General features: G+C 49.6%; 1 protein-coding gene and 1 pseudogene across 1 annotated transcript; one reads left to right on the top strand and one right to left on the bottom strand.

Annotated features, from left to right (window-relative positions):
• Positions 1 to 18,286: 18,286 nt before the first annotated feature.
• NEURL1B (neuralized E3 ubiquitin protein ligase 1B) lies at positions 18,287 to 56,209 on the bottom strand. The gene is made up of 5 exons (XM_029218406.1): positions 56,033 to 56,209; positions 37,403 to 37,948; positions 22,437 to 23,156; positions 20,205 to 20,330; positions 18,287 to 19,834 (listed from the first exon to the last, which is right to left on the bottom strand). Exons 1-5 carry the CDS (start codon positions 56,061 to 56,063, stop codon positions 19,590 to 19,592), a joined length of 1,668 nt encoding a protein of 555 aa, XP_029074239.1. The 5' UTR covers positions 56,064 to 56,209; the 3' UTR covers positions 18,287 to 19,589.
• On the top strand, positions 29,503 to 30,234 carry LOC114891687 (annotated as a pseudogene).
• Positions 56,210 to 71,112: the final 14,903 nt, after the last annotated feature.

The following is a 71,112-nucleotide window of genomic DNA, read 5'->3' as shown; positions in this document are numbered from 1 at the left end:
GCATGGCCCAACCTTCCCCAGGCTTGTCTTCCTCACCCACCATGTAGTCATTTGTTTAAGTGGAGAAGTATCTGTGGGACGCCTACCAAGAGCTGGACACTGTTCTTAGCATGCGGAATAAAAGATGAACTAGACATTTCCCCGGCCCTTGAGAAGCTAATAGTTTACTGAAGGTGATAGAGAAGTAAGCAAATTATCACAGATTAACGCAGCCTGGCGGTGTCGGGGTAAGGGGTGGGATCTGCCAGGGAAGGCTTTCTGGAGGAGTCATATGGAAACTGTGAGATTTGAATGGAGAGCAGGTAAGTAGGTACGATCCAGGCAAAGTGTGTGTGAGTGTATGCACTTGGAGTATGGTGGGGCAACATTCCAGACGGAGAGAGAAGCATGCGTACACGACCCACTCCATTAACCCAGGCATGTGTGAAATGAGCTGACTTTCCCCACAACTTCATTTCTATTTTGAGACCCCATTCCACCGGGGTTCTCTACCTTTCCGCCAAGGTCATGGCCAAGTTCCAGGGGTTTGTGTCATGCCAAGATGTTGATGGGAGTAGGTGTACAACACAGAGCCAATTCTCAATCCCATCTTTCCACGTGGTAGCCCTAGATTGGTCCTAGAGCATCTACTGTGCACTGGGTCCTTGCACCCTGGTTGCTTTCTGCCCTGTGGCATCTTTCCTTTGAGTATGGAGGGAGGGAGAGGTCCCAGGTAAGGGAGGGAAGTGCCGGGGGTCAGGGAGACTCAGTTAATATTTAAAACGTACAAGCCTTCCACATTTGTAAGGCAGTTTACTCTGGCTAGCTCAGAACAAAGTGAGGTGGCAGGTGTCGTAGGAGTGGAGGAGCCAGAGTGGGGCATGGTCAGGGTGGACCCCACACATCCTCTGTCCTTCATCCATGAAGAAGGGGGTAGCCTGAGCCTGACACGTGTCACTGCTCTCTCCAGCAGAGGTGGGTAGGCTTTTTAAGGCCACCTGGGGTCTCACAATTTCACTCTACCCAGGTCATGCAGTGAGAGGTCTTCTAGGCTGTTTGGGGCCATCATGTATCTATTTGGTTACTGGAGAAACTGAGGGTAACAAGCGCCAACGACTCTGCTGGGGTCACGGAGCCAACAGAGCCCACATGTCACCCCCAACCCAGGGCATGACTTCTTCCCTGGCAGACAAGTGGGGAATGATATACAGCCCTGGAGACGCCCCCGCTTCTGATCAAACTTCTTAGCATTCGCTGGGCAGTTTGCAAGTTCTCAGGGAAACCACAGCTCTGGGAAGTGGTTTAACAGGTGAATCAGAGCTTAAGTGTTTTCTATTCTATGTGAAGTAGGAAGGGAAATAAAAGGGACTGTTTAAAAATATATTCAAAAGCTATCCTCAAGGTGGAGTATACCATCCTCTCCAAACCGCCTCCTTCTTATACCTTTGGTGGTTTTGCTTGTTTGTTTTTTGGCCGCACTGCACGGCTTGCAGGAGTTCCCCGACCAGGGAGTGAACCCAGGCCACAGCAGTGAAAGCGCCGAATCCTAACCAGCAGACCACCAGGAAACTCCTGGTTTTATTTGTTTGTATTGGCCTGATGAGCCACCCAGGCTGGAATGAAGCTGCCTCAGGGTCTTTGCACGTACTGTTCCTTCTGCTTGGCAAACCGTTCTTCCTCTTCTGCACCTGGAGACCATCTGTTCCCCCTTCAAGATGCTCCTCAAGGGTTCCCTCCTCCTGGAAGCCTCCCCCACCTTCTCAGCCTTGATCAGAGCTCCCACATTCTCCTGAGCTTACCCCAGTCATAGTGCTGGTCACTCTTGTACCATTTGCTTCCATGTCTGTCCCTGCTACCTGACCATGAGACTGGTGAGGGCAGAGACTGCGTTGTGTTAGAGAAATTGGCTTACTCACTAGACTCCACTTTGCTCACTCTCTTTAGAAGATCGTCTTGTCTTGCCAGCTCTCTTTTTATGCACACTGTCCAGACCCTTCTTGTATTAGACAACTACAATATACATATACTACAGTATACGTTCCTGATAGAAATTTTTTATTTTACATGCAGAGAAGCCAAAGAAAATAAAACCACTCACCACCATCATCTCTCCATCAAGATAACCACTGTTCACATTTTGGCGTATTCCTTCCAGCTTTTTTTCTATGTCAATTATTCATGTATATTTTAAGGTTATCAAGTTGTTTATAGATAGGGTCTGTAGCTCTTTTTTTTCCCTTTATAATTTATCGATATTCTCATGTTAAATGTGTTCCAGTGACATGGAATGGCAGGTCTTGAGCTGTGAAGATGGAAAGAGGAGCTCTGACCAGAAGCTGAGAGGATGTGTTTCTGGGCGGTCAGGGCTGCCGTGTGCAGAGGCAGGGATAGAGCTATGGCGCTGTCATTGACACACCCCATCCAGCCTCACCCACGGGCATTCCACTCCACACCCGGCCATGAGTACCATCCACTGCTTCCATGATGCCGGCTACTCGTGCTGGGATTCTGCCCCTTCTACCCAAAACACGGTTGAGTTTACCGTCTGCAGAGCTTGTCACAAACCCAGACCAGACTTCCTTACTGGCTTATTTCACTTAGCATAATGACTCGAGGGTTTCTCTTGATTGCATTTTCCTTGTTTTATTTTAGTTAATTAATTTATTTATTTCTATTAATTTTTTTATACAGCAAGTTCTTATTAGTTATCCATTTAATACATATTAGTGTATATATGTCAATCCCAATCTCCCAATTCATCACACCACCACCCCCCTCTACCGCTTTCGCCCCTTGGTGTCCACATGTTTGTTCTCTACAGCTGTGTCTCAATTTCTGCCCTGCAAACTGGTTCATCTGTACCATTTTTCTAGGTTCCACATATATGCGTTAATATACGATATTTGTTTTTCACTTTCTGACTTACTGCCGTCTGTATGACAGGCCCTAGATTCATCCACGTCTCTACAAATGACCCAATTTCGTTCCTTTTTATGGCTGAGTAATATTCCATTGTATGTATGTACCACATCTTCTTTATCCATTTGTCTGTCAATAGGCATTTAGGTTGCTTCCATGACCTGGCTATTGTAAATAGTGCTGCAATGAGCATTGGGGTGCATGTGTCTTTTTGAATTATGGTTTTCTCTGGGTATATGCCCAGTAGTGGGATTGCTGGGTCATATGGTAATTCTATTTTTAGTTTTTTAAGGAACCTCCATACTGTTCTCCATAGTGGCTGTATCCATTTACATTCCCACCAACAGTGCAAGAGGGTTCCCTTTTCTCCACACCCTCTCCAGCCTTTGTTGTTTGTAGATTTTCTGATGATGCCCATTCTAACTGGTGTGAGGTGATACTTCATTGTAGTTTTGATTTGCATTTCTCTAATAATTAGTGATGTTGAGCAGCTTTTCATGTACTTCTTGGCCATCTGTATGTCTTCTTTGGAGAGATGTCTATTTAGGTCTTCTGCCCATTTTTGGATTGGGTTTTTTTTTTAATATTGAGCTGCATGAGCTGTTTATATATTTTGGAGATTAATCATTTGTCCGTTGATTCATCTGCAAATATTTTCTCCCATTCTGAGAGTTGTCTTTTTGTCTTGTTTGTAGTTTCCTTTGCTTTGCAAAAGCTTTTAAGTTTCAGTAGGTCCCATTTGTTTATTTTTGTTTTTATTTCCATTACTCTAGGAGGTGGATCAAAAAAGATCTTGCTGTGATTTATGTCAAAGAGTATTCTTCCTATGTTTTCCTCTAAGAGTTTTACAGTGTCTGGTCTTACATTTAGGTCTTTAATCCATTTTGAATTTATTTTTGTGTATGGTGTTAGGGAGCGTTCTAAGTGCATTCTTTTACATGTAGCTGTCCAATTTTCCCAGCACCACTTACTGAAGAGACTGTCTTTTCTCCATTGTATATCCTTGCCTCCTTTGTCATAGATTAGTTGACCATAGGTGCGTGGGTTTATCTCTGGACTTTCTATCCTGTTCCATTGATCTATATCTCTGTTTTTGTGCCTGTACCATATTGTCTTGATTACTGTAGCTTTGTAGTATAGCCTGAAGTCAGGGAGTCTGAGTCCTCCAGCTCCATTTTTTTCCCTCAAGACTGCTTTGGCTATTCAGGGTCTTTTGTGTCTCCATACAAATTTTAAGATTTTTGTTCTAGTTATGTAAAAAATGACATTGGTAATTTGATAGGGATTACATTGAATCTGTAGATTGCTTTGGGTAGTATAGTCATTTCACAATATTGATTCTTCCAATCCAAGAACATGGTATATCTCTCCATCTGTTTGTATCATCTGTAATTTCTTTCATCAGTGTCTTATAGTTTTCTGTATACAGGTATTTTGTCTCCCTAGGTAGGTTTATTCCTAGCTATTTTATTCTTTTTGTTGCAGTGGTAATTGGGAGTGTATCCTTAATTTCTCTTTCAGATTTTTCATCATTAGTGTATAGGAATGCCAGAGATTTCTGTGCATTAATTTTGTATCCTGCAACTTTACCAGATTCATTGATTAGCTCTAGTAGTTTTCTGGTGACATCTTTAGGATTTTCTATGTATAGTATCATGTCATCTGCAAACAGTGACAGTTTTACTTCTTCTTTTCCAATTTGTATCCCTTTTATTTCTTTTTCTTCTCTGATTGCCATGGCTAGGACTTCCACAACTATGTTGAATAATAGTGGTGAGAGTAGACATCCTTGTCTTGTTTCTGATCTTAGAGGAAATGCTTTCAGTTTTTCACCATTGAGGATGATGTTTGCTGTGGGTTTGTCAAATATGGCCTTTATTATGTTGAGGTAGGTTCCCTCTATGCCCACTTTCTGGAGCGTTTTTATCATAAATTGGTGTTGAATTTTGTCAAAAGCTTTTTCTGCATCTATTGAGATGATCATATGGTTTTTCTTCTTCAATTTGTTAATATGCTCTATCACATTGATTGATTTGCATATATTGAAGAGTCTTTGCATCCCTGGGATAAATCCCACTTGATCATGGTATATGATCCTCTTATGTGTTGTTGGATTCTGTTTGCTAGTATTTTGTTGAGGATTTTTGCGTCTGTATTCATCAGTGATATAGGTCTGTAATTTTCTTTTTTTGTAGTATCTTTGTCTGGTGTTGGTATCAGGGTGATGGTGGCCTCATAGAATGAATTTGGGAGTGTTCTTTCCTCTGCAATTTTTTGGAAACATTTGAGAAGGATGGGTGTTAGCTCTTCTCTAAGTGTTTGATAGAATTCACCTGTGAAGCCATCTGGTCCTGGACTTTTGTTTGTTGGAAGATTTTTAATCACAGTTTCAATTTCATTACTTGTAATTGGTCTGTTCATATTTTCTATTTCTTCGTGGTTCAGTCTTGGAAGGTTATACCTTTCTAAGAATTTGTCCATTTCTTCCAGGTTGTCCATTTTATTGGCATAGAGTTGCTTGTAGTAGTCTCTTAGGATGCTTTGTATTTCTGCGGTGTCTGTTGTAACTTCTCCTTTTTCATTTCTAATTCTATTGATTTGAGTCCTCTCCCTCTTTTTCTTGATGAGTCTGGCTAATGGTTTATCAATTTTGTTTATCTTCTCAAAGAACCCGCTTTTAGTTTTATTGATCTTTGCTATTATTTTCTTTGTTTCTATTTCATTTATTTCTGCTCTGCTCTTTATGATTTCTTTCCTTCTGCTAACTTTGGGTTTTGTTTGTTCTCCTTTCTCTAGTTCCTTTAGGTGTAAGGTTAGATTATTTATTTGAGATTTTTCTTGTTTCTTGAGGTAGGATTGTATTGCTATAAACTTCTCTCTTAGAACTGCTTTTGCTGCATCCCATCGGTTTTGGATCATCGTGTTTTTTTGTTTTTTTTTTCCTGTACGCGGGCCTCTCACTGCTGTGGCCTCTCCCGTTGCGGAGCACAGGCTCCAGATGCGCAGGCTCAGCGGCCATGGCTCATGGGCCCAGCCGCTCCGCGGCATGTGGGATCTTCCCAGACCAGGGCACGAACCCGTGTCCCCTGCATCGGCAGGTGGACTGTCAACCACTGTGCCACCAGGGAAGCCCCAAGGATCATCGTGTTTTCATTGTCATTTTCCTCTAGGTATTTTTTGATTTCCTCTTTGATTTCTTCCTCAAGTGATCTCTTGGTTATTTAGTAATGTATTGTTTAGCCTCCATGTGTTTGTGTTTTTTATGTTTTTTTCCTTGTAATTCATTTCTAGTCTCATAGCATTGTTGTCAGAAAAGATGCTTGATATGATTTCAATTTTCTTAAATTTACTGAGGCTTGATTTGTGACCCAAGATGTGATCTATCCTGGAGAATGTTCTGTGTGTGCACTTGAGGAGAAAGTGTAATCTGCTGTTTTTGGATGAAATGTCCTATAAAAATCAATTAACTCTATCTGGTCTATTGTGTCATTTAAAGCTTGTGTTTCCTTAGTAACTTTCTGTTTGGATGATCTTTCCATTGGTGTAAGTGAGGTGTTAAAGTCCCCCAGTATTATTGTGTTACTGTCGATTTCCTCTCTTATAGCTGTTAGCAGTTGCCTTATGTATGGAGGTGCTCCTATGTTGGGAGTATATATATTTATAATTGTTATATCTTCTTCTTGGATTGATCCCTTGATCATTATGCAGTGTCCTTCCTTGTCTCTTGTAACATTCTTTATTTTAAAGTCTATTTTATCTGATATGAGTATTGCTACTTCAGCTTTCTTTTGATTTCCTTTTGCATGGAATATCTTTTTGCATCCCCTCACTTTCAGTCTGTATGTGTCCCTAGGTCTGAAGTGGGTCTCTTGCAGACAGCATATATATGGGTCTTGTTTTTGTATCCATTCAGTGAGCCTGTGTCTTTTGGTTGGAGCATTTAATCCATTCACATTTAAGGTAATTATCGGTATGTATGTTCCTGTTACCATTTTCTTAGTTGTTTTGGGTTCGTTTTTGTAGGTCCTTTTCTTCTCTTGTGTTTCCCACTTAGAGAAGTTCTTTTAGCATTTGTTGTAGAGTTGGTTTGGTGGTGCTGAATTCTCTTAGCTTTCGCTTGTCTGTAAAGCTTTTGATTTCTCCATCGAATCTGAATGAGATCCTTGCCGGGTAGAGTAAGCTTGGTTGTAGGTTCTTCCCTTTCATCACTTTAAATATGTCATGCCACTCCCTTCTGGCTTGTAGAGTTTCTGCTGAGAAATCAGCTGTTAACTTTATGGGAGTTCCCTTGTATGTTATTTGTCATTTTTCCCTTGCTGCTTTCAATAATTTTTCTTTGTCTTTAATTTTTGCCAGTTTGATTACCGTGTGTCTTGGTGTGTTTCTCCTTGGGTTTATCCTGTATGGGACTCTCTGTGCTTCCTGGACTTGGGTGGCTATTTCCTTTCCCATGTTAGGGAAGTTTTCGACTATAATCTCTTCAAATATTTTCTAGGGTCCTTTCTCTCTCTCTTCTCCTTCTGGAACCCCTATAATGCAAATGTTGTTGAGTTTAATGTTGTCCCAGAAGTCTCTTAGGCTGTCTTCATTTCTTTTCATTCTTTTTTCTTTATTCTGTTCCACAGCAGTAAATTCCACCATTCTGTCTTCTAGGTCACTTATCCGTTTTTTCTGCCTCAGTTATTCTGCTATTGATTCCTTCTAGTGTATTTTTCATTTCAGTTATTGTATTGTTCATCTCTGTTTGTTTGTTCTTTAATTCTTCTAGGTCTTTGTTAAACATTTCTTGCATCTTCTCGATCTTTGTCTCCATTCTTTTCCCAAGGTCCTGGATCATCTTCACTATCATTATTCTGAATTCTTTTTCTGGAAGGTTGCCTATCTCCACTTCATTTAGTTGTTTTTCTGGGGTTTTATCTTGTTCCTTCATCTGGTACATAGCCCTCTGCCTTTTCATCTTGTCTATCTTTCTGTGAATGTGGTTTTTGTTCCACAGGCTGCAGGACTGTAGTTCTTCTTGCTTCTGCTGTCTGCCCTCTGGTGGATGAGGCCATCTAAGAGGCTTGAGCAAGTTTACTGATGGGCTTCTTGTTTTATTTTAATGTGCCTGACACAGGGTTTCATGTGTGGGTTAAACAGAGCCAGTCAGATCAGTGGCCTGAGGTGGGAACCAGAGTTAGGAACCACGTACCTTCCTCCCAGCATTGTGGGGTCTTGGGAAGGAACCTGTCCTGGGCCCAGCCCCAGTCCACCCTCACCGTGTCCCCCACCTCAGTGCCAGCCCAACCTCAGACCCAGATGTAACCTCATCACAGCCTGTCACCCTAACATGCCCTCCTCAAGCTTACCCAGATCCCCAACGCCATTCGCAGGAGCCTGGCTTCCCAGGTCATCTGGTGACATCGGAGGATCTGCTGAGGGTGGGTGTGGCGGGGCAGTAGATCCGTCAGCACTTGGACCGTGACTACCTGTCCAGTAGTTTCTGCTTTGGTTTTTGCCGCCTCTTACCAAAGCCACTAGAGGACGACAGTGCTCCATCTTCTAGAAAGAATCAGCCAATCTCCCCCAAGGAGGAGCCCAGAAGGCTCCCTTCTCTGGACCTCAGGACTTCTAGGGTCACTGCCTCATGGTGGGTATGGGGAAAACGTGGTCCCAAAGGGGATGGAGCCCTCACCCAGCATCACATGGCTATCCTCTCTCCTGACCCCCTGCCCAGGCTACTCCACTGCCCTTGGCCCATTCTTCTGTCCCTTCTGGAGACTGGTCTGTGGGAGGAAGCCTGCCCAGGAGCCGCCAGCCAGGGGAGTCGTGGGAACCTCTGGAGGAAGAGAGGCTGGTTGTAGCAGAAGGAAGATGTCTCTGGGGACCTTTGCCCCACCCATCATGCTGTCCACAGCCTCTGTGCTCACGCTGCACTCTGCTGTAGACCATGCTTGGGCTGATCCTCTCTGCTGGCCAACCGCTGTCCATGCTCCAAAGCCCAGCTCTTGGGTGACCTCCCCAGGGAAGCCTTCCCCAGGACTGGCGCCCCCGAAAACAACTCCAGCTGAAACAACCCCGGGGGCGGGGAGTGGGCTAGACAGCAAGGCTGGGCTGGGAGGGACGGCTCTAGACAGCCTTGGGACCACCTGTTGGGGGACAGGGGCTTGAGGGAGACCTGAATTGCTCAGAATAATGGAGAAGATTCCTGTTTTTGTGAGGATGGAGATAACACTGGAAAAGGCAAATCAGCTAGCACTGGAAGCTGGGGCATGGATGGGAAAAGCCAGAGACATCTCCCTGGGCACCTCCCTGCATTTCTTTCCTGTGGTGGCTTTGGGCATCTTCTCCCAGACCCCCGTCCCCATCCCCCCCTGGTGGGGCAGGTTCCCCTAGGTGACGCCAAGGTGGGTGTGGGCCAGTGCCGAGGCTGCTGCGGGGATGACCAGGCTGCAGGCAGCTCTCCGCTCAGCTCAGCCGGGGGAAGCCTGGCCCTTCCCACGCCCCTCCTGGAATGCAGGGCTGCTCCGGGGAGTTGATCGAAAGTGTGACTTCCCCTCCGGAGTCTGAGGTCAGTCAGCCTCCCAGGCCCGGGCCAGCATTCTTGACAGGGAGCCAAAACAAGCAAGGGGCGAGGGGCCGGGGCCAGCTCAGAGGCCTGGGAGCCCCTGCCATCTGATCGTCCCTCGCTTTCATTCCTTGTGGGTAGGAGGTGTGCTAATGCCAGATATTCCACACTTGGGGGAGGGAGATGTTGAAATCAAGGTTCTACTATTTGGGAAACCTGTGCTGATCACCTGTAGATGCTGCTAGCCGTGTCACAGGCCCACTCCTTGAGGTAGTACGGGGCCTGGAGGGAGGCCCAGGGGACTGTGGGGTGACAGAGGTGACCCCTGGCCCAGCTGGGACAGGGAGGAGTGGGATGAATGGGGGAGGTGGTGTAGCAGGCCCGCAGTACTGGTAAAAACGGTAACCACCTACTGAGCACTTCCTAAGTGCCAGCCACTTCCTGACACGGAGCGTCCTGAGCTGTCCACCACGGGGCTGACACCCTCTCGCCTCAAAGATGCAGGAACTGAGGCTCAGAGAGGGTCAGTAACTTGCCCCACAGCAGAGGCAGGCCTGGACTTCAGGCTTGTCTGTCTCCTGAGCCCGCGCTCTCATCCCCCTATGCTAGACTCCATCATAGTGGATACCCTGCTGGGAACTGACAAGCCGGAACGCAGCCTCCTCAGGACCTGGGGAGTGAGTGGTTCTACAGCCCCACCTAGAGGCAGGGAAGTGAGGTGCAGAGAGGGAGCCTCCCCATCGCAGCCACACAGACTTCGAGATGAACAGCACCCCAAGAAGGCACCATGGGCAGACCAAGTGCCCCAGTTTGTTGGGGTCTGAGTGTGGATGTGAACTCTGGCCTGTCCGGCTGACTCCTGAGCAGTTCCTCCAGAGTCCTCAAAGGATGGCTGAAGCCTTTCCCTGGCATCGGGGAGAGGCAGGAGGGGAGTCTGAGGCTGTGAATTGCAAGAGGAAGGTTTAGACCTGGGCACGTCATAGCCAGGAGGGGAGGGGGCTGAGGGAAGGGGCCCAGCCTGCCCAAAGCACTCTGATGCAGCTGCCCCAGGGACTTCTGGAAGCTTCCCCTGGGTACATTTAACAGCCAAGGTTGGGGCTCTGTTCCCATAGCTGGATGCCTGGAAAGTTCATTTTCCACATCCCTGTGTGGGAGCCAAAACCAGCTTCCAAGAGCCAGGAGACTTGAGCCTGAACGGAGAAGCAAAGATTCTCTGTCCCTGGAATTGGGCTAATAGACGTTATGTAAGCTGAGGACCTGGCTTGACAGCTTTTCTCTCCTTGCCCTTCTAGGTGCTGAGTCTGGTTCTCTCCCTTCCGCTTCTCTCCCCTTCCCTCCTCTCCCACCCTTCCTTTTCTTTCTTCTCTTTCCTCTTCCTTCCCCTCCCCCTCCCCCTCCCTACAGTTTACTCACAGAGAAGCCATGATGCCGTGGAAGGAGCCAGACGTGGTTCACAACCTGGGCTCCACAGCTCACGAGCTGTGTGATTCAGGCAGGTCATTGCCCTCTCTGAGCCTCCCTTCCCTTACCTGTAAAATGGGACAATAATACCTACCTGAATGGCTGTTTGTAGGATCAATGAAAACACAAGTGAATATGTTCCAGGCCCATTTGCCCTTGAAAAATCACTGGGTTTAGATTCTGGGAAATAATTAGAAAAAGAAAGAGAAGAAATCCTTTTGTCTTTGAGAGGCCATGCACAGTGGGATAAAGCTACTAATTTCTCTGAGTCTTGGTTTTCTCTCCATAAATGGGAGTAATGATGGGATCTACCTCAAAGAGCTGTCATGAGGATTCAATGGATGTCCTTAGCACATAGTAAGTGGTCATTAAATGATTTGTTTATTATTATTATTACTATTAAGGATTGTTTGTCCTGCGGGAACCCAGGAAATGAGGGAAAGAGAAGTCTTTATATATACGTTTTGGCAAAACTCCTCTGAGGCTAGCTGCATCAGCGATGCTGAGGGTCAGGGCATGGGCTTTGTACACTGAAGCTTTAGACAAGAATATGATGTGCCTGGGAGTATGGCCCAGGCATTGGTAAAAGCCTGAACATCCAGCAGAAAGAAGGATGCTTAAATTACATCACTAAATGATCAAGAGCTTTTATGCCTTGGATTTGATCTGTCCCAGCAGCCTCAGAACTACGCTAGTCTGAACATGTCTGTTTTGGGGTCTGCCTTCCCGTTCCAGATTGGTTGATTCTTGAGGGTAAAGACCATGTCATACCTGATTTTGTATCAGGTGTGGGTGTGTGACAGAGATTGGTTCAGGGATTAAGCTTTTAGATTAAGTTCTGGGCAGACTCTGCCTCTGAGACCTAAGGGAAAGGGTGAAAATGTGCCTCTGAAAGATTTTGCCTCTTTACTCTGGAACAGGCACACCTGGGGTCTCATACTACTTCTACCTTGGAGGGAGCCTGGTTTCCTCCCTGTAAAATGAGGAGACAAATATTGTGGTGAAGATTCATTGAGAGAATGTGTGAAAATCACGGTTTCTCCTGCTTGATAAATGCTGGTTCATTTCTCTTACCCTACTGTTTCCAAAATTCAATGTCACCTAGCTGGGCTGTTCTAACAAGCCAGGAAGAACAGCCCTGGGCAGCAACTTCTCTTCTTCCTTCCCCCCACTCCTGATACCACTGCAAGGCTCCACCCCAGAAATCTGGGCTCTAAATCCTGGCCTGGAGGAAGCCCAACCAAACTGGTTAGCCTGGCCTGGTCTCCACTAGAAACTAGCAAGCCCTTATCTCCACCGTGACTAAATTTGGATCTCAAACGCAGACAATCAGCCTGGGAATTCCTGATGAATTCTAGCAAGGGCCAGCTGTTCCTGTCGGGTTTTACAGAGTAGGGAGATAATTTTTCCAAATAAGAAGTTTAAATTAAAAGTAATAACTGGTCATTATAGAAAAATTGGAAAACATGGCAGAAAAAAAGTTACCAATAATGCCATCTCCCAGACACAACCCCCATGGACATTTTGCTTCTATTCTGTTGGTCATTCCAACGCATGGTTAGGTTTTAGGGCTATTGGTTGTTGTTGGTGGTTTGTTTTGTTTGTTTGTTTGTTTGTTTTACATCCATCCAATCAAAGTGTATGTGCAGGGTTGTTTTTGAGTTGTTGTTGTTGCTTTTTAAATTTTTATTGGGGTATAGTTGATTTACAATGTTGTGTTAGTTTCAGGTATACAGGAAAGTGAGTCAGTTATACATATACATATATCTACTTTTTTTTTTTAAGATTCTTTTCCTATGTAGGCCATTACGGAGTATTGAGTAGAGTTCCTTGTGCTATACAGCAGGTTATTATTAGTTATCTATTTTATATATAGTAGTGTGTATATATGTCAGTCCCAATCTCCCAGTTTATCCCTCCCCCCACTCCCTTATCCCCTGGTAACCATAGGCTTGTTTTCTACGTCTGTGACTCGACTTCTGTTTTGTAAATAAGTTCATCTGTAGCCCCGTTTTTTAGACTCCACATGTAAGTGATATCATATGATATTTGTCTTTCTGTGTCTGACTTATTTCACTCAGTATGACAATCTCCAGGTCCATCCATGTTGCTGCAAATGGCATTATTTTGCTCTTTTTTATTGCTGAGTAATATTTCATTGTGTATATGTACCACATCTTCTTTATCCAATTCTCTGTTGATGGACTTTTAGGTTGCTTCCATGTCCTGGCTATTATAAATAGTGCTGCAATGAACATTGGGGTGCGTGTACTTTTTGAATTATGGTTTTCTCAGGGTATATGCCCAGTAGTGGGATTGCTGGGTCACATGGCAGCTCTATTTTTAATTTTTTAAGGAACCTCCATATTGTTCTTCTTACAGGTTGCACCAATTTACATTCCCACCAACAGTGTAGGAGGGTTCCCTTTTCTCAACACCCTCTCCAGCATTTATTGTTTGTAGATTTTTTGATGGCCATTCTGACCGGTGATACCTCATTGTAGTTTTGATTTGCATTTCTCTAATAATTACTGATGTTGAGTATCTTTTCATGTGCTTTTTGGCCATCTGTATGTCTTCTTTGTAGAAATGTCTATTTAGATCTTCCCCCATTTTTTGATTGGGTTGTTTTTTGTATGTGCAGTTTTATATCTTGATTTTCGCAGTATATTTTAATGTAAACATGTTCCTGTGTTATAAACTCTTTGCTGAGTGCCAGATGCTGTGCCTAGCACATCACCCGCATGATCTCAATAATGCTCACATCCATCCTAAAACCAGGAGCTCATATTATTCTTGCTTTGCAGATGAGAAAACTGAGGCACAAAGAGTTTAAGTGTCTGGCCCAATGTGGAGGTGAGCACCAGGCTGTCTGGTTTCACAGCCCATACTATTTCTCAGGGATATATCTGTATCATGTTTTATTCAACCTTTCTTAGACACCTGTTGTTCCTCCCTGCCCAGCTTTCCTTCAACATTGCTTCAATTTTCCCATGGGGTCTCTGATTCCCACCCCCCCAACCCATAATTCAACAGGTGCGGCTATTGGGTGGAGGTGAGCGCATGTCCTGAGTCTGACCAATCAGAGCCCCGGATCTCCCCAGCTTCCATGATTGGCTAAGGAAGGGGCACGTGATCCAGTTTGGTCCACGCGGGGATTGCTCAAAGGCAGGATATAACCTGGACCTGCTGCCAGCTGTCTTGAGAACGTGTGTGGGAAGTGGGGACAAAAGAAGGCAGAGGCAGAGGGGGAAAGACCACATCCTCTTGCAGCTTTTCAGATTCCGGATCGAAATGCACCCGAAGTGAGTTCTTGGGTTTTGATACTGGACTTCTCAGTTACCTGAGCCTTTTAATTCCCCAAAGCCTGTTCCAGTTGGGTTTCTGTCACTTGTAACCAAGAGCTCTTGGCAAGTACAGTTGGCCCTCCATATCAGCAGGTTCCGCATCTGTGGATTCAACCAGACTCAGATGGAAAATATTTGAAAAAAAAATTCCAGAAAGTTCCAAAAAGCAAAACTTGAATTTGCTGGGCTGGTGATTATTTACGTAACATTTGCCTTGCATTAGGTATTATAAGTACTCTAGAGATGATTTAAAGTATATGGGAGGATATGCGTATGTTATATGGAAATACGACACCATCTTATATAAGGGATTTGGGCATCCGTGGATACTCCAAGGCAGGGTGGTCCTGGAGCCAATCCCCTGATGATAGAATGGTGGGGGACAACTATAAACCCTGGTTGTTGGTCATCAGGCTTGCTTCTAGTTTTTCATCATTATAAATAATGCTGCAATGAACATCTTTACATATAGAGCTTATCCTCAACAAGAATTACTTCCTGGGGATATTTTCTCAGGAGTTACTTGGCAAAAGGCTTGAATATTCTCAGGGTTCTATAGACATTTTGCAAATTGTCTCCTCAAGGCTGGCAATGATTTGTATCCCTCACCTCCACTCCCCAACTGTGTCGGCAACTGTGATTTTTAAAACTGAGTCCTGAAGAGACTTTCTTAACAAGCCAAAGTTGTATTTGTTTTTTTAAACAGGAAAATTATGTTAATATAAAACGGATAAAAACAGACAAAAATCAAAACACACAACACGCAAGAGCACAACACACAGGACCAGTGCAAACCCTTCCCCACCCATTCCCCCCAGGTTTTGAAATCTTTATTACAGATCTCCAAAGATTAGACTGTATTGGAGAGGTCACAGTATTGAATCAGAAAAAGAGACATTTTTAAAAAGGTCTGTACACAGGTAGTGGGGTGGGGCGGGGGACGTACACTTCTTCACTCCAACATCAAATACACAATGCAGAAGGGTTTCAGTGATGAGCACAAATTTCTAGAACACTACCACGTATGCTAGTCCCCGGCCCACTTTTTAAAGTTGCTTTCAAAAAGGATTAAAAGTGCACAGACACTTTCATAAGGCACAGACAAATTGTTGTACAAGTCATCTCACTAGGGACTTGGGAAAGACGGTGAGAAAATTAAATACCGAGAGATGCCGGGAGGACACGTGTTCCTGAGCCGGAGTCCTTCTGCCAGAACCGGGTCAGAGACAGGATTGAGCAGCGGAAGGTGACTGCCTCTCATTTGCCAAGAGTTTGCACAACCCTATTCTGGAACTGACTGGGGGTTCTCTGTCGACTTGGGGATTGATTGCCAGCCACCAGTCCCAAGGCCTGAAAGTAGCAGGTAGCTACCTCCCTGTGTCTCCCTGGCAAGACCTGAAGGCGATTATCGGTCGGTGGGGCTCTTGAGGGTTCTGTCCAAGGCCATTTCGGCAGCAACTCAGTGACTACGAGATGCCCGGCATTCCTAATTCAGAGAAGGCTTTCTGAAGTGTGCAGGGGGCTCTGGGTCTGGAAAGCAGTTGTGTACTCACTAAGATAGACCCCCGAGGCAACAGAATGGCCAGGAAAGCCCATGGACTCTGCCCCAAATGTCTCATAATATCACTCCCTCTGACATTAGAGCTGGGGTCCTGTCCTCTCAGCTCCGTCCTCCCAGCACCCCACGCCTGGTGGGCACGCAGCAAATGTCTGTTGAATGACTTTGCGTGCATGTATGCATGGTGTTTTACCAAACCCTGAAGACTCAACCTGATTTCTGATTTACTCAGTAAATCTTTAACGAGTACCTACTAAGTGCTACCACAGGACCCAGCACTAGATGGGTCAAATACAAGTTTACAAATCTGCCCACCTCCTGCTCTGGACTGCGAGCTCCCTGCAGGCCTTGTCTTTAGACCCGGTTCCCATCCCTTTGTCCAGAACACAGGCCACGCTGACCAGTGGTTGTCGGATGACTGAAAAAGCATTGCTGTACTTAGGGGAGCAGCTGCCCTGGGTAGCTAAATCCCAGAAGACTCCCAGTTCTGAGAATGGGCTAGAAAAAGGAGTTTGTCTTGACTTGGAAACAGCTCAATTTCTCTGGTGGTTCAGAATGAACAGGCACCAGACCACAACAAAGGGGGCATCCTCTGGTCTTCCTGTCCTCGCGCTGGGGGCCATACTTAGGGGTTGGTGGTCATGAGGCCCAGGAAGGTGGTGGGACAAGTGTCTCCCCAAAGTTGCCTCTGATGGGCACCCCCATGTAACAGGAGGAGGCTTGGGTTGGACCCAAGCTCACACGTGGCTCAGCTCTGCCGGGAGAAGGTGGGCAGTAAGCAGATAAGCCTGAAAGGAAGGACACTTGTGCTCCCAGGGTTCCGGGCGGCACAGGGGCCGCATTCTGGGGCTGGAACCCTCACACAGGGGCGGGTGCCCAGCTCTCTCCAGGCGCTGCCCAGGTGAGCTTCAAGGAAGAAAACTCAAGCAGTCTCGAGCTTTCTGGGCTCGGGGCCAAGCAGCGGAGAGCGTGGGTTTTGGCATCACGCGCTCCTGGGTTTGAAGCCCAGTCCTGTCACCCCCTGCTTCACTTCCAGCACCTTAGTTCTCTTACCTGCCAACTGGAGATAGTGTCGTATTTCACTGATTCTAGGAGCACAGCTTCTCCACTTATGTCGGAGTAAAATGAATCGAATAGCTGTGGCACCTTATAGTTGAAATCGGCAGTGTTTTTCCCTTAGTGGTACATAGAATGGTGTGTTTTGTCATCAGTGGTGTCTTTGATACGACTCAATATGGTACTAAGACCTCCCTCACAGGATTGACATGGGGATGCACCTCTCCAGCCCAGTGCCGGGCACACAGTGATGCCAAATAAAGGAGAGTGGTTCCCTTCCTTCTTCCATCCTGCCCCCTCTCCAGACAGAACCTAGAGGGCGGTGTGGGCAGCTCCTCTGCAGCGCTGAAGAAATCAGTTTAGAGCATCAGGAAATGTCTGGTTTTTAGAAGATAAACACACCCTTAATTCCTCTTGGAAACAGGGAGGCTATTTATAGCAGCTGCAGAGCATGTTAAACAGGCCACCAGCTCCTTTCTTCCCAGGTAATAGGTCACCAGGCACATGGTCTGGTCCACCCTGGGTCCAGGCCCTTGATCCCTGGATTCCTGGCAGTGGTTGCACTGACCCTGGCTGGAACCCGAGGGGACAAGAGAGAGGAGCTGGCTCCCCCAGGCCGCCGAGACCACCGGGGCTTGTGACTGTGGCTCAATCCAGTCAGTGGAGCTGCTGCCTGGAGAACCACGGTCCTGTGGGTGACTAGCCCTCTCACATGGGGCCTGTGCGTGGCCTTGCCCACACCCAGCACGTGGGGGAAATGGAAGGCTCCAGCGGACCAAATTCAGCTGGGTGCCGAGCGCCGCCTAGGTTTGCAAACTCTTATCTTGGCAAATGCTGGGGTGCCAGTCACTCCCCTAAAGATTCTGCTGCAAAATTAAAACCTGGGCATGTTTCCCAAGTTCATAAGGGAAAAAGAACTAATCAGGGATCCTTGAAGGGGCAAGAGGAGGGTTTCTGAAGTTGAGATCAGGTCGGAATACCAGGCAGAAGAGAAGCAGATGGTCCAAGACCTGGAGCATCACAAGGGCAAGGACTGACTGGCCTTATGGGCCTTGATCTGACGAGGGGGACCCCAGACACGCAACCAACACTTGTTACATGAAGGCAAAAACTCTGAATGTCCTCCCTTCCCTGCTTCCCTCAACAGAGGAACAGATTAAGAATTGGACTAAAAACAATACCTGCTCTTTGCAAGGTGTCTTGGGCCTTTTAAAATGTGCCAGTCCTGCCAAGAGCTCTGGAGTGGGCAGGTAGCAGGCTTCCTCTTGGACAGATCGGGAACTGAGAAACAGAGAGGCCCAGGGACCTCCCTAAAGGTACAGCACAAGACAGGGCAGAGGTGGGGCCCAGAAGGGAATTGCAGGCCTCCCAGCCCATCAGCTCAGCTGTGGTCCGGGAGTCTGCAGAGATGGGCCCAGGCAGGGGGGAGGGGGGAGGGGAGGGGGAGGAGGGGGTTGGGGCAGGGCCAGGGTCCCAGGAAGTGCCCAGCAAATAACCCTGGGGAGGGGGATAGTCCCAGTGTCAGCATTTTCAGCGAGTGTCTCAGTTCCTAGTTAACACCCTAATGAACAGTTAACATCTTAGTAATCACCAGGGGGAGATAAGCTGAGAATCAGGACAAAGACTGGTTGCAAAGCCCTGCTTCCTTCCCCTACTTGGCCAGCAGGTCATCCTGGTGATGCCCACAGCCGTTGGCAAATGCCAGGCCCCGTATTTCAGCAGGAAATATGGAGAGCTTCGGAGTGACCCTTTCCAACCCCAGGTGGCTCACCGGCATCTAGGATTCTTTCCCCCTGCCCCAGGAAAAGGGAACCTGTTGCTTGTCTTCTCCTTGGAGACGGTGAGGATGCTACAGACTAAAAGCATATAGGGATGGAGTCAAGGGGTGGTGTGCTTGTAATTAGGCTGTCTGGGGCTGAAGGGGTGACAAGGCTTCTGGAGAAGACACCGCCCAGAGCTCTGGCCCCAGCACCCAGTCAAAACTCCTCTCCAAGACTGAGTTAGAAACTGAAAAAGCAAATTGTTCTCTTATGTTCTCCGCCCAACTACTCCCCAAGGAGTTGCCGCTTCGGAGCTGTAAACAATGAGCTATTTTTTCCTCGCCTTAGAAAATCTGAGTGTCCCTTTTCTATACCACCTGAGGGAGTTCTGTTTAGGTGCAGGCTTTGTACATTCAAAACCAGCTGACGTCACAGCCCTGTAAAGTGAACAACTTCTAGTCACGCTACCGTCTGGGCTCCGGATTGCACATTCCTTAGTGTTAAATAACCTCCTAGAGCCAGGATCCCTGGATAAATACCTACACGTTCTCTCTAGGTCATTCTCACACACTCGCCCTCTCTGGACTGTCTCCCTCCCTCCCCTCCCCCTCTCTCACACACACTCAACCCAACCCCAGCAAAAGGCATTGCACACAGGACGCCATTTCTCAGCTGAGAGGTCACCGGGGGACAGGGCAGTCTGCCAGGCAGTTCCTGAGCTCGCTCTTGGGACGGCCTTTTGGGGGCAAAGCACTTTCGAGCCAGAAGCAACCCTCACTTGGACTGAGACCCCCGGGGGCCTCGTGTCCACGAGTGTCACGCCTTGCCCACCACTGGAGAGCGGCAGGCAAGATAGCTGCTGCCCTTGGACTCCCCGGCGGCCATGGTGGTTGCCCGGCCCGGGGTGGGGGTGGGCTTCAGAAAGGTGACCTTGCTCTGGTCAAGGCCGTCGGCGGGCCAGGCTACGGCCTGTAGATCTTAATGACGTCCTTGATGGGCCGCCGACAGATGGGGCAGGAGGCCCGGGCCTGCCTCTTGAGCCGCAGGCCGCAGCCGTGGCACAGGCACATGTGTCCACACGTGTAGATGACTGTGTCCACTTCGCCATCGAAGCACACCGCGCACTCGCTGTTCTTGCTGCCCGCCAGCTCCGGTGGGGAGAACACGGGGGACACTGGTGGGCTCAGTGGGGAGCTGGGGGCCGTCACTGCAGAAAGGGGGAACAGGCAGACCTTAATCCGTGGTTCTCAGGTGGGCTCTGCTGGGGCAATCCCAAGAAGGCAGGGCTTCTATGGCAGAATCCATGGGAGGACAACTTTGGGAGACAGCAGTTTTGGTTATTCTCCTGGGTTTTGCCCCCTTTCCTACGCTCCTACCCCCAAGCATCAAGCACCATTATCACCCTCTGGGATGCCATATCCAGATGTTTCTCCTCCCTACAGCTGAAGAAGGAAAGGATGCGGGGGAAAGGCAGCCACCTTATTTAGCCCCAGGAAGGGCTGGTACAGCCACCAGGGCGAGCCCCTGTCTCCCTGCACCCTCCACTCCCCCATCCCTGAAGGTTTGCCCTTCCTTACCCAGGGATGATTCAGATGCCGAGGAGGACTGGTTGACACTGAAGGCCATGTCGGAATCGCTATCGTCCTGGGAGCCACTGAGGGATCCTGATGGGGATGTGGTTGCAGGGCTGGACTGCAGGGTGCCTGAGACCAAAGAGACTCCATCAGGGGCAGTGGGAGGTGGGCTCTGCTCTGCTAGTCCCTGGCTCTCCACTGCTTTGCACCTTCACGTCCTCATGTATCTAATGGGAGGACAAGAGCTACCTCACAGGGTTCTGCTAAGAACTGATGGAATCGTACATGTGTGATAGACATCTGGTCTTTGCTGCCTAGCCTCCATTCTTGTTCATTTCAGAAACAGCACTGGAATTTTGTTTGAGGCACTACTTCACCCTCACACACACGATCTAGGCCAGGCCAATAAGAACTTCCACCCTTGGTCTCAGTGGTGGTTCAAACAAGGCCTGCAAGGCCAAATTCTGTGACTTTTACTAGAACTACTAGGAAAGAAGGGGCCCATTCCATTGGGAGGTGAGCCTGGTGCTGTAGGGCCTGCCTGAGAGTCAAGCCAACACAGAGGAAAGTACAGCTTTCAGGTGGAATCCTGATGACATCCTTTCAACACCTAGATCCAGCTGTTCCTGAATCCATCCAATATACTCCCAGACTTCTGAGGCATGTGTGTACCCCCCCAAATTCCTTCTTTGCTTAGGGCACTGTGAGTGGGGTTTCGTTACTTGCAACTACAAGACTCCCAACTAGTGTTCAACATGGATGGGTCTTCTTCCCTGAAGTCACTGTTGGTTCAGATAATGATGGGTTATCTCTGATGTGAAGAGACATGCCCCTTCCCTTACCCTACTTGAGGATGGATGGACAGATTACAGAACCAGGGTTGCTGTCAGACGGGGATCAGGAGGGCAAGTCCCTGGCCTCTAAAAGCAGTCACTTCCTTTCTAGCTTCTCCTGCCTTCTCTTCCTGACCACTCAAAGGCTCATCGTGGTTCTTCTGGAGGTGCTGGGGAGGGGGAGAGAATGACTCTAGGCTTAGTTCTTGCAAAGCCCCAGTGGGAACCTGGACAACTCATCTCAGGCTGAAATGATGACTATTGTCTGATGGTCCCTTAAAAAAACAAAAAACAAAAAACAAAAAACCCCAAACCAACCAAATTACAACCACCACTACCCTGTTCCTCCTCTGTCCTCAGTCAAACAGCAACAGTCACTGTCGTGACTATTGCTACTTATTAAACATGCCGCATGTGGCAGGCACCTGCTTAAAAGCATTACATGCACCTCATCATTTCGTCCTCACAACAACCCCACGATGCACGCCATCACTCCCTTTCTACACTGAAGGGAACTGAGGCTCAGGGATTCTCTGATTTGCCCAGCATCTTCATGGCTGACCAGCCACGTGACTGGGAGTTATTTAATCTCCCTGTGCTTCAATTTTCAGGAGGATAAAACTGAATGAGGTGACATATGAAATGTTCATCGTTTCTGTTATCGTTTGGACTTTACTTCTTGAAACACGAACATGGAGCTGTGCTCTCTGGGAACCTTCCCTGATCACCAGCCCCGCTCCACCAAGCTGGCGAGAAGAGAAGCCCCTCTGCTGTAGCGAACACCACACCGTGCAAATCTCCATTTGGGTGTCTGTGAGGACGTGAGGGCGCTCCACGGTCTGTGTCCTCTCCTCTGCTGTGCCCCATCCCACGAGCTCAGGGCCTGGCCCACAGCTGGAGGAGGGTGCTGCGTGTCTATTTGTGGCATGAATGAAGGCAAGACTCAATCTCAAAACGGGATGGTTCAAGCCTGCGTTCCACTTTCTGTGGACGGTGTTATTCTCATTTTCCTCTTTTAAATGTAGTTGTATTTTCTTTTTCTCCTACACTTAATATACATTACATATGTAAAAATATTTATAATAAATCATAATAATGGAAATAAAAATTGCACAGACAATTTACCTGCCAGGCTCTGACACCAGCGGGTACTTGGGTTGGTGTGGACAAAGTGTGGTCCAGGGAGCTACGACAAAGGCATCCCCGGGGCACTGGTTAGAAATGCATCTTCTCAGGACCCACCCCCACTGAATGGGAAACTCTAGGTGGAGGCCAGGTGGTTCTGATGCGCGCTCAAGTTTAGGGGACCACCGGCTGGCCTTCAGCAGTGGCTCCGGCTACCTATCCAGTGGCGCCAGGATTCCCGGGGTGAGCCCCGCAAAAGCGCGGTCGGGGGACTCACCGAGGAGGCGCAGCTGGCCTGCGGCGCCGCCGCTCACGGCGAAGAAGGCCCAGAGCGCCTGCGTGGTGTCGACGCACAGCAGGCGGTCGCGCGGGCGCCCATTGACGCCCAGGAGCACGTCGCCGCCGGGCCGCAGAGTGAAGCTGAGCGCGTCGCCTCCGCTCGGCACGGGCCCGGCGCGCGCCACCACCCAGTACTCTTTGCGGTCGAGCAGCGCGTAGGGGTCGGTGGGCAGCTCGGCGGCCCGGAGCCCGCCCGGGTCGCATGACGTGATGCCGAAGGCCAGCGCACCGGGCGCCGCCAGCCCCGGGCGGCCCACCTCCACGAAGAGGCTCTCGCCGGGCCGCAGCGGGCGCTCGGAGAAGACAAGCGTGCGACCGCCGTCGGGCCGCGGCGCGCAGGCCACCTTGCGGTCGAGCGACAGGCTCACGTCGGGCCCGCGCGTCGCGTGGAAGCGCAGGTCGGCTTCTAGCAGCGCCGGCGACGACGAGGGCCGCGGGCGTTCGCGGGGCCCGCACGGGATGGCGGCGGCCGCGTGGTCGGCGAGCGGCGGGCCCGGGGCGCGGCCCAGAGCCAGGTGGCCCAGCTTGGCCACAACCTGGTTGTTCTCCAGCTCGTTGTTGTCGAAGTTAGCGGCGTCGTGGCTGCTGGGCGGCAGGCACGCGCTGAAGCGGGCCTGGCCGAGGCGCGCGGGCGTCAGCGTGTCGGCGAACCCGCTCTCTGCGCGGGGAGGGCAGAAGAAGGGCAGTGAGGGCGCAGCCGGCCAGGAGCCCCCGCCTTTCCCTCCCCACGCCCCCACCCCCACCTGAGCCCTCCCTTTCTTCTTCTGATTCCTTCGTGAGGTTATTTAAGATCCTCAGGTGCACAGAATTGGATCAAGCATCATCCCGAGTGCACCTGACTATTCTTATCTTTGGGACGGGCAGATGAGGCCCTTCCTCCCTTTTCCTCCCTCCTTCTCGTACTCCCATCCCTCCATCCTTTCCTCTCCCTCTTTTCTGTCTTCTCGTCTCCCTTTTTTTCTTTCCCCCTTCTTCCTTCCTCCCACCCCCCTCAGAGGTTTTCATACTTTTGAAGATTTTTTTTCTTTTAATTGGTGTTAGTTTCTGCTTCATAATAAAGTGAATCAGCTACACATACACATATTTAAAGGGCATTTAAAAATCATTATTGTCTGCTTCCCCAACTAGAACATAAGCTCCAAGGGAAAGAGCAAACCCTTGGGTTTGTGGCCTTACTGTGTGACAGGTTATTTTAAGCTCCTTTTCACAGGTTCTCATTTAGTCCTCATACAACCTGTGAGGTGTGTACTGTTATCACCCACCATTTGGTAAAGAAGGGAGCTGAGGCACAAAGGGGCTAGGGAGCACGACCAAGGTTGCACAGCAATTAAGTGGCAAAGTCAGGACTCGAACCCGGGGCTGTCTGGTTCCATGCTGCTTCTGAAAGAAGGCGGGGCATGGGCCTGTCCTCACTGCTGTGTCTGCAGCAGGGAGCACAGTGCCTGGGTGCTACCCCACCTTTGAATGTGTAAGGTTTCTGCAAGAAATGGCCTCATTGTATAGGACAGGAAACTAAGGGGGCGTGTTTTAAAAGTCACAGTCATGAAAATATTTTTGAATAATTTTTAGTAACATGAAAAAATGCTCTTGATCTATATTAAGTAAAAAAGCAAATAAAAATAGTGTTTGTCATCCAGCTCTTCATACTTTGGTATCAACAGATTACTTGTTGACTGTCCCTATCTAGAATGTGAGTCCCTGGAGGGCCGTGTCTGTGACAGTCTGTTCACCACCAAGTTTCAGGGCTTAGCAGAGTGCTTGGCAGATAGCCTTCATTATTATGTAGTTTACTGGATGAATAAATGAATGAGGTCTCTAGCAGAGACTGACTGCCTCTCTGAATAACAAAGATATCAGGGAAAGAAAGTATTTTGAAGTTGTTTTTGTGATCAAAATTTTCTTGTTAACCAAAGCAAGTAAAGGAAGCAAGAAAAAGTGTTACTCAGACTTTTTAAACCAAACCACTCTAGCTAAGATTTTGTTACCATTCTGTAATTTATATCATGGGGAAAAAAATATTTCTTCCTCTTTAGTTTTCCAAATATAAAATTAAATCATAATAACAAACATGGTTTTGCAAAAAACATGCCCTAACCCCTGGTGAGAGCCTCATATGTTACTCCCTACCCCTGCTCCACACAGGGCAGTTTGCAAACTGGCCATCCAAGTTCTGATGCTGGGTCACAGACCTGTCTGGTTGGCCTACTGGTGTTTGGGTTTTTTTTTTTCTTTTTTTTAACTTTTTATTAAAAAAAACCCAAACATACAAATAGTATAATGAATGCTGTTTACCCAGATTCAACAATTACCATTCATGGCCAATCTTGTTTCACTGACGCCCCTATCAGTTCTCCCTCCTATATTATTTTGAAGCAAATCCTAGACATGCCATTTTATCTCAAAAAATTTCAGTATGTCTCTCTAAAATTTAAAGACTTCTTGTCATACTGTGTGTGAGAATATGCTTTTTTCCCAGTTTCTTTGAATGAAGGTCCAAATAAAGCCCACTCATTGTCACTGGCCTCTTTTAAGCTATGGTTGCCTCTTCTTTTTTCCCCTTCCAGGGGTTTGTTGAATAAATCACCCCTTGGTCTTTCAAAATATTTTTTGGACTAGTGGCCAGTACTTAAGAGTCAGGAGATTCACTTTACACTGGATTTATAGCCTCTCTTGGAAAATCAGGTCTAGTGACACAGGACCTGAATTCTCGCCTGTCATCAATGGGTTACAGCTTGCCCTTTTGCTGAGGTTGTTTGCTCTCCTTCCCCATGGCCCTGAGCTGGCCCCTTCACCCATCTCAACTACTTGCTTGGGATCTGTGGACATTTGAATTTGTCTTGCGTTAGTGGATGCTTCCCCATAACCTGAGGGAAGAAGTAGGATTTCAGTTTGGTCCTTTTAAAAAGTATGTATGTGTGCGTGTGTCTGTATGTATCTGTCTATAATACTATATGTGCATAGGAAATCAAGTTCTAGAGAGACAACAAAATGTTAATGGTCATTATCTCTCAGGTGGGTGAGGTTATGAGGGATTTTCTTCAGATTTTTCTGTATTTTCCAACTTTTCTACAGTAAACATATACACTGCAAAGTTTTATCATCAAAAACCCCAAAATTTTGAAAAATCAAGTTTTCAATTAATATTTAACAATGAGGGGAAAATGCCCGTGATATAATATTAAATGAACAGCTGAGGATACAAAACCGAATATATGATTTGATTCTAATTATGTGGGAAATATATGCATGGGATACAGAGGAAAGACATAGGAAGGAAATACATAGAAATTTGAGGGTGGTTATCTCTGGGTGGAAATTTGCTTCTTTATGGTTTTCAGATTTTCTCATTTTTCGCTAATGAACATGCACTGATTTTGTAATCAGAAAAAAAACATGCATAAAAGCAGACTAAAACAAGCACTTTTTTTGAAAAGGCATTTTAGACAAGTGGATGTTTCTGGGAGCCTCTTGGCGTAATGCATTTTCCCAGGGCTCGCTGCCCTACTACAGTCATCCTGCGAGGCCAAGCCTAAAGGCATTAGCCATGGCTTGCCCTGGGCCTCTGCTCTTGCCAACACACTCTGCTTCGGTCCCCCACCCCCAAAGCTCTTCCTCCCGGCCCCTAACAGCTCCACGTAAGAGCCTGTCCTTCAGTATAGCATCCTAATTGAGAGCGTGGCTTGGAGATGGGTACACTTAGGTTCGAGTCTTGGCTTCAGCCCTTCTTGGCTATGTGACTTTAGGTAAGTCACTTTACCTCTTGAAGTCTCAGCTTCCTCAGCTTAAATATCGTATATGAACGCATATATGTGGAACCTAGAAAAATGGTACAGATGAACCGGTTTGCAGGGCAGAAATTGAGACACAGCTGTAGAGGACAAACGTATGGACACCAAGCGGGGGAAGGGGTGGGGGCGGGGGCGGTGGTGGTGGTGTGACGAATTGGGAGATGGGGATTGACATGTATACACTAATATGTATAAAATAGATAACTAATAACCTGCTGTATAAAAAAAATAAAATAAAATTTTTTAAAAAAATGGAATAATGATGATACCTGCCCCCCACACTCCCACCCATGTTGTTATAGAGATTAAATTAGATGCTTTTATAAAGAGTCTAGCACAGGGGTCTCAACCCCTGGGCCACGGACCCGCTATCAGTCTCCATGGCCTGTTAGGAACCAGGCCGCACAGCAGGAGGTGAGCAGAGGGCAAGCGAGCGAAGCTTCATCTGTATTTACAGCCGCTCCCCATTGCTCACATTACCGCCTGAGCTCTGCCTCCCGTCAGATCAGCGGCGGCATTAGATTCTCATAGGAGCGCCAACCCTACTGTGAACTGCACATGCGAGGATTTAGGTTGCACGCTCCTTGTGAGAATCTAATGCCTGATGATCTGAGGTGGAGCCAAGGCGGTGATGCAAGTGCTGGGGAGCGACTGCAAACACACATTATCATTAGCAGAGAGGTTTGACTACACAGAGACCATAATCAATCAATGCACTTGAATCATCCGGAAACCATCCCCCCACCACCCGGTCCGTGGAAAAACTGTCTTCCACGAAACCAGTCCCTGGTGCCAAAAAGGTTGGGGACCGGTGGTCTAGCACAGAGCATGGCACAAAGTGCTCAAAACATGGTAATTATCATTATTCCTTAAACGTCTATTAACAAAATGTATAGAGCACTTGCCATGTGCCAAGCACTGTGCTGGGCACTGGCTGAAGAGGAGAACAAGCAGGCATGGCCTCTGGGTCCATGGAGCTCTCATTGCAGTGGGAGAGACAGATTTTAATGAAGCAACTGACAGAAAACTAACTCTTCTTCCAAACTGTGATGACTGCCACCAAGAGCTGCCGTCTCACGATGCTCTGAAAGACGGGCACATTCCAGTGGGGAACTCAGACTCCGAGAGGCAAGGTGAGTTACTCCAAGTCACACAGCCAGGAAGTGATAGAACTGGGATTCTCTGTGTATGTCAAAGGGGGACTTGGTCAGAAGTGGGGCCTGAGAGTGGGTCAGAACAGCCCAGTCTCTGATCACGGAGCTATGACACGAAGGCTGAGGGAGTGGTGGCGGGGAGGTAGAGAGTAAGCATTTCAGGCAGAGGGAACAGCATGTGTGAAGTCTCTGAGGCGGTGAAAGCTATGTTTTTGAGGCTGGTGCTACAGAGTATGTGACAGCACTTAACCTGGGACCTGGCAAACAGTAGCCCCTTGGAAAAGCTTGGGTCTCCTTCCTTTATATAAGGAGCTTTGTCCCTATCAGGCATTGTCCCTGAGTGAGACAGGCCCAAGATAGCAGAGTGCTGGCCTAGGCCCGACCCTTCAGAATCCACCTCTCAAAGCTTCTCTATGGAGAATCAGCCAGCTGGCTACAGGCAGAAATCCAGCCACATCAAGAGGCCATCAAGGAAGCTTATCAGAACTTCCTGGCTCTAACCTGTGACTCGTCTCCAAATCCACTCCCTGGACCTGATGAAAGTATACACAACCATTTACTTGAGCACCTACCAGAAGCACCTCCCTGCACTCATTACCCTTATCAATCCTTACCACTATCCCACGCGGCTCTGCAAAATGGGCATATTTCATAGTGGGGAAACACCGAAGCTTTGAGAGATGAAGTGAGTTATTCAAGGTCACACAGCCAGCGGTGACAGAAATGGGATTCCATCTCAGGCTACGCAACTCCAAAGCCGGGCTCCTTATGACAAGCAACGCTGCCTCCAAAATTCAGCTGTCCTTGTTCAACTCTTACAGCTGCCCAGCATGGGGACTCAGCCTCAGGCCAAGTGGAGTTGTGGTCCCCAGGGACCTAATATCTCTGAGAGGAAGGGTCCAACAAGTACCCCCCCACCCCCCGCCATGATCATCCACCAAGCACCATCATGCAGCAGCAGTCCGACGCCAGGCGCGCGGAGGCTGGAATGGCTGGGATGGGTGCCCTGACCTCCCACTCTCCCTGGGCCACCTCCAGGGCCTGCCTCTGGCCTGGGATGGAGCTCAGTTCTTCCCTTTCTTTCTCTTCCCTGGCTCTCTCAGGTCAACTATGTCTGGGCCTGGAGGTAAAGCAGAATTTATGCCCCAAGAGAAACCATCTGTGTGTGAAGATGAAAATGAAGACTGGAAGAACTGGAGACAGAGGGGACCATCCATCAGTCACTTCCGTGTCTCAGAAGGACTGCTTTGGGCCGTGTCCTGGAGGCAGAAGTGACAGGACACGCTGACGGAATGATTGCCGGGGGAGGAAAAGAGGAGTCCAGCATGACCCCGGAGGTTTTGGCTGAGGCACCACGTGGGTGGTGCCATCTACAGACAACAGGGATGGCTGTGTGAACGTGTTCCATGTGGGAAGCCTCTCGGACGCCAGAAGGAGATGTGAGTAGGCGGAGGGAACTCTGGAGTTCAGGGGAGGTGTCAGGGCTGGGAATATGGATTTGGGAGCCAACAGCTTAGAGATGGAACTCAAGGCCCAGCGACAGGCTCATATCATCTGGAGAAAGAGGGTAGATGAGAGAAATGGCCTTAGGCACTTATCTATGTGCATGTTGTAGTATATGATTTAAAAGTAAGAAGGAGGGCTTCCCTGGTGGCGCAGTGGTTAAGAATCCACCTGCCAATGCAGGGAACACGGATTCGAGCCCTGGTCTGGGAAGATCCCACATGCCCCGGAGCAACTAAGCCCGTGCGCCACAACTACTGAGCCTGTGCTCTAGAGCCCGTGAGCCACAACTACTGAGCCCACGTGCCACAACTACTGAAGCCCACGCGTCTGGAGCCCATGCTCTGCAACAAGAGAAGCCACGACAATGGGAGGTCTGTGCACCACAACGAAGAGTAGCCCCCGCTCGCCACAGCTAGAGAAAGCCCACGCACAGCAACGAAGACCCAACACAGGCAAATATAAAAACACATAAATAAATAAATTTATTAAAAAAAATAAAAGTAAGAAGGAAAGAGAATGAAGAGGGCCTAGGATAGAATCCTGGAGCTGTCAGCATATGGAGACAGGCAGGGGAGGAGCCAGCAAGCGGGCCAAGGAGGAGAGGCTCAGGAGGTGGGAGGAAAAGCAGGAGCTTTGGAGGCCCGGAGCCACGAGCAGGTCAGAGAGGCGGGGAGAGGTGTCCTGTGGCAGCAGGGAGAGGCCTGGTGGGAGGATGGAGACGACAGCTCTGGATTTGGCAGCACGAGGCTGAAGGGTGAGTTTGCAGGCTGAAGTCCAGTGAAGCGGTGTGGACGGCTCTATTGCAGCCAGGTTTCAGCACATTAGGGAGGAGTTTGATAAAATTGGAGTGAGAAGGTTTCTGCTGGTCCACGAGCACTGGCCACCCCGTGTATTACTGCCACAGCTGGGAACAACTTTCTTCAACGCACCTGGTGGTGCCCTAAGCCAGGAGAAGATGAAGTTGAAGGGCTAAAACTCTCACTGGCCGAGATACTGGGGCATCACGGTGGGTCCTGCCAGACTGGGTCATTGATGGCTACATGGGTAACTAGTAGCGACCAAATGTTGAACCTCCTCAGTATCCGTATATTCCTGCACACATTACAAAGCCTAAGGAATATAAGCAGTTGTTTTTGGTTTAACTTCAAGAGAAAGCCTTGTTTGCAGAACCTAAAAATTACAAGCTGGTAGCTGCCCCATTGTTTGAATTGACGATGCACCAGGCTACAGATCCACCATTTCTTGTCTCCCTCAGCTTCTGAGCAGGTTCCATTTTACCTACAACTGAAATCCTTTGCCAGTGCAGAGGTGGAAGAAGCTGTCTCTGGGAGCACACCTATACGCAGTGTAGAATAAACATGGTAGAAAATGTGCTTTGGGGATATCTCTTCCCCAGTCCTTAAATTGCCAACTATACTTTCTGTTGTTTGAAAAGTAAATAATATGAAGAACCAGAGGGTGGTGTAAACAAATGTGATAATGTTTCATTCCCTTTGGGGCCTACTCATACTTTTTTGTATAATGTTAAAGAGAATTGATTTCTTTCTAGTTGTGTTTTCTTTTTAATTTCATATTAAAAATTTTTTTAATCAAAAAAAAATTTCACGGTGGCACAGTGGTTAAGAATCCACCTGCCAACGTAGGGGACATGGGTTCGAGCCCTGGTCCGGGAAGATCCCACATGCCGCGGAGCAACTAAGCCCGTGCGCCACAACTACTGAGCCTGTGCTCTAGAGCCCGTGAGCCACAACTACTGAGCCCACGCGCCACAACTACGGAAGCCTGCGTTCCTAGAGCCCGTGCTCTGCCACAAGAGAAGCCACCCAATGAGAAGCCCGCGCACCGCAACAAAGAGTAGCCCCCGCTCGCCGCAACTAGAGAAAGCTGGTGCGCAGCAACGAAGACCCAACACAGCCAAAAATAAATAAATTAATAAAAAAAAATAATTTAAAAAATATTTTTAAAAAAGTTCACTGGGTTGAGCTGAAGAGGGAAATGGGAGGGGGTGGTATAGACAACACCTTTGAGAAAGTTTCTCTCTGAAGGAGAGCAGAGAAATGGTAGTAGCCTGTGAAAGAGATTGTCAAGGGAAGTTTCTTTTAAAGATGGGAGCTACCAGAACCCTTGTATGTGCTCATGGGGATGATTCTGTGGAGAGGGAAAGACAGGCTAGAGAAAGGTGCTGCCAACCAGAGAAGACTGGACCAGGGCAGACAGACCTCGGCTGGTCCCTGGCCAGTGCGGTTTGTGACCTCAGCTTCCTTCTGCAATTTGGGGAGTTTCACACCTGCCTCACAGGCCCACGGGGAGGACGAATGGCAGAGCTGTGGAAGGAGCAACCACGTGCCTGGTGCCATGCCCAGCACAGAGTGGGCCTTTAGGGGCCCCTAGTAGGACGTGGCCACAGAGTGGAGCTCTCACTCCTGACTGGGAAAGGATAAGCCTTCGGGGTACCCTACCAGGCAAATGCCTTCCTGTGGGGCTGGGAGCTGGGCGCTGATCTGGGCTGTTTGTAAAGAAAACGTTAACTGCAAAAGCCGATTACCCTCTGCTGCTCCCCAGTGGGGCTCCGGATGAAGCCAGCTGAAGCCGCTCCTCCCTGCCTGATGTGGGTGCTCACAGGTCCCAGGCCAAGGCACCTCTCGGGTCCTGGACCAAAGCCCCTTGCCCACCACAGCCACTGATCAGCTGGGTGACCTCAGGCAAATCCCTGCCCCTCTCTGGGCCTCTGTTTCCTTATCTGCAGCATGGAGAGATGCACTCAGACCTGCAGGCTCTGATTTCGATCTACAACTTCAAGTCTTTATCAAGCAGTTTGTTCATAACACTAGTGAACAGATACTGACTCTAGAACCACCAGCTGTTAGGTGACCCTGGCCAAGTTATCCATCCATGCTGGGTCTGCCGATGGGGATGACAGGGTTCTTGTGAGGACCAGAAGACATCACCCAGGTACAGCCCTCAGCGTGGTGTCTGGCACAGAGTAGGCCCAATAAATTAACGAAAGGGCTCAAGGCTTTCAAGGGGGGTTAATTACTCCCTTATGAGGCCTTTGGAGAGCCACTGTTGCTGGCTATCAGGCACCCAATCCCTGCTTCTTCTGGTCTCAGCACCCAACTATTCTTTTGAGGGAACTCCCCCTGCCCCATTTCCACTCATTGCCTTGAGGAGGGAGTCTTAACTTGGCCAGTCACTCTATCCCATCCCTCTGGCCATGGAGATCAACGAGGTTAGATCTTGAGATTTTAGCTAGACCTTGTGGGAAAGCGGCTCTCCTGCTAGTTCGTGGGACATGGGACTGGAGCTGCTGGTGGCCTTGCCCCCAACCCAAAGGGAGAGCCTGGTGGAGGATGACACCAACAAAGACTACAGCTGAGCAAGAAATAAAGGCAGGCCAATATTCTGGGTGCTATTTCTTGGGCCTCTGCATCAAGCCAGTCTAACAGGGAGCTGTTCCCTGGAATTTTCAGTCACAGAAGACATTAATTCCCCACGCCCCCCACCTTTTTTTTTTTTTTTTTTTGCTTGAGTGAGATTGAACTGGTTTCTGTCACTCGCAACCAAAGGTTTCTGACAGCATAGCCTGCGATGCCATGGCCTTGGGCTGGCATTCCATGTTCAGTCTGACCAGCCTTCTACTGCTCAACAGAGGAAGGATGATAAGGCCATGACACTGACCACTAGTGAGCTGCCTGGAAGAGGGACAGGGCTGCCTCAGGACAGCATGGGGCCTGCATTCCAGAGCTCTGGAAAAGGGCTTCCTTGGAGAAAAGGAGCCAGGAGAAGTGTGCATGACCTGGCTGAACCTTCTTCTCCTGTGTCCAAGAACTACTAAAATCAGCAGAAAGTAACCTGGAGCATCAGGAGAAATCAAGGCTCTCAGGATGGACCACTCCAGGCCCCAGTAAGCCCATCCTGGTTGATGCCCCTGAGAACAGTAAACTAGCAGCCACAGGGCAGCCCTGTGGGAGAATGTATCCAGCAATGCAGTTTGCATGGGGGCAACCCAGGTGTCCATCAAGGCGGGAGGCCATTAGAGAACAAGGAAGCAGAGAGACAGATACGGATAAATCTTAAAATGGGGCAAGTGAAAAAAGAAAAATAGAATAAGATCCTTAGCACAATACCATCTACCTATGCATACAAAACAGCTCTACATATTTTTAAAAGACACACACGCCCAAGGGCTGCCAAACATCAGAGTGATGCTTATCTGGGCAGGGGAAGGCGCGAACGGGAGCGGGGATTGGAGATGAAGCAGAAAAGTCAAAACAAGGGAAGGGGCTTGTGTGATGATACCATGCCCTGAACTGAGAGGTCTGAAGAGCTCAGCCTGGTACCAGGCAGGGAGGAGGGACAGGCACCCATGCAAAGAGGATCATTGTGATCACAATCCTGGCTGCACCCTGGGATCACCCGAGGAGCCTTTAAGAAATCTGAATGCCTGGGAGCCACAACCCCCCCCACCACCACCTCCCTGAGGTTCTGATCTAATTGGTCTGGCTGCAACCTGGGAAGTGGGGTTTTCAGAGCCCCCCAGGTGATCTCAACGTGCAGCCAAGGCTGAGAACCACTGAACTAAAGGGTTCTAATCCTGGCTCTGCCACTCACAAGCAAGTCACTTCCCTTCTCCAAGCCCTGGATTCTTTATCTAAAAGGGGCTAAGTTGCCCTATCTTGAGGAAAGACTGAATGTCACAAGAGGGGGCACCTGAGGGTCTGGCCACAGAGAAGCAGTACTCTCTGCTACAGCCGGACCCCCCTGCAGGAGGAATGCTGGGCTGAAAGCACAATTTCATCAGGTAAGAGAAATAGGCAAGGCCTACGAATCCCTTTTTGTTTCTGAGACTTAATTTTGGCTCAAGTTCCAGGGCAAATACAGTGCACCCCTGTCCCACCAGATGGGGAGGACACTTCCCAGATGGGGGTTGCCAGATAAAATATAGGATGCCATGTTACATTTGAATTTCAGATAAACAACAAATTCTTCTCTACCCAATATTCTGTAATAACCTATATGGGAAAAGAATCTGAAAAAGAATGGATATATGTATAAGTGAATCACTTTGCCTTACGCCTGAAACTAACACAACATTGTAAATCAACTATACTCCAATATAAAATCAAAATTAAAAAAAGAAAACAAATTCTTTTATAACGATGTCACAACTCTTGCATGGGGTATACTTGTACTAAAGAGATTATTGATCATTTTTCTGAAATTCAAATGTAACCGGGCATCCTAAACTTGACAACCTTCCCCAGATGCTGCTTTAGCTTGGTGTTGAGGGTCTATCCAGTGTGGTCTGAGAGAGGTGAGGGAGGGATGAGGGGTCCGTATTCTGAAGTTTCACAGCTGAGACCCTCTAAGGGAACTATGTTACCCCCTTGTTCCTACTGAGGAAAAGGAAGCCAGAGGAATTTGCCTGACACTAACATGAGTTGCTTTTTATTTATCCACTTGGTACTGTGGGCACCACCCTCAGAAGCCCAGTTCTTCCAGCAACTGGGAGGGAGGGACCCCCTTTATGGTGGGATTTCTTTGGTTCTCATGTTGTGCCAGCAACAGCAGAGTATCTATTACCCAGGCTCAAACCGTACAAAATCATGACTGTTTCGCTTTCTTCTTATTTTTATTATAACTTTTTTTTTTCTGATTATAAATCATTGTTGATAACTTGGGGGAAAAAAAAGAAGAAGAAAAACACCCATAACCCCTTTACCCCGATGCAATCGATGTCAACTTCCTCTTTCCCTGGGAAGGAAACATTTATTGAGCCTTGATCACATGTCAGTGACCTCTCCATTATCTCATATAACCTTTAGAAAGAAAAATAACTTTATTGCCCTTTCTGATTATAAAAGGGTTTTTACATATATATTAAAAAAGATAACTCATAGAGGTAGTAAAGAAAGAAGTGGAATTCACCTATGATCCCATCACAGAGAGACAGCGTTCCTTCTAATCTCATTTCCCCATCTGCATGTAATTGTGAACATTGCCCCGAGGCACCTGTGCTAGGTGCTCCCTGTCAACCAGCTCACTGCAGGCACTACTGGCAGATAAGGAAACTGAGGCTCATGCCTGCCACCTGCCAATGATGTTCCAGTGGGCCCTCTCCTTCCCTCCAAGGGGCGTGGGATGCTGGAGGGGCTCAATAAAGGCTTGTTAAATGAACAAATGAACGGGAGCAAGAGTCCGTGACTCCTCACAGGCTTGTTCAGTCTCATTAAGCCATCAGAGGCTGCTTCCGATTTGTATCTTTTTTTTTACATTTCCTGGAGGTGAAATACCAAAATCTTCCACGGAAAAGAGTGTAAGGCAACACCGTTCAAATGCCCAAGTAAGGCCGCAGCTTGGAGGGTGGGTAGCTCTTCATAATTTGGTCTGCCTAAGCCTGGATTTCAGGCATGTGCTTCAGCTCCCATGCAAATGGGCAGAGATTCTTGCTTCTTAGCTGTTATTTCTTGAGCGCCTTCTATGTGCCAGGTGCTGTGCTGCATCCCTTTCATACACCATCTCATGTTCCCCTGCCCAACAATCCCACGAGGTGGGTGCTGTCGCGAACTCAATTTACAGATGAAGAAACTGAGGCACAGAGAGGGTTCGGTCACCTGGCTAAGGCCACATAGCTGGCAAGTGGAGAGCCAGGTGTGGAGTAGAGATCCGTGTGACTCCCAACCCTCTGCTCCTAACTGCTCAGAAATTCTGCTGCCTTTCTTCTCCTGGAGAGTTGGGGAGCCTGAACGTATACATCTCCCCTCCCTGCCCAATGGTGGTGTGGGTGGTGGTAGGCAAGGAGCCCGGGGCCAGAGTTTTCCCTCAAGATGCGGGACTGAAAGACCAGAAACAGCCCAAACATTCAGATATACAAACTGTGGTGCATCCATATCACGGAATACTACTGGACAATAAAAAAGGAACAAACTTCTGATACACCATCAACAGGGATGAATCTCAAAGACCTTGTGCTGAGATTAAGAAGCCAGACACAAAAGCATGTACTGTATGATTCCATTCATGTAACGTTCAAGAAGAGGCACAATAATCTATAGTGAAAAATCGGAAGAGTGGCTGCCCCGGGAGAGAGGGGGGCTGCCTCAGAAGGGGCAGGCAGGTACTTTCTTGGCTTATGGACAGGTGTATAAATCTGTCAAAACTCAAACTTTAGATCTGTGCGTTCACTGCAGGTAAATGACATATAGGGCTGTGTCCCCTGAGAAACTTGCTCTCCTTTTGTTCCCCCAGAAATGGAGGCTGGGTTGGCTCAGGTGCCACCTGTGACTTCAAGAGCTAAGGTCGCAAACAGAAAGCAGGTCCATGGTTGCCAGGCGCTGGGGGGAGGGAAGGATGGGGAGTGACAGCCCAATGGGTATGGATTTCCCTTTGGAGTGATGAAAACGTCTTGGAACTAAATACAGGTGATGGTTGCCAACTGAATGCCACCGAACTGTACACTTTAAAATGGTACTTTTTTGTCATGTGACCTTTTTTTTTTTTTTAAGCGGTATGCGGGCCTCTCACTGTTGTGGCCTCTCCCGTTGTGGAGCACAGGCTCCGGATGCGCAGGCTCAGCGGCCATGGCTTACGGGCCCAGCCGCTCCGCGGCACGTGGGATCCTCCCGGACCGGGGCACGAACCTGCGTCCCCTGCATCGGCAGGCGGACTCTCAACCACTGCGTCACCAGGGAAACCCTGTCATGTGACTTTTACCTCAATTTTTTAAAAAGTTTAAAGAGAGAGAGAGAGAGAAATAAGGTCTTAAGAGCAGCAGACTTGTAGCCCCATGAGTTCTCACCACCTCCTCTGTTACAGCCAGAGCCACACTTGCCTGCCTGCTTCCCCAGTGGACCTTGAGCCCCTTAACCGTGGGCCTTGATTCGATACATATTGCCGACTGCCTGGGCACTGTAAATACTAGAAGACTAGGCCATATGTTTGACTGCTGTACCAGTAAATGGATTGTGAGTGAATGAATGAGCAAATGAATAAACACGTGTGAGTGAGTGAATATATGAATGAGTGAATGAATGAGTGAGCAAAAGAATACTTGCATGAATGAGTGTGCAAGCAAGTGAACAAGGGAGTGAAAGAATGAGCACAGGAATGAATGAAAGAATGAGTGAATGAGCATGGAACTGAACGAAGGAGCAGGTGAACGAACCTGGGCCTGACCATGGACTCTGGACCACACCCGTGTGGGTTCCAATCCTGGCTTTGCAATGCAAGTCATTTAACCACTGCGTGCCTCAGTTCTCTCATCGGTAAAACGGGGGTGGTAGGTTTTCGCCAGAAAGAAATGAGTTGAAATGTGTCAACTGCTTAGAAGACGCCTGGCAAAGTGAGCCCTCAGTTTTCATGAATGTTACAGAAATACACATTCATGCGCGCGGGGACCCACTGCCTCGTCCAGGCAGCGCCGCCCTATCCCCCTGCCAGCGGGAGCCGCGACCTACCGAGGAGCTGCACCTCGTCGGTGATGCCGTAGACGTCGATGAGCGCCCAGAGAGGGCCGCTCACGGCCACACCGCAGTGGAAGAGCACGGGCTCGCCGTCGTTGACGCTGTAGAAGACACGGCCGTGGCGGTCCGCCCAGTAGGCCAGCACAGTGTCGCGCAGCGCCAGGTTCTCGGGCAGCGCCTTGGCCCAGTAACCAGGCCGCGTGACCAGGTCAGGACAGGCATACTTGGGGATGTCCTGGGCACTCATGAGCGATGGGTCGTGCGCCGTGAAGCCGAAACGCAGCGCCCCACTCCAACCCGGGCGCACGGCCACCAGGCGCAGCCGCACCTGCTCGTATAGCCGGATGGGCCGCTGCGTGAACGTGACCCCGTTGCAGAAGCTGTTGCGCCGCGTGGCCCGGCGCGAGTGGCCGTCCAGCCGCACGTTCTTGCCCTTGGCCTGTGCATGGAAACGCGGCGCTTCGCCCAGGACCGGGCGCCGCTCCGGGCCAGGGCCGCAGCAAGGCCGGGTGGCCAGGAGGCGCGCGGGCGGGCTCGAGTCTGCGGGAAGAGACAGGCAGGAGGGTTAGGCGCCCTCGCAAACTGTTAGGCCCCTCTGAAACTGTTCAGAGCTGTTTCACTCCCAGACAGGCCAACACCGATGAGCTGGTCACAAGAGCCAGGCTGGGGTCAACTGACTTCTCCATCCCCATCAAATCCCTCCACATCTAGAGGCTTCCTCCAAAAGCCGCCTGCGGGCTACAAAGTCCCTCTAAAGGGAACAGCGGCCTTGGATTCTTGGGGAGTAGTGGGGAGTCTTTGGTTGCTTTTCTCTGTGTAATTTTTATTAAAAAACAAGGCAATTTGGGCGCACTCTTGGGATCCCCAGCACATCCTGGAATCTCAGCTCTCTGGCACTTCCTGGCTGTGTGATATGCAGGAGATCCTATCACTTCTCTAGCCTGTTTCCCTGCCTGTAAAATGGGGACATTGTTTAACTCACACAGCTGCTAAATGAACACGTGGATGAAGTTCCTAGAATACTGCCTGGCACAGAGCATGTGGTTAATAAGCAACTAATAACATGATCATAATACTGAGGTTCCAAAGGACACCCAAGCCAGGATTCTGACTTCCCTTCCCCTTTACCCACAGAAGAGGAAGGCATTCTTTATAAGCAAGGCTGGCTTTTCTAGAACATACACCTTTCATAATTCATTTCTATGGGAATTTTGCCCCAAAGGACCTGGAGAATCTTGGGATAGTCTCCTTTCAAAGGATCTGGACACTGGCCACAAACCCAGGTGGCCCCATCTGGAGGTGGGGGCATCATCCTTCCCACCTTTCCTCCTCCATCCCTGGTTACTTACTATGCATTTCCTCATTTAATCCTTATAATAACCGTATGAGGGAAGGACTACCATTATCCCCTTCATGCAGATGAAGACATGGTGTTTCAGAGAGGTTGATTTATTTGCCTGAAGTCACACAGCCGGCTTCACTAAAGGCAGAGCTTCAATTGAAGCCATGTTTGTGTGACCTCCGTCCTGCCTTTTTAGCCATTTTACCTTATTCTCTCTGCTGTTTAGGAATCAACACAGGATGGACAGAAGGGCTGGGCTGTAGACCCCTGACGTAGGAGAGGGATGCAGAGGCCACCTGTTGATTCCTTGTACCCCTAGGCAGGCCTGCTAGGCATTGAACTGGTGGAGGAGGGCTGCAGGCAAAATGCTCAGTCCATTATTCATCCATCCATCCATCCATCCTTCCATCCATCCATCCGTCCTTCCATCCATCCACCCACCCACCCATCCATCCATCCATCCATCCATCCGTCCATCCATCCATCCATCCACCCACCCATCCATCCATCCATCCATCTATCCATCCATCCATCTATCTACCTATCCATCCATCCAACCATCCAACCATGCATGCATCCATCTATCCATTCATTCATCCATCTGTCCATTCATCCATCCGTCTGTCCATCATCCATCCACCCATCCATCCATCTTTTCTGCAGATGCGTCTGCTGGTGTGAAGCACTGAGGGAGCACAGGTGATGATACAATCCTGCCCTTGTGGAGATCTGAGTCTCTCCGTGGAAGAGAAGACACACAGATGAATAGACATGAACATTAGGGACCGATAATAACAATAGAGACCCCATTAGGCATTGGCATTGGGGGACTATTAGGCCCAGAGGAGACCCCAGACTCAGCCAGGGGCCGGAGGGCAGGGGGTTATGTCCACAGAGCCAGGTCTTAAGGGAGTCTACATTCCAGGCAGAGGGAACACTAGGGGCAGAGGTGGGGGAAGCTGGACTTGGAGGGGAGGGTAAGTACTACGGTAGGTGTGACAGAGGGTATCTGAGGTTGGGCAGCCACTGCTTTGCAGGGGTGAGGGGTGAGGGTGCCATCGCATCATAGGGACCAGCCAGGAAGGCCCGGAATGCCAGCCTGGGAGGCTCAGAGTACACACCACGGGGAGAGGGAGCCACTAGGGGCCTCCAGTGGAACAGGCCGGCACTGCCTGTTAGGGAGGGCCCCTAAGGCAGAGAGGAGGGTGGACACAGAGCCAGGCTGTGGGCCATCTCCGGAACCACAAAGATAAGAGTAAGGGACCACTGGACAGCAATTCCGGCAGGACAAAAATCAGACGAGTGGGGGAAATACTGCCCGGGTGTAAACCATCCGGAGAGGCCGCCCAGGACAGCAGAGCCTGCGTTCTCCACGCATGCTGTGGCCTTGTACCAGCCACCCAACCCTGGGCAGCAGTCTCCTCCTGTGTCTAACAGGCCGGATTCTCTCCAAGGTCCCCGCCGCTGGCAACCTCTCCAGGAAACATTAAATAGGACTAGAGATCAAAAGCACCAAAGACCACAAGCCACCGTTATTTGATTACTTTTATCTCAGCTCCCATCACTGTTGTTTTTCCAACCTTACCTCTCAATCAGAGACTTTCTTTACAAAACTGGCTTGGGGACCCTAAGCAACTGTTCCTTCAGAGTGGCCTGGCGATTTCGATGGATGCTGGGGTGTGGAGAGATACTGCTTTGTTACTACAAGGGGATGTTTCCTGCTAAACCAGCTATATGTTAGCATAAAAGGCAGCCAAGTAACCAGCGAAGTTTACGTATTTGTTTAATTTTGATTAGATGATCCAACTTCCTTCAGGGAATGAGGGATAAACACTACTTTTCCCTCCTCTGAGGCCAGAGTCCTGACGTGAGATAAAGAAAACCAGAGCGAAAAAGTCTCTAAGAGGATGTGTTATTTACACAAATTGAAAATGCTCAAAATGAAAGAACAAAAAGCAATCTGCAAATTGTACACCAGCGTCGGCTTTTAGCTCAGCTCAGGGAAAGCAGCTTCTACATGAAACAGAAAACTGTGGCCATGGACCCCACGGGCCTCGGAGAACATCCTAGTTCAGGGACGTCAATGGAAAACCTGAACTTTGTCATTTAAATTACAGCAATAAACACCACAGCCATATTAGAGAAAGTTTGGGAAGAAGGAGAAAATTTCGCCTCTTCTCCCCACATTCACACCTTAACTCACATTGCATTTTTCATGTTGGCCTTTATCCTGCCTGGCCCTTATCCACGGAAGAACCACTGGCTGTGCCCTCACTAGGTGCCATGTCTTGGGCCGGATGTTTCTGAAACAAGGTTGCAGTTAATTCTCAATACAAATCCTCGCCCACAGGATTACTGTCTTTATTTTCCAGGAAAAAAAACTTCCTGCGGCTACAAGGAGATATGAACCCAGCTCTGTCTGACCCCAAACCAGCGCTCTTTCCTCCTGTCCTGACTTTCCTCCATAAGTAGCACAGAAGTACTAAGCATTAAGTAGTACTGAGTACCTTTTCTAACTTCCTTGCAACCAGAGCACACATTTAATTTTGCCTCCTGCCTTTTCTTTCCTAACTCAACATTATATAAAAGGCATCTTTTCCCACATGGCTCCCAAGCATTCACTCTTCTGTTTCACCACTGCAGAATATTCCATTGAGAGCCAAAATGTCCTCTGCTGTTCCCCTCCTGGAGATGACTTCAGCTGTTCCCCCAAATGGCTGAGTCCACGGGCACAGAGGTTCCTGGCTGCTGGTGCCAGGACCAGATTTAAATGGACACCCTGTCACTGGTGAGAAGGTGTCACCTTCTGCCAGGGAGGGGCCCCCAGCCCACACCAGGGACCAGACCCTTTCCTCCCATGCAAGGCAGAGTCTCCACTGGCCTCGTGCGGGTGTGCCTCCCTCTCTCTGGCCAGGAACTCGGTCTAGAGACTCTAAGAACAAGGCAGGGGGAAGGAGTTTCTATGCGGTGGGAACCGAGGAGAGGCTCTGTAGTCTCTTCCTGTGTGTAGGAAGGAGGGGACAGTCCTGGCCCACCCCTCATGGTTAACCAGAGGCTGCTGCAGCCCCTCCAAGACCAGAGGGAAGGGTCTTTCCAGCGTTTAGTCAAGGAAGCAATGCCCCACTCGAAAACGTATGAGTACAGATTTTGGGGGGTGGGTGATGAGTGGCTGTCAGTATTCAGGGAGGAGGGAGCTCTGTTCTGGCTAAACAAATGTTGCCACTGCCAGCCTTGGGCTAGTACTTCGGGAAAGCAGGGGGACATCAGAACTGCTCCGCGGGCTGCTGCTCTGTGATTTACTCACATCAGTGCTTTAGAACGGCCCTCACGGGCTCTGGGTTCGAACCCATGCTTTGCTGCTAATTTGTCTGAGGGGCCTTTGGACAAGTCACCATCTGTGAATAGTGTGTGAATGCAGAGCCTCATCTCAGGCTGCTGGGAGGAGCGATGAGAGCACAGAAAGCTCCCAGCAGGAGTCCCAGCACACGATGGATGTGCACTAAACGTTCATTCCCTCCCCTGCAGGGAATATCAGGTCCAACCCCTGGGAAAGCCCCTCACTCCATCTCTCCCACACTTTTATTTTCTAAATCTCAATGTGAGAGGCGGTTAAAAAGAGCACAGGCTTGGAGTCAGGCAGATGGGGGTTTAAATTCTGGTTTTGTTGTTTCGTAGCTGTGTGATCTTGAGGTACATGCTTAACTTCTCTGCCCCGTCCCCTAACCAGACCTAGAAAACTGGTAAGAGTCATCTCCACCCTGCACGATTCCTCTGAGGACGAATGAGGCCAGCTGGTCAGACTCGGTGTGTGGCACGTAGTAGGTGTTCACTTAACACTGGGTTCCCCCCCCCACCCCCTTTAGTTACCTTATTTAATGTCTTTGCCGAGAAAAGGTTTATTCCTGGGTCGAAGATGGCTACTTGTAGGGTCAGGGGATTATATCCTGCAATGTTTCTCCCATGGAGGGTTGGTAACCTTGGCCAGGAAAGGCCTTTTGAAAACCCCAGGGTCACTTTCCCTGGGTGTCCAAGGACAGAGGCCTATTTTTAAGCCATCCCAGCAGCGTCCCAAATGTGCACTGTGCCACCCCTGAATGATGCCCGCTCATCGCCCCAACCCAGCCTTTCCTTTGATCTAAAAAGAGCCCAAGGAAATGGCATTTACTGCCAGGAGGATGGCAGGAAGCAACGGCTCCAGCTTCTCTGGCTGCCGAGATGACGGCCTCCAGCTTGCTGGCATTCAGCAGATGGCATTCTGGCTGAAATTTTCATCAGATTCCGCTCCACCGGGAAAGGGAATTGCCAACTGCGAGGACAGTCTATTCTATCCCCTCCCTCTCACTAGGGGATTTAACTAGCCTTTTACTGAGCCTTCGTTATGTGCCGGCACAGGCCTTTGTGTATTGAGTTTACATTCTTACAACCCTTCAGGGTAGGTTTTACCACCTTCATTTTCCAGAGGAGGAAACCAAGGCAGCAAAGCTGGGCAGTGGCAGGAGAGGGCCAGGCTCGGGCCCTTCCTCCCATCCCTGTCCCCTCTCCAAGGCGGCCGCCTGTGGCCTTTGGGGGCGGGGGTCGTGTGCCTTGCTAAGCACAGTGACAGCTGTACCGGCCCCTCTCCCACCGAAACACACCCACACTCCACTCACACAATCTGATGTACAACTTCAGGGGCTTTCTGAACCCGCACAACATCCCACCTCAGACTGTGGACCTTCAGTAACAAGTCTCTGTTTCAAGTGACAGAGGTAGGAAGCAACAGGGTGCACGTGTGTGTGCACACGCGGGCTTTAGAGAGGAAAAGGCAAGGCTGGCATTTGGCAAGGCTTCCCGTCACCCAAAGCAGGGCGGGGATATCAGTCTCCTTTGGCAACAGAAAGTAACTTTTCTATTGGTGGGTTTGAAAGTGGATTAGAAAAAAATAACCAAGCCTCCTTCACCTCTGCCAAAAAGGGCAGTGACATGCATCCAGCAGACAGACTCCAGCCTAACAGGACTTTGTTCTCTGTTTCAGAGGCCTGGTCAGCCGGCACCCAGGGTGGAAAGGGGCCAGCCCACACTTGGAAACCGCCACCAGGCTCCTCCCCGCTCCTATTCTCTGCAAACAGAACCTGGTCAGCACAGTGCAGCCGGAAAGGCATAACACTCCAGTCAGCAGCTGCGTGGAGGCCCGGGGGGAGGCCGGAGGTCACGCGACACTGCTCGTTGGGAGAAAAGCCCTCTCCTTCCAGGTCTAAGTGGCAGCCCTCTTGGCTCAAGTGGGCTCAGATGCACTGAGTTCCCAGGGAGTGAGGTCATCCCAACGCCCCTTCCAAGCGTGTTCAGCAGAGTTGGGATTCCCAAGCCGGCTCCGACCCTCTGCTGGGCCCCTCGGTCGAGGTCTCTTCTTGATAAAGGGACCCAGGAAGCTCCAACTTCAGAAGCGCCGGCTCCCAGGGTTAGGACCCCACTGCTGCAGAGGGTGGGGGGGAACGTGCCCTCATTCTTTTTCAAGTACATCACTTCCTCCTTCATCTGACATTTAAGGAGCATCTGCTCCATGCCAGGGCCGCACTGGCTGCAGGGACGCATGCACTGACGAGTCACACACAGTCCCTGACCCCAGAGCTGAGAGACCAGCAGAGGGCATGGACACAAGACACCATGACTGCACAGGGTGGTCAGCACGGAGGGCTGGGGCCATGGGGATGCTTCTCAGAGGGGCCACTCTGCAGTCTGAGAAAGAAATGGCTGGGGGTGGGGCATGATAAAGGATGGGGAACCGTGTTTCAGGCAGAGGGAACAGCACAGGCAAAGGCCTGGAGGTGAGAACAAGCTGAGCGCCCTTGGGGAACTGCAGGGAATAGAGCGTAGGCGGGAAAGGGGAGGGTGGAGAGGGAGTCAGGAGCTACAACACAAAGGGTCTTAAAGGCCTAGCAGAGGAGGCTAAGGTCCTCAAGAAGGCTCTGGGGGCCACTGAAGGGTTTGGAGAAGGGAAAGAGCCTCTGAGGATCCGTCTCTCTGAAAAATGAGATTCAAGTCCTGGGTCTTCCCATAGAAACTGCCCGTTCCTTTCTTCCCTGCCTATCAAAATGATCTGGCACAGCTGGAGCGGGAAAACCAGTCCAGGTTTCAAACGCAGCTTCTAACCGCTGGCACGGTCCTGTCCCTTGGCACCTGCTTCTCCTCCAGGTAGCTTCTGGCAGCTGCCTGCTAAGCCAGCTGATGGGCCAGCTCCCTCCTTCTCTTTGCCCTGATAGCAGCCACTCCCCCAGCCTGGGTGGTGCCCAGAAGCCTGGCTGTTCACTCTCCTCAGCCCTAGATGGGCACCTTCAGGGCCCCTGTCCCAATTTTGAAACAATAGGTCCACTGGCCCTGCTTTTCAGGCTCAAGAGCAGCTGGAAACTCTCCTAGAACACCAACTGTTCTCACCTGTGTGTACCGGGGGCTCACCACACGGCCCATTCACTCATGGCCTCACCCTGCCAGGTGGCTTCCAAGTGAAGAAACTGAGGCCCAGAGAGGCGGACGTCCTGGCCAGAGACCACCCAGCCTGTGAGGCTAGTGCCTGTTTTTGAATCTGGTCCCGTCTGACCCTGAAGGTTGCATCCTTCCTGTTTTATGCCTCATTCCTCCCAAGGTCTCTCGCTTACCCCCTGACCTACAAGAAAAAAGTAGGCTATGTACAAGAGGCATAAGCCACCTTCTGGGACAGAGGTGGAGTGAGGCCCTGGCTTGGTCTCAGAGAGGGGCAGGTGTGGTGGTGGATGTCATCAATCAGCCTGTTTTGAGCAACTCAAAGGCCACAGGTTGGCAGAACTTGGGAGGAACAACAAGCAGCATCTAAAAAAAGGAAAGCAGTGGCAGATTATAGCAGGGGGATGGAACCCCAGAGCCTAATGTCCCCAAGGTTTAAAAGGGGATTGGAGGTGGGGCATGATCAGAGAGGCAGACCTCCCAGGGGGCCATCCGGAGCCTGGGGCTGGCCCTCCACCCACCAGACTTCCTGTGATCCTCCTGACAGTGCTGAAGGAGGTGACTGCTACCAGACCCACTGCTGGTGAGGAAGGGAGGATCAGAGAGGCTGGGAGAGCTGCCCAAGGCCACACAGCCAGGAAGTGGCGGAGTTAGCATTAGAACCATACCAGCCTGGCTCCCAAGGCTAGGAAGAAGATGCTATGGGTGCTTTGGGCTAAGTGTAGAAGTTATCCCTACAGGGAAGGAACAGAGCCTGGCACACAGTAGGTCCTCAACTAAAGTAGATTCCTTCCCTGCCATGTTTGGCTTTGAGGCCCACAGAGAAGTGACTCAAGGGTGCCCCTCCCACTCTCCTTCCTTCTCCAAAGATCCAGCTTTCTTCTCCCTCTCCCCCTCATCTGTCAGACTGGCCTATCTCCAAACGTCTGAGGGCTCCCAAGAGCCACTGAGTATAGATTGAGGATGCCTGCAGGAAGTCTGCATGGGCTTCTGCCCCGACCCAAGAAGTAAAGGATGAATGTTGGAAATGCGAACTCAGGAGTCCTGATAAGAATCTCCATATCATACATCCTAAGCTCTGATGATCTGCGAGTTGTTGGCTCACTGGGGCCTCTCTACATCCTTATGAACCCATTTCCCAGATGAGGACATTAGGCCCAGATGAGGAGGGGATGGCCCAAGGTCATGGTGCAGGCAAACAGCTGGGTCAGGATTTCACTCAGACCTGAATCCAAAGCCATGCACACACTTAACCATTATGTGGAATTGCTTCCCTAGCCAGCCAGCGAGTACTTTAGGAATCTATTGCAGGGATTTGAGAGGTGAGACCCAGCAGGACTATTTGGTCCTATAGCTCCTCTCCTTTTCATCAATTTCAAGAGCACAGATTCCTTGCCTTCAAGGAATCCAAAGTCACCTCTGGCAAAGAGGGTGAGACATGCCCATTTACAGAGCCCCCATCTTATGTTGGCTCAGACTTCTCATGGAGTCTCCTATTTATTCCTCATCACAATCCCATGAGGGGGGTCACCATCATTCTCCCCATCCTAAAGATGGGAAATGAAGGTTCAGAGAGGGGAAGTGACTTGCCCAGGGTCACTTAGCTTACATAGAGAAGAACTGAGGTTTGAACATGAGACTACCTCCAAAACCAGTGCTCTTTCCACCATCTCTCCTGGGATTCCAGCCAAAGACCCCACCTGTCATCCCTGTGTGACCCTTTGCAAGGCTCTTGCCCTCAGAGTCCTGATCTGCCAAATGGGAGGTGGGACATGGTGATTCTGAGCATTCTCGGAATTTATGAGATGGGTGGGCATCTCCTTGGGGAAAAGGAAAGAAAACACGTGCCTGAGGGATACAATTATGATGTAAACAATGTGTAATGTTGAGGATGTAAACAGAACACACTTGTTAATAGCTGTGGGCCTTGTGCCGACTGCCAGTACTGCCCCAGACGCCACCACCCCACCCGTATCCCCAGATGGTTTACTCATTAAAGAACCCTCTCCCCTCTGCCCAGAGGTGATACAAGAGGCCAGCTCTGAGCTGCCCTGAGTCCTGGTAATAAGGAGAATGAAGGGGAAGGGAGGAGAGCGAGCTGGCACTGATATCCAAGAATGGCTGCTGCTCAGAAGTACCTGCTGCTAAGTGTGGAAAGTTGCTGAGGCTGGGAGGTCACAGGGGAGGGAACAGACCCAGAAGGGGGCAGGTGGCTTCATCTTTCTGTGCCTCAGTTTCCTGTTCTGTAAAATGGGGCTAAAGCCTCCCAACATGCAGAACTGGCAGGGGGATTAGAAAAGTGAGAGATTATGAAGGGCCCTCCACGCGTTCAGCAGATGAGCACTGGCTAGCACTTCTTATTAAGACCCCGGGATCAAAAGGCACCTTAATGGACAATTCATCCCGGATCCATCTGATGCTCTAGTTGCCTCTACAATGTCCATGTCAGGTCCCAATTGGGCTAAACACCCACGCCACTCTGGCAAAGGGTACTTTCTCCCCGACTGCCCTCATTCCACTTCCAGATAGCTTCCACAGTTAGAAAGTTCTTCCTTTGACTGAGCTGAAATCTCATGTGATGTCCACACACGTCTGGTCATGTCTGTGTTTGGTCCACAGTACCCTTCCCTATCAAGTCTGCTCCCCTGTCTCATGGATCTGCAGGCAGCTCTCAGGTTCCAAGGGTCCCCAGGCTATGTTGCTGGGGATCCTTTGCCCCTCTGGGGCTGACGTGGCCCTTGCTTTGCTCTCCAGAAAACTCTCAGGACATCAGTCGACCCCTGGCCTGCCTTGAAAGGGGGTTGGAGATCTACACATCAGACTTTGGGAATATCAGCTGGAGTCCCCATAAGCCACCGGGAGAGTGGCCCTACCCTGCCATGCCTAAAGGTGGGATGTGAGATAAACAACTTCAGAAGTAGGTGAACAACTGAAAAGAAATCTGCCAGACAAATCTAAATGCTCACAAGTTTCTGCTCAATACTATGAAGGCTTCCAGGGCAAATGTGAAATGCCCCCCACCTGGCCCCCTGTCTCAACCTGGCAGTCATCCATCCCACATCAACATTGCTTCCTTCTAGCGGGAATCATGTTGGACTACCCAAGCTGTGTGCCCTTAGGCAAGCTACTTTCCCTCTCTGTTCTCTCAATAGTTATATGGGACTAAAAATAGTAGCTCTCTCACAGGGCTTGTCCTGAGGGCTAAATGCAGGTACCTGCTGAGAACAATGTCTGGCACAGCCTGGCTGAGTGATACAAGCTAGTGGTTATTATTATTCTTTTGTGTCTGTCTCCCTTGGGAGCACCAGGCCCAGCAGGGAGCAGGGGCTTGTTTGTCTAGTGAATACATAATCATAACAGGTGCCCCCTGTGAGCACTCACTACCTGTCAGAGGCTTTGCAGGCCTGAGATGCAACATTGCTATCTCCTTTCTGCAAAAAGGGGACTCAGAGCTTAGAGAGGTCAAGTCGTTCGTCTGGATAATAAGGGGCAGAGCTAAGACTCAGACCCAGGGATGGAGGCCCCCAGCCTGTGCCATTACCAACTCTGTTAACAATGACAGCACACCAGGGGGACAGGATGCTCCTGGCCTGCAGGAAAGCCTGGGTGCAGGGTGACAAAGGGCGCTCACCCTGGCCCCAGGCCCTTGCTGACCGACTGGTAGGGGCTGCCTGGAGCTCTGGGTAGCAGCCGGGCTCAGGGGAAAGGATGTGGGTGCATGGTGACACCTGCCAGTGGGGGGTGGGGATGGCCGAGCACGGGCCAGCTTTTACCAGGCAGACACATCAGGAGCCTGAGCCCTAGTCAGGCAGGAGGAAGGGCTGCAGAGCTCCAGTTCACCCCTTCTCCTCCAGGGCAGGATTCCCAGAGGCCACCTCCACCTTTTTAGTTAGAGTCTCCAGGCCTGGGGTGAGATGAGCGGGGTTGGTGGATGGACCTTTTCTATAGGCAGCGTCATTCTGGCTGCTGGGGACAGAGGTGATTCACCTTCCCAGGACAAAGAAGGTAAGAAGGTGTGCCTGCAGGAAGGACAGCTTGTGGGGAGGGGGGACTCAGGAGCTCAGGATGAGGCCAAGGGGCAGCAGCCCCAAGAAGCCCCCGGGGGCAGCACCCCATAGTGATGGGGGAAGGGGCTTTGGGGTCAGGCAGGCTTGGGATCAAATTCTGTTCTGCCACTTCCTAGCTGCCTGACCCAAGGCAGGTCTCATGACCCTTCTGAGCTCAGTTTCCTCATCTGTGAAGTGGGAGACTACTTCTGGAAGGCTCGTCCTGATGGTTTAAAGGGGATGAAACAGAAAAAGGGCCTGGCATGGGGCGGGCGTGCTGCAGCTCTGACCACTCGGCTACACCCCCCAGGTGGGCGCTCACAACCTACCGCACGCTGGGCCCCTTCCTCTTCCCTCTCTGCTTTAAGCTCTCACCACACACCTGGCTTCTGGGCTTCTATTTTAAGCCCTTATAGAGCACCACCAAGTACAGAAAGCCCTTTGGTCCAAAAGAGGACAGAGCTGACTCTTCTTGTCCATGGGGAAGATTAAACAGCCTGTTCTGAGCAGCCTTTGCGGCCCAGCCCAGCAAACACAGCACATCATCCTGGCAGGGAGTGTGGCATCTGAGAAAGCTAAGTCTTCTGACTGCAGGCCGGCCTGCAAGAAACCACTCTTCCTCTGACCTGACCTCTACCCACCGCTTTGACCTCATATTGCCACCCCCACTTGCACTGGGACCCCCGAACTCTGCAGCTCCCCCTTCACATGCCCCGTTCTCCCTCCCCTCAGGCCTTTGCACATCTAACCCTCTGCCTTGAACAGCCTTTCCCATTCCCTTGTGGCTAACTTCTCTGCTTTCCGGTCTCAGCTGGATAGCACCTCCTCCAGGAAGCCTTCCCTGCATCCTCCTCTAGGCTCTCACAGCCCCCTGGGCTTCCCCTCCCCCACTTACCAAACTGCCCTGTCCTTGTTAGTCTCTCCCACTAGACCTGGAAGTTTGGTGAGCCGATGCAAACTGCAAAATGCAACCTGCCAGGCAGATTCTTCTCCTCAGAAATGAGGTGTCTTGGACAGGGCTCAAGGAACCCTTGGGAACTGCTGTCAGTGCTATGAAAGGGATGACTCCCAATCCAGCCCCTCAGCTCAGGGCTCGTGGTCACCTGGGGCAGAGCTTTCAAGGCAGGAAGTGAAGGGCACTTGTCAGCCAGCCCGTCTAGGGACCCCAGGGGCAGGCCTGAGGCCTCTCCTGTCCATGGTGGCAACAATAACCATGACAATGACTGCCCTGGACACTGTGCTAAAGCCTCCGCCCGCTCTGTTCCGTTTAATGTTCACTCCCACCAACTGCAGGGAGCTACGAATCCTCCCCACTTGCAGGGAGGAAACCGAGGCACAGAGAGGGGAGTTCTTGCCCAACATCACTCCACTGGGAAATGGCCGCGCTGAGATTTGAACCCAGGTAGCCTGACTCCAAGATGCATGTCTAGACCCGGACACCAGACCTCCTGCTGCTGTAGACCAGTGAGTGGGCTCACCATAGCCCTTAACCACTGTGACCCATGGAGAGAAATGCATTTGACATTGTGACACGCAACACGCACAGGTGCACGCACACGTGCACAACTGAAGGCAAAGTTTCTGAGGCAAAAATACTCTTCCTGCGTGAATGCACTCGATATTTTATTTTTTATCCTATTCTATGTCATTAGGATTTTTTTTAAAAGGTGGTCGTGCACGACCCACAGTAGACAGACAACAAGGCCAGGCCTTGTTCGGGGTGTTGGGCGTCGGCCCCTCCTTCTTTGAGGCACAGGGTAGCAGCACCTTATGCTCTGCAGTGATATAACCAGTCACGTGACCTGCTCTACTAGAGCATTCTATCCCTCTCCCACCAGTGGCCAGCTCCACGGGGCCCGCCTGTGGCTGTCCATCCCATTCAGGGCGGAACCCCAGGGCTGGCACACGACACATGCCCAACAGATATCAGGTAAGTGAACGAAGGTGCACAGTCAGGAAAATGCAGAGCAGGGCACGCCCCAGGGTCACCCAGCCTGGGCGCACGGCACTTAAGCGGAGATCAGGATGGCTTTGGTGCAACTGAGCTACAGAAGACCCTAAAAGCAGGCAGAAAAAGATGACATTCGAATGGGGGAGGCAGACATTCAGTTGGACTTTCCTTCAGATGTCGCCTTCCCCAGGAAGCCTTCCCTACCCCCCTTTCCTGCCTGGGGAGAGAGAGAGGGAAGGGAGAAGAGGTGGGATAAGAGGGTAAAAGCAGAGCGAGGCCCCAGTTCCTTCTGGCTCCAGGTTCTCCACAGGCAACTTCTCCATGTTTCCTATACATTGGACAGACCCATTCCTCTTCCTCACTTCCACTGATGGATAAGACTGCTCCATCCTTTCCCCCAACGCCCACGCCAGCCCCCAGCATCCTCGCAGGCCCTCACCAAGGAACCTTGACTAGTCAGGGCCCCTGACCATGTGTTGACAGCCTGGTAGGTTTCAGGGCTGTTGGACGAACCACTATCACTTTGAGAGGCTCAGGCTCAGGCCTCTGGCTCAACTGGGAGGCTATAAAAGTGATTCTTCATGACCCAGTGGGAGAGAGGCAGATGGGGCCAGATAAGACGGGCAAGCCCAACCTAACTTTACATTGTGACTGGGTAAAGGAGGAAGAGCCGTGCAGAGAGAGGGGAATGTCACTGCTTGGGTCATCCGTGCAGCCACCGTGATGGCTGTGAGAGTGACAAAGGCTGCTGTCCTCCCTAGAGCTGAGACAGTCCAGATCCAGGGAAAAGAGTGGCTGCCGGGCCCTCGGAGCATTACCGCCCACTGCCAGAGGGCAGCAGATCTGACCCATGTAGGCCCAGTAGCCACACGGTTCCGTATTCAGGTCAAATAAAGAAAGAGGCTCTACAGGGAAGGCACCTGAGTGGCTCAGTAGGAGCAGATGCTTCCAGTCTGGACGTAGCATTTGCAGACTGACCATCTAGGTTAGGAAGATTGGTTCTCCCCCTTATACCGGTGAGCCTTTATCCTTTACCTCTCCAAGCCTCCATCTGCCTCCCTGTAAGATGGGGATAAATATAGCCCCTCTAAAGCGTTGTTACGAGGATCTGAAATAGGTAATGTGGGTAAAGCCCTTGACTCAGGGCTTGGCACAGAGCAGGGTCAACACGCTTCCCTCACTCCAGAGCTCCAGGATACCACTCACTGAACTAACACTAGAAAGGGCCGTTGACTTGGTCAAGCATGGACTGACTTAATGATTAAACCCAACTGACAGTTTGAATTCAGCCTCTTCTCCAACCAGAGCTACGGGTGAGCCCCAGAGGCGTGTGGAGGGAAGGGATTGAAACGTGCTGGTGGGAGAAGGGGGAGAGTTCCTCCTCCCATCCCCCTCCCTGCTGGAATTGTGCCCTCCTCTCCCCCCCACCCCACGCATGTTTACACTTTTCTTTCTTTGCTTTGCAAAACCCAGATTAAGGCTAAAGGAGTGCAGAAAAAAGGACCATGTAGTACATTACAAACAAGACGGACCTGGGTCTGCTAAGCCCAGCTTTACCACTGCCTTACTATGTGAGTTGGGGCAGGTGTCTCAACCTCTCTGTGCCTCAGTCTCCTCATCTGTAAAATGGAGGAGAACGGCACCTTATTTTGCAGGTCTGAACTGCAACTAGAAAGGGAATGGGTAATGCACACAGTAAGAGCATAGCAAATGCAAATTCCCATGCTGAACCCTGCACACTTGTTTATAGGCCATTGATCTGAATTGCTGATGCCCTTTGTGAGGGCCACCAAGGGGCTTTCCCTCAACCGATCATAAAAGGCATTCTTTTCTGGGGGCATTTCCTTACTGTGTACAATAGCATGCCAGGTGTACTCTGGGGTACCCAATAAATGGCATCTGAACCATGGATGTCAGGGGAAGACTGCAGGACTTTGGAACTAAATAAACCTGGATTCAATCCTGGTTCTGCCAACTGGGTGACCCATGTGAAATGGGATGAGTCATTTTACCTCTCTGAGACTTGGTTTCCTTATCTGTAAAATGGAGATGATAATCCCTACCTTGCAGAGCCGTTGCAAGAACTAAATTCATTCGTTCAGCAAATATTTACTGAACATCTCCTATGTCCCAGCCACTGCTCCACATGCTGAATATACCACAGTGAATAAAACAGGCAAAATCCTCCCTGGGGAGACAGACGATAAACAGCTAACTACATGTACAGCATGGCACATGGTGAGCCATGCTAAGAAAAAAACACAAAGCAGGGGAGAGGGAGTGGGAGACGATGGGGGCAGGGGCAATGGCAGGAGTCGCGTGGAGCAGAGACCTGAAAGAAGCAGGGGGAAACCATGTGGAGATCTGGGGTAAGGATGTTCCAGGCAGAGGGATCGGCAAGTGCGGAAGCCTTAAGGAGAAGCATGCTTGGCATATAAATGAAGCCACATATGCAGGAAGCCTGGCATGGAATCCAGGTGCTCGGCAAATGCCAGCTCTCTATTTCAAGTCCCGTAGAAGGAACCCCACGCATGTGTCCTTTTCCTGAGAATGAAAGCACAAGGATTTCTACAGGGCAACACTGAGCCAAGTGTTCTTTCAGCCTAAGATGCAGGCAACATGTGAGCTCCACCGCCAATTTTTGGGCTCCCGCCAGGCACCAGGCTCTGAGCTGGGCAATCAGGGATACAAGATGATCAAGACGTGGGCTCTGTCCTCAGGCAGCCCCAAGGCGAGTAGTAGAGACGGGTGATGACAATGCAAAGTGGTCTGATGAACAAGCAGAGACAAGAAGGTATTTAGGTGGCAGAGCAAAGGTGTGGGTGGTCAGGGAAAGCTTCCTGGAGGAGGTGACAACTGAGCTGGGTTTTGAAAGATGGACTAGACACTGAAAGGATATTCCAGGTGTGGGGAGCATCACGTACTGAGCACAGAGGTGCAAAAAACAGCACAATGTGTGTGAGAAACTAATTACGGGCAGGTCAGAAAACAATAAATGTTTCTTCAGGTTTTTGGCGCCTACAGCCTGATGTGGCACGGGAATGCCAGTTCCATCTCCTTCCTCAAACTCAGTGCAAGCTTCAGCACCAGTGGAGCTTGAATTTTCCACGATTAGCTACTGCCATGAGTGACCGACCTTAACCTCAGGCTCCCAGCGCGGGGTGGCCCTGTCCACAGAGAGAGGGCCGAGTGGGATGGAGACTACATAAATATCCAGCTATATTTAGCCCGCCTAGAGTGCCTCTGTCCCTTCATCTACCCCAAGGCTGACCCACAGGTGGCAGAATGGCTTTTCTACTAGAACAGCATAAACATTTCTTAATTAAGAAATCCCACAAAGGGGCTCATGTCTTTGTGGCTGGGAGGACATCTGCTGCTCTATTTGCCAATAGCCCTAGACACCTCCAGACTGGGTGGTGGGTTCTCCCCATGCCATCCCCATCCCCATGCCGTCAATAGCCTTGGCCATAGGAGGCGTGGCCACTCTCAGGTAAGAGGACCTGGATTCGAATCCCACCTCTGCCACTGATTAACTGGTGACGCTCTGCTGGTGACTTCACCTCTCAGAGGATTTGGTAAATTCTGTGTGCAGTGGCCTGAAAGCTGCCCAGGGGCTTATAAAGTAGAAGGAGGGGCTCCTCTCCTATAAGTGGGCCTTGGGAATGTGGGGCTCAGCATCATCCATTTCAATCCCTTCCAGGGGAAGAAATAATTATTTTTTGATATATAATTATGAAGGAGAGAGCTATATGGGACTGTTAGAGCATAGAGGAGGTGATACCTCCCTCTCCTCCTAAAACCTCACATATGTGTCTCTCACCTTCTGCCTAAAGGCTGCTACAAATGCCCAGCCTTAAGGCAAAATAAAGATTTATTCTAAAGACTTGGCAGGGAGGAGGGTGGGCAGAGAGACATAGGTCCCAATCCAGACCCCCTCCCCACTAGCAACATGGCCTTGGGTGTGTCATTTCGCCTCCACTGAAACTCAATTTCTTCATTATAAAATTGGAATACACACCTTTACCGTGAAGCTTCTTTGCATATTGCGCTGGGGTAGGCAAAGTGCCAGACACTGAGCCTCCAAGTCTTTGAGCAGCGCTGATCTATTCCCACAATTATCAGGTATTTTCTAGCAAGGCCTCCTCTGTCTTCACACCCCCACCTCCTTCCAGCTCTGGATCCCCTTACTCTGGCTCCGGAAATTCTGGGGCGGTGTTAACTAGGGGGCGATGCGCTCGACAGCGGCGACTGCAAGGGGCTAGAGAGCTCCCAGCTGAGCAGACACCAGAGGGGGGCGCAGCCAGGGTGCGCGTGGGAACGTGGCCAAACCAAGGCAGCATGTACCGCGGGGGCGCTGAGCGGCTGGTAACTGAGGTACCCCTGTGAGCACCCCCCCCACCCCTAACTCTCAGCCGCTGCAGTCTCGGCACAACGGGCGGCTTTTGGCCGTCGGAAGCCCTGCGGAGCCTGGTTCCATTCACCCCCCTGGAGCGTCCCGGGCTCCTTCATCAGCGCCCTTGGGCTGGAACAAAGCCAAGGGGTCGCGCAGCATCGTCCCAACGGCCCCTTCGTGCATCTGGCCAAAGCCGGGAGAAAGAGCACCGGGGTCCCCAAGGTAACCAGGACGCGGTACCCGCCCTCCCAGAGCGCAAAGCTCAGCCGCTCCGCGCGCGCTGAGCCGGGAGTCGGGAAGCACCAGAGATTCCAGCCCGCCGCGCCCGCCGAGGGCTCCAAGGGTAGGTGGGGTGGCTCTCCGGAAGTCACCCAGAGGGTCCCCCGAGGAGAGAAGAACCTCAGCGCCCGCCTCCCGGAGGGGCTCCCCGGCGTACCTGGCAGGGTCCTGTGCACAGTGTTGCCCATAGCTGCGTCGGGGCGCGGCGTTGGCGGTGGCGCGCTCGGGACGCACGGAGGCTAAATACGCGGTGGGCCGGGAACCCGGGCCGGGGTCGGGCTCGGGCTCCGGGGCATCGCGGCTGCACTGGCGAGCCGGCGGGCTGCAGCTGGGGAGGGTGCGGTGAGGGAAGCAGCGGCGGGAGGAGGAGGCGGAGCCACCGGCCGGGGCCTGCCGGCTCCGCCCCCGCCTCCCGCCGCCTCCAACCACGCGGAGAGGGGCGGGGCCGCGGCCGCAGCATCTTTTGAAAGTTTGCACCGGGAGGCGGGAGGGGAACGGCCGAGCCTCCCGCCCTCGCGGCTCCCGCGCCCGGGGCAGGAAGGCGCGTTGGGCAGCTGGGTGCCCTCAGGGTGCCAGGCTCGTTAGCCTGCTGACCTTTCTGTCATTAATCGCAACACTTTAAGAAGGCCTACTGTGTGCCAGGCGCTGGGCCACAGGGGGCCAAGCCCTCGCCCTGCGGAGCTTCTATGCGGGGTGTCGAAGGTGCGGGGGTAGGGGTGGGGGATGAGGAGGTCCGGGACGGAAACACAAGCACAAGGTCACCTCGGACAGTGTAAAGGGCTTGAAAACAGTTCAGCCAGGGTGATGGGTTGGGGTGGGATCTCGTGCCTACAAGTAGGAGAAACCTAGGCAGTGTCCAAAGGTTGGGAGGAGGGAACATATATTCATCAATTCACTCACTCGCTCATTCATTAAAATATTTATTGAGCACATCCTATGTGCCACAGGCTGTGCCGGGCACTGTAGATACAGACAAGCCATGCTAGTCTGGTGGTGAAGACAGAAATAGCAAGCAATTAAGATCACATAATATAATGATCAAAGCCAGGAGGAAAATAAAACAAGATTAAGACTGATGGGGTAACTCTGCGGGGCTCAGGGAGAACCTGGGGGCGTGTCAGCTCCATCTGATGCACAGCAAAGAATCGGCATGGGAAGAGCTGGAGACAGTGTCTCTGGCAGAGGGAGTAACAGGCATTCCTTATTCATTCATTCACCCCACAGATCTCAGTACCTCTCCTGTGCAGGAACCCAGACCACACTCAGTGGGGCATGAAGCCTGCTAACCTCTGCCTTCATTGGGCTCCATTTTTCAGATCAGAACACTGAGGCTTAGGAGGTGAAATGATTTGCCCAAGAAGACCCAATTCCAAACCAGTTTTTTTTTTTCCGTCTTTACTTTCCATGCTCTTGTAACCTTTATGACCTTATGAAATGTGTTATTACCCCCACTTCACAGATAGGCAGATTGAGGCGCAGAGAGTGGAAAACAGGTGCTCCAAATTTCCCAGTAAGGGGCAAAGCTGGCCTGGAGATATGTGATTGAAAGGTGGGTATCCGGGAGAACAAGCCCCCGCCCGCCCCCAGCCCCCAGCAGCTCAGTTTCTCTGGTGCCTTCTGCCTCGAGTGCCTGACCCACCCAAAAAGGGTTCTCGTCCTTCAAGGTCAGCTCAAAGCCTCCACCTCTGGGAAGCCTTCTCTATTCCCCACCACACCCTGATTTATCATATACGTCTGAACATAAGGTTGGCTTGTGTTTGAGTCACAATTTCTCATATTACGGGTACTCTCTCAGTCACTTATTTTTTAAACGCAAAGTCCTGTTTGGGAACCCAAATAAGTGGCAGGGTTGTGCAGATCACTAATGCACACCTGCAAATGAAGCCCCAATTGTCCTAATGCAATGCAGATGGTACCTGCAGAGGGGACACAGTGTCCAGTGGTCACCTGACGCTTGGATCCAAAAGGGCTGTGTTTTAGCATCTTGGTCCCTGTGATTAAGATGTGCTCTGGAAAACCAAAAATTCTTTCCCCCCACCTTCCCACCAGCTGATGGTGACACTAGTGTCAAAGGCACGTGTAAAGAGTTTGAACCAAGTAGTTTCTTGAAATTTTAGATTGGACGAAAGCAGTCTTTCCAAATTAATATTTTATTAAATAAATGAAATATTAAAAATTTAAATATATAAAAGTGATTTAAAATATATCTCTCTCAGTAAAGAAATAAATATTACAATAACTGTTTGACTATTTCGTCTCCACACCTTAAAGTTTATATTATTCAACTTTACTGTGCGTCTTCTTGTTGGGAGAATAGGGATTACCCTTAACCTTTACTTGGGTGACCTAATATTTGGGCATATATGGTAGTTGCTCACCCCTCTGAGGTCCTTCTGCACTTTGTCTTTTCTGTCAATTATACCCTCAGGGCAGGTGCTTTAGCTGTTACCCCTCTGTCCTCTCCATTGGCAGATGGGAAGCCTCCTGTGGGCAGGACCCAGGACATATTCACTTATGAATCCCCAGTGCCCAGAGTAGGAGTAGCATGCCCAAATGCTCAATACACATTTGAAAAAACTGACTGCAGAGGGGCATTGCTCTAAAACGGGAGAAGAAAGGAAAGAAGGATGGAAGAAGGGAGGGAGGAAGGGATGGAAGAAGGAAGGGGTAAAAAAGAGTTGCGAAGGAATGAGTTTTAGTTGATAGCAGCCCTGGACTTGGGTGTCATCGATAGTGATATGTGTGGGGAGAAACAAATAAAATAGGGATGCATTAACAGAAGTATAGTCTGTAGAGCAAAGGAGGAGCTTGTCGCTCCAGTGCATGATTAGACCATTCTGGGAGAAGTTGCTTTGGTTCTGGGCACCACACTTGAGAAGGAAGACAAAGTTGCAGGTGGCTTTGGGAGAGAGGGAGATCCCAGTCACAGGAGGTGTGCAAACAGAAGCAGAGGATGCGGGGCATCCTTGGGCCAGGACAGCAGCCTCTAGTCATAACCTCTCCTGGCTTTGACTTCCACACTGCCCCCCACCCTTAGCCACATCCAAAACCGTGGAGACAATGCTACCCTCCCTTGGCGCCAGGACCCGTGCTTGGGTTGCAGGGGCCCCTGGGTGGGGCTGCCTCTCTTGACTGTGCAGTGTTGGCACAGTCTCCCATGGCAGTGGGTAGAGGGAGGGCCCAGGCTCTGCTCCCTGGCATTGCTCCCTCTGGGCATGCCCTAGCAGATCCTGCCCCATGCATGGCAGGCCGTCAAGTGCACCTCGTAAAAAGGGCACGCACTGAGCTGGTGGGGGTTATGGCCACTGCAGACTCCTGGGTAGAAGACCCCTTCCTCCAGGGAATCCAAGGGTCTTTGCACAGACTCGTCCTTGCAACTCAAGAACTGAGAATCCAGGCTACAGTCAAACCACAAAGCTTGGTTTTAAAATTGCTACAGGAGGCCTCTACTTTTCAGCAAACTCTGCCCATCAAACCTTCGATTTCCAAACCCAGCGGTCTTCACCCACAAAAGCAATATATTTTCAGTTCCTGGTTACAAAGTGCCAATCATGCAGTGGGCACCAGGCTGTGCCCTTTGAGCGATCCTCCTCACAGCCTAGTACGTGCTCATTAACATAATTCCTGTTTGACAGGAGAGGAAACGGAAGTGAAGGGCGAAGAGGGAACTGCCAAGTTCACACATCCAGGAGGAAGCAGAACTCAGAGACTTCTAGCTCTCTCTCTCTTTTTACAGAAGAGGAAACAGGCTCAGAGCCACAAAGCCACTCATCCAGTGTGGCACAGTGGTGAACAGAGGAGCCAGGTGTCTTGAGTTTTTCTGGCTCCCATACCTATGTTCATGCAGGGCCGCCCTCAATGCGCAAATCACGTTTGTGTGGTACTAAATCTGGCCACAGTTTACCTGGCAGCCAAGGCAGAAAGGGAAAGAAGCCCTGGCACATGGCTTTCCTTGTCCTGTTCCCTTGCAGATACGTACTTGGTGCTGGCATCAGTTCCAAAGGGGAGCTCATCACTGGTGCACAGGAAGGCTGAATGGACAGAATCTTCCTCTAGAGTCTACCCAGAGACACGTCAACAACATTCCGATGGATGGGTCCCATGGTGGCCATCCGAAAACGCCAAGCACTGGCATTTTCCTGAAATCCAGTGGAGGCATCTCTGCCACAGGCTGGGGTCATGGGTGTCCTGGACTCAGCTTTCTCATAACACAAGGACAGAGCTTAGATGCTCTGAGACACATGGTCATGATGACCATGGGATGGAAGCCTGAGGCAGGGGGTGAATTGAAATCAATTTATGATCCCAATAACTTGCACTTACTGTGCAGTTACAATGATAATTACGATGCAGTAATAGCTAACATTTATTGAGCGTTGGATGCTGTTTTGAGTCCTTTAGATGTATTAAGCTAACAACAACCCTAGGAGGTAGTATTATTAATATGCCCATTTTATAGATGGGGAAACCAAAGCCCGGAGAGTGTAGGTAGCAAGGCCCCGGTCACATAGGCAGAGAGCAGTATGAATGAACATGTTAGGTTCTGATTTATTTAATCCTCATAAAAACCCTATGAGTGAGAAAAGGAGTGAAGGGTTGTTAAGGAGTTGCTTGTATTTGTTGCCTTTTAAAATCTTCATCCCCTCCAGCAGAGGTAGGGGCCATTATCATCTCCCTCCTATATGACATGCTGCGAGGCTCAGAGAGGTACAGCAACTTGCCCAAATCTACGGAGCCAAGAGGGCAGGACCCGAACAGGAGCCCAGCCTGCTCTGACCCCAGAGTCTGTGTGTTCCTCCTGTTGGCCCCTCAGGTGGCTGAGAGTTTGCAAAGAGCCCAGCCCATCCTACCTAGAGCAACTTGAGGGCAGGCCTGTGATGATCCATCCCAGGGTCCAGCGCACAGCTTGTCCTGGCCCTGGGAGAGCCCACTCTTCCCTGCTGCCTTCCTAGAGCTGTGGAGAACCCACCAGGGGGACATGGACTTTTAAAGAAAAACTGGAATAATGAATGTGGAAAGGGCCAAATCCTAGCTAGGCTACTTACTTGATTACCTTGAATCTTGTTGGCTGTGTGTCTCTGCATAGTTACTTAACCTCTCTGGACATCAGTTGCCTCATTTGTAAAATGAGGATGATAGTAACGCCTACCTGATAGGCGCTATAAACTTTCAGTGAGATTATGATTGCAAAGTGCTTGACACAGAATAGGTGGTCAGTAAGTGTTTAATTCATGAATGAATTGATGAGTCAATAGATAAACCCCAGGGACAGGGGTTGGATCTCATCCACAGATGATGTGCTGGCTAAGGGCTCAGTCTCTGGAACCAGACTACCTGGCTTCATAGTCTGGCTTCCCTCCTATCTAGATGTGTGACCCTGAGCATGTTACTCAAATTCTCTGTGCCTCACTCCCCTCGTGTAAAATGGGCTAATAAGGGTACTAGCCTCATAGGATTATTTTGAGGATTAAATGAGATAATACATGTCAAGTGCTTAGAACAGTGCCTGGCACATGGTAAATGCACAATAAAACTAAGCCACCATTATTATTAATTAGTAACTCTTGTTATTCCTGGGGTCAGTTGCTTGGGGAAGAGGACATTTCTTCTAGAGGAAGGGAACAGAGTGGGGACATGGGGTGGGACAGTAGAAGAAGCTGCTTCTCTTGGCCTTGAACACTGTGGTGTCTCATGTCCTGGGGGAGCTCCTCAGAGCTGGGTCAGGAGCTGCCAGGTCTGGGGAGCCTGAGCAGGGGGCCAGAGGGGTTATGCCAGCCTGGGGCCCAGTGGTACCACTGCAGGCCGTGTGAAGCGTGGGTTATGCCTGGCAGGCCTGGGACGCTTGGCTTCCTGTGACCCTGGGGTCTTTCAGGCAATCTTCACCTCCCTCAGCTGGCCCTGCACTGGCCAGAGAGCATCAGGGGAATCACGGAGGCTCTGGGGCCATGTGGGCTGCAGCAGGAACCTGGTTGTCAGGGGTTTGAGGCAGCTTGGGATCTGGGACAGCTGGGATGTGTGTATCTTAATGTGCAAGGCCACGTTGGTCCAGGAGGCCAGGCCACTTGCACCACCAGTGGGTTCGGTGGGCTCCAGGATTGGGGGGCAGACCCAGGTCTTCCTCCGGCTCTGATGGGAGATGGTGCAGAGGGAAAGAGTCCAGCTCCGGGCCCCTGGCTTGGGTGCACACCCAGCCCGCTACTGCCTAGCTGAGGGTCTTTGAACATGTCACGTGCCTGCTCTGAGCCTCAAGTTCCTTATCTGTAGAATGAGGACAGTCGTTCCCAGTGTGGGAATGAAATGCGAAGCAGCCTGGGAAGGGATCGGCGCAGAGTGGAGGCTCAGTCCAAATGGCCTGAGGTTAGAATTACTGCGAGTCTGGAATAAGATCCAGTGTGGAGCACACTTTTTCTCCAAAACACATCTGTAGTGTAAAACGCGATTGGGCTGCATTTCCTGAGGCGTTGCCAGGAGCGCAGTGAGGCTGGTAAAGGCCAGAGAACAGAGGCAGACCTTGGTGGGACAAGTTGGGGATGAGGTGGTGGGAGGATGCCACCTGGGGCCACAGCAGGTGCAGTACGGTACGGTTTGGACCCTGAGGCCAGGCTGACTTGTTCAAAACCCCTGGCTTGCCCTTTCTTGGCCATGTGGCCTCTGACAAGCAACTTCCTTCACTAAGCCTCAGTTTCTCCCCCTGAAAAGTGAGGACGGGGGACAGGGTCTGTTTCTCTGACTATTGGGAAGAGTAAATGAGGCCAGTGGCCCTTCCGTTGCCCCAGAGCCTGGCATGGAGACTGGCTCAGACCAGGCTCTTCATCTCAGCAACCACTGTTACTGTCTCAGGAAGAGAAAGGCTGGGGCCTCTGTCTGCTCTCTGTGCTGAGGGACGCTATTCCTTGTTTATGTAGGGAATCCATAAAGCCACCCCAGCCCGTGCTGGAGGCTTCTCACCATCGTCTGGTTCACGCTCAGAGGTTTCTTCATCATCGTCTGCCCAGCCTGAGGAAAGGTGTCTGTGCCGTGTGGCTGGGGGAGCTCTGGTACTGATTGGGACTTGGAAAGCCCAGGATCAACTCGAGGCTGCAGCACTTACACAACTGAGGCCTCAGGCAGGCCTCAGTGCCCTCATCTGTAAAATGGCCAGGAAAAATCAGTTTCTGGGTTTACTGGGGATCAGATGGGATTCGTCTTGGACTGTGATATTCAGGCTGTGCGTATTGCAACACTGCAGTCGGATGCACAGGACCAGGTTGGCAGTCCAGGATTTGGTCCCATAGACCAGGGTTCAAATAGTGATTCGCCTTCTTACTTGCCCTGTGACTTGCCCTTATGTCTCAGAGCGATGGGGACTCAGTGACAGGCTAAACTCTCGTGAAACAAGGACCATTAATTCTATCAGAAGTATAGATATAGAAAGATAAATACCCTCTTTTATCTCCCACTCCTTTCTCCAACAGTTTCTGGTCCCTGCTTACTCTGCCCCCACTTGTCCCATAACTGGGTGAAATCTCACGAGGGCTCTTTAAAACTCAGTCCCACAACAATTGCAGGAGCACCCGTTCTGTGCCAGGCCTAGGGTTGCACCCTCGCTGGCTGGAGAGGATCAGGCAGTACAGGTGGGATGGGAGGAGATGGGACCCGAGCCAGCAGAGGTGGGTGACTGGGAGGTGGCCCTGAGAGCTGGTGCCAATGCACTGGCCGTGGAAGCCCAGCACCCGGGAGCGCTGTCCAGTTCACCGAGCATTTCGCTTCGTGGCCTCTTCGCCCTTTTCACTGATGAAGAAACTGAAGCTCAGAGAGGGGAAGGATTTGCCCGTGTCACACAGCTGGACTCAGGGAACTCTTGCCAGTTGTGGGACCCCTACAGTCAGGTCCTCACTCTCACTGACCCCTCACCTGCAGAAGGAAGAGGCTCCTTAGACCAAGAGGAAGGAGACCATGAGAGGAGGCAAGCATGTGGAGAAGAGTCCACATTATCCTCCATCCTCCCGGAGTGGTTAAGGGTGGGAGCCCTGGGGGCAGAGTGCCTGGGTTCGAATCCCAGCTTGGGTACGCACTGCGTGTGACCTTGGGCTAGCCACTCCAACTCTCTGTGCCTCAGGTTCTATTTCTGTGAAACGAGGCAAATGATAGGAACTCCCTGAGAGGTTTGTGAGGAGGGAATGAGCTGACAGGCCTGAAGCATTTACAGGGGTGTCTGGCAATAGTGAGTTCTCAAGAAACACATGCGCCACGGGCAGCCACGGTTACAGGTTCTAACTCCTGCTTTGAAATGCCTCATAAGATTCTGTTTGCATTCTTTGAGTCTGAAATACACTTCTAAGCATCTATCCTGAGGATGTAATCCCAGACAGATAGAGACTAAGCTAAGAAATGCCCAGAGTTCTTCAGTACACATTGCGTACGCTAGTATGACTTCACAAACATCTCCTACCACAGGTAATGTTCAGTAAACAGGTGTCGCTCACAGAACCTTACAGAGCTCCTGGCCATGATGCTTCTGAAGAGTCTGGAGTCACAGGAGAGAAAGCTTACGTCATAATGTTAAATGAGAAAAGGTGAACAATGTGTATAAAAACAAGGTGAAAGGAAATGCGTCAAAACATGACAAGTCATTTTCTCTGAGTAATAAGGAATATGGGTGTTTTTTTCCCCTTCTATCTGTGGGTAATTTTTAAATGTTCTGTAATGAGCATGTACAAAACTTTTCTAATGGTAAAGGACTCAATAGACTACTTTTCAAAGGTAGAGTTTTATCTAGTAGCTGAACCACTGCCTGAGCGGTCCTTAGCATTTTGGCATGGATTGGGTTGTCAGTTTTCAAGCAATGAGTTGAACGCTGTGGGATGGCAGTGTGACAGGTAGTGCTTAGTTCATGCATATTTACTAAGTCCCAGCCCTGGGTCAGCTTCAGAGTGTGCAAAATGTGCAAGGGAAGTGGGCCTTGGGGGAGGGCCCAGGCACAGCTTGAAGTCCCCTTGATACCAAGCTGGCAGGAGGTACCAAAAAATATTCTGGGAACATTGCTGTCTTCGTGATTTTGCCATATCCAAATGTTGCCTGTACTATCACTCACTTCAGAGTTTTAAAAAAATTGGTTCACCTAAAAAATACTCAGAAAACTGTAAAACATTATTGAGAGGAATCCAAAAACGAAATGGAATGATATATCACATTCATGAACTGAAGATCCTGTATTTTAAAGAAATCAATTCACTGCAAACTGATTTATAGATTCAATGCATACAACCCTAATCAAAATCCTAACAGGTGTGCGCGTGTGTGTGTATGTAGTATGTATTATAACTTGGAAAACAAGTTTGTAAAGCCTGTGTGGAAACACAAAGGGTGAAGGATAGCCATTTTTTGAAAAAGACATTTTTTGATAAAAAGGAACAAAGTAGAAGGATTTGCTCTACTGGATGCCAATACCTATTATATAGCTAAGTAACTAAGATAGTGTGGTATTGGTACAGGATAGACAAATAGACCAACGGAAGAGAGACAGATGCCAGACATACATGGACTCATGTTTTTTGACAAATGTGACATTACCAAGTAGTGGGGGAAAAGGAACATCTTTTCAATGACTAGTGCTGTGCCAATTGGATACCCATATAGGAAAAAAAGAAACTTGATCCCTACCTCACACCACTCACAACATCAATTTCAGGGGAATTATAGACCTACATGTTAAAGGCAAAACAGGAGAACTTCTAGACAATAACGTAAGAGAATGTCTCGATGACCTCAAAGTGATAGAAAAATTCTTTAACAAGACGCAGAAAGTACTGACCATAAAAATGGATTGATAAAATTGACTACAATAAAAGTGAACATTCTTTTTGTCAAAAGATATTAATGAGAAAATTAAAAGGCAAGTAAGTTACAGAGTGGGAAATATATATCATACACATATAACCAACAAAGGACTTATTTGTTTCCAGAATAAATACAACTACAAATTGATATGAAAAAGACTAACAACTCAATGCAGGAATACTTCACTTTATTCAGTTTTGTTTACTGTGCTTGACAGATACTGAATGTTTTACAATTTGAGGTTTTGTGGCAACACTGTGTCGAGCAAGTCTATCGGCACCATTTTTCCAACAGTGCTTTTTCTCACTTTGTGTCTCTGTGTCATATTTTGGTAATTCTTGCAATATTTCAAACTTTTCATTATTATTATATGTGTTATGGTGATCTGTGATCAAGGGTCTTTCTTGTTACTCTTATAATTGTTTGGGAGTGCCATGAACTGCTAACATTATAAGACAGAGAACTTAATTGATAAATGTCATGTGTGTTCTTACTCCTCCACTGACCAGCTGGTCCCCTGTCTCTCTCCCTCTCCTCGGACCTCCCTATTCCCTGAGACACAGTAATATTGAAATTAGGCCAATTAATGACCCTACAATGGCCTCTGAGTGTTCAAGCGAAAGGAAGAGTCATACATGTCTCACTTTAAATCAAAAGCTTGAAATGATTAAGATTAGGGAGGAAGGCATGTCAAAAGCTAAGACAGACTGAAAGCTAAGCCTCTTGTGCCAGTCAGCCAAGCTGTGAGTGCAAAGGAAAAGTTCTTGAAGGAAACTAAAAGTGCTACTTCAGGGATTCCCTGGTGGCACAGTGGTTGAGAGTCCGCCTGCCGATGCAGGGGACACGGGTTCGTGCCCCGGTCCGGGAAGATCCCACGTGCCGTGGAGCAGCTGGGCCCGTGAGCCATGGCCGCTGAGCCTGCGCGTCCGGAGCCTGTGCTCCGCAACGGGAGAGGCCACAACGGTGAGCAGTGAGAGGCCCGCGTACCACAAAAAAAAAAAAAAAAAGTGCTACTCCAGTGAACACATGAATGATTAGAAAGCGGAAGAGCCTTCTTGCCTATATGGAGAAAATTTTAGAGGTCTAGATAGAAGATCAGACCAGCCACAACATTCCCTTAAGGCAAAGCCTAACCCAGAGCAAGGCCCTAACTCTATTCAATTCTATGAAAGCTGAGAGAGGTGAGGAAGCTACAGAAAAATGTTTGAAGCTAGCAGAGGTTGGTTCATTAAGTTTAAGGAAAGAAACTGTCTCTATAACATGAAAGTGCAAGGTGAAGCAACAAGTGCTGGTGTAGAAGCTGCATCAAGTTATCCAGAAGATCTAGCTAAGAGAATTCATGAAGGTGGATACACCAAAAAACAGATTTTCATGTGGACAAAACAGCCTTATATTGGAAGAAGATTCCATCTAAGACTTTCATAGCTACAGAGGAGAAGTCAATACCTGGCTTTGAAGCTTCAAAGGACAGGCTGACTTTCTTCTTAGGGGGCTAATGCAGCTGGTGACTTTAAGTTGAAACCAATGCTAATTTACTATTCTGAAAATCCTATGGCCCTTAAGAACTATGTTCTTATGCCTGTGCTCTATGAATGTAACAACAAAGCCTGGATGACAGCACATCTGTTTACAACATGGTTTACTGAGTATTTTAAGCCCACTGCTGAGATCTGCTGCTCAGAAAAAAGATTTGTTTAAAAATATTACTGCTAAAAAAATATATATATATATTACTGCTCATTGACAATGCACCTGGTCACCCAAGATCTCTGATGGAGATGAACAACGAGATTAATGTTGTTTTCATGCCTGCTAACACAATATCCATTCTGCAGACCATGGATCAAGGAGTAATTTCGATATTCAGGTCTTCTCGTTTAAGAAATACATTTCGTAAGGCTATAGCTGCCATAGATAGTGATTCTTTTGATGGACCTGGGCAAGGTCAGTTGAAAACATTCTGGAAAGTGTTCACCATTCTAGATACCATTAAGAACAGTCATGATTCATGGGAAGAGGTCAAAATGTCATCATTCATAGGAGTTTAGAAGAAGTCGATTCCAACCCTCACGGATGACTTTGAGGGGTTCAAGACTTCAGTGGGGGAAATAACTGCAGATGTGGTGGAAATAGCAAGAGAACTAGAATTAGAAGTGGAGCCTGAAGAGGGGACCGAATTGCTGCAATCTCATGCTAAAATTTGAACGGATGAGGAGGTGCTTCTTCTGGATGAAGAAAGAAAGTGGTTTCCTGACATGGACTTTACTCCTGGTGGAGATGCTGTGAAGATTGTTGAAATGACAGCAAAAGATTTAGAATATGACATAAACTTAGTTGATAAAGCAGTGGCAGGGCTTGAGAGGATTGATTCCAATTTTGAAAGGAGTTCTGCAGTGGGTAAAATGCCATCAAACAGCATTGCATGCTACAGAGAAGTCATTCGTGAAAGGAATAGTCAATTGATGTGGCAAACTTCATTGTTGTCTTATTTGAAGAAAGTTCCACAACTATTCCAACCTCCAGCAACCCCCATGCTGCTCAGTCAGCAGCCATCAACATGGAAGCAAGACCCTCCACCAGCAAAAGGATTACTACTCCCTGAAGGCTCAGATGATGCTTAGCATTTTTTTAGCAATCAAGTATTTTTTTCATTAAGGTTTACCATTTTTAGACATAATCCTCTTGCACACTTAACAGGCTACAGTATAGTGTAAGTATAAAATTGTATGCACTGGGAAACCAAAAACTTCATGTGACTTGCTTTATTGCAATATTCTCTTTATTGAGATGTTCTGGAACCAAATCCTCAATATCTCCGAGATATGCCTGTATAAAAATGGGGGAAAAAAACAGGCATTTCAAAATAAGAACATTCCAATGGCCAATAAATATATAAAACAGTACTGAATCTCATCGATAATCAGGGAAATGAAAAATCAAATTCACAATGAGATAACCATGGCACCCCAGCCGGATTGGCTAAATTTAAACTTTTGACAATACCAAGAACTGGCAAGGATGTGGAGCAACAGGAACCCTCATACACTGTTGATGGGAGTGTAAAGCCATACAATCACTTTGGAAAATCATTTGGTGGTATCTGTTAGAGTTAAACATACATGTACCCCCGTGATCCAGCAAAACCCTCCTAGATATAGACCCAACAGAGACCTGTTCATGAATGTTCCTAGCAGTTTTATTCAAATAGCCCCAAACTAAGAACAACCCACATGTCCATCAACAGTAGAATGGTCAATAACTTGGGATATACTCATACAATGGAATATAATTCAGTAATGAGAATGAAGTACAGTCCACATACCAACCTGGACGACTCAGCAACATAATGTCCTGTGAAAGAAGCCAGGCACCAGAGAGAACATACGACATGACTTTATTTATGTGACGTTGAAAAACAGGTATGTGTAGGTTATAAAAGTGTAGAGAAAAGCAAGACGTGACTATCATAAAATTCAGAGTAGTGGTCAACTTTGAACAGGAGGGAGGGGTACCGTTTGGAGCGGCCCAAAGGAGGGGCCTCTGGGGAGCGAGAAATGTCCTATTTCTTGACCTGGATGTTTGCCTTTTTTTTTTTTTTTTTTTTTGGGGGGGTACGCGGGCCCCTCACTGTTGTGGCCTCTCCCGTTGCGGAGCACAGGCTCCGGACGCGCAGGCTCAGCGGCCATGGCTCACGGGCCCAGCCGCTCCGCGGCATGTGGGATCCTCCCGGACCGGGGCACGAACCTGCGTCCCCTGCATCGGCAGGCGGACTCTCAACCACTGCGCCACCAGGGAAGCCCCTGGATGTTTGCCTTTTGATAAATTATTGAGCTGCACATTTTAGTTTTGATTCAAGCTTTAGCTCCACACAATGTGGCTTCTCTGTGCATGTTATATTTCACAACAAAAAGTTTAAAAGAAAAAAAAAAACTTCCAGGGCACCAGAGGGAAGGCAATTTGAAAGAGTCCGGCTCCTGAGGGAGCATCCCTGGGGCAGTAGATCAAGATGCTGTCAGTAAGAAACACAGAAGACATCGAAGCCTTATTTTATCTAGGCGTCAAATGCCTTACCCATCTTAGAATTAGAAACAGAATTCAAGAGAGAAAGGGGCAATGCAGAGATGTGCATTAGCATGTTTACACACTGGAAAATAAATGCATATAGTTTTCTGACTGAAAGTCAGGCAGACCTGGCTGCACTGTTTGGCAGAGATGGTCAGCTGTTCAGTTTGCGAGGTGGAGTTTTTTGGAAAATGTATGAGTGGAATCTACAGCTCCAAAGTTGTGATGAGATTTTATTTAAAGCACTTGTTGGGTATACAGCATGCTGGAAGTTACATCCTTTGCAACTATTTACTTCTATGATGAAAACATTTAGGTGCCAACTAAAAATGTTTGTGTGCTGTAGGTAGTTTTCAAAACTCTTTTAGGGGCTATGTGAGCACCCAGTGTGAAGACCCCTGTATGAATAGACAGGTGGAAAGAAGCAAGCCGGGGCCTTCTAAGGGTGGTAGAGAATGGGCAGAGGCCTGGAAGGTCAGCTGCGCTGGGAAGGGGCTGGGGGAAGAAGAATGGTTGTCTGGTCTGTGGGGGAGCCCTAAAGAGTCACCCCTGAGGGCCTGCAGGAGGGAGAGCAGGAAGAGGCCTAGGGACTGGGGAAGTAGAGCCCAGGAGAGCCAGCAGGAAGAAAAGGCCAGGGGCTGGGAGCCTTTAGGTGAACAGGTGGTCAAGCAGATGTAGGAGAAGAAAGCAAAGAAAGGGGGCATCCCTGGCCCCCGTTGTGTGCGGCCACAGCTCTTGAAAAGACCCAACAAAGCCGGCCCCCTACTCCGGCAGCTGCCTTGAAAAGGCCTTGTGCCCACCCATCTGCCACCAGCTCCCATCCCCCACTAGCGCCAGGGTCTCCCAGCAACACTGGCCTTTCCTGGCCAGGGGTGGGACAGGGGAGGGAGGTGGAAGGCCACCCAGCCACCTAGCCCTGTGCCTGGGGACAGAGACCGCTGGGGGCGACTCTGTCCTTCACATCTCTCTTCGGAAAATTGTCAATACAAAAGATAGTGGCTATAATAAAATTTGAAATTTCAAATAGTGCCAACATTGGCAGAAAGATCAAAGTGAAACTGTGCTCTCTGTAAATCTCCACTGCAGCCAGTTTGCTATGTATTCTTATTACCTCTGGTCAAATTCTCCCCAAAAGAAAATAGCTGGGTCTTTAGAGTCAGCCAGTTAGGATGTGCATCCCAACTCTGCCACCGCTGTGTGATCTTGAACAAGTTCTTTACCTCTCTGAGCCTTATTTCCTCATCTGCTAAATGGAGCTAGGTTTAGTACCAGTCTCAGAAGATTGATGCAATATTCTGGGTCCTCCACGGCATGAATCCCTACCCCTATCCCTCCTCCACCGAAGTTGAAAGGGGT

Source organism: Monodon monoceros, unplaced genomic scaffold (assembly GCF_005190385.1).
Source record: "Monodon monoceros isolate NGI ecotype Baffin Bay Population unplaced genomic scaffold, NGI_Narwhal_1 Super_Scaffold_12, whole genome shotgun sequence".
Taxonomy (NCBI): Eukaryota; Metazoa; Chordata; class Mammalia; order Artiodactyla; family Monodontidae; genus Monodon; species Monodon monoceros.
This window is presented reverse-complemented; position numbering and strand designations above follow the sequence as displayed.

Coding starts and splice junctions, on each gene's coding strand:
- NEURL1B (XM_029218406.1), bottom strand. CDS start 56,063: ATGGGCAACACTGTGCACAGGACCCTGCCAG. Junction 37,949..56,032: donor TGTGCACAGGACCCTGCCAG/GTACGCCGGGGA, acceptor CTCTTCCCGCAG/ACTCGAGCCCGCCCGCGCGC. Junction 19,835..20,204: donor GGCATCTGAATCATCCCTGG/GTAAGGAAGGGC, acceptor CCCTTTCTGCAG/TGACGGCCCCCAGCTCCCCA.